Source organism: Hyperoodon ampullatus (genome assembly GCF_949752795.1).
Source record: "Hyperoodon ampullatus genome assembly, chromosome: 7".
Classification (NCBI taxonomy): Eukaryota; Metazoa; Chordata; class Mammalia; order Artiodactyla; family Ziphiidae; genus Hyperoodon; species Hyperoodon ampullatus.
The window spans coordinates 86,989,583-87,061,671 of NC_136920.1; the positions used below are offsets into that span (position 1 = coordinate 86,989,583).

The 72,089-nt window shown below is 47.0% G+C and overlaps 1 long non-coding RNA gene across 1 annotated transcript; it reads left to right on the forward strand.

Moving 5' to 3' along the window:
* Window positions 1-31,934: 31,934 nt before the first annotated feature.
* Window positions 31,935-37,275, forward strand: LOC307055942. Its single transcript, XR_013810990.1, has 3 exons — window positions 31,935-32,013; window positions 32,219-32,368; window positions 37,029-37,275. It is a non-coding gene; the product is annotated as an uncharacterized lncRNA (long non-coding RNA).
* Window positions 37,276-72,089: the final 34,814 nt, after the last annotated feature.

The following is a 72,089-nucleotide window of genomic DNA, read 5'->3' on the forward strand; positions in this document are numbered from 1 at the left end:
CAGCCATGACCCTCACGCTCTGTGCTCCTGACACGTGAGCAGGCTCTCCTCCCGCACGGCCTGCCGCTTTTAGACTGGCACACACAGTTTTCACAAGACGGGTTTTTGTGGTTTGGGTTTTTTCCTTCATAAGTTTGCAGCTGCTAGTTTTGAAACCACCAGCCCTGAGGCAACTCAGTCAAAAAGAGAGCAAGAGGAGAAAAGAAAGAAAAGGAGAGAGAATACAGAAAGGGAGGACAAGCTGTCTTGCTATAAACCATGCACTACACGCACAAGGTCTGTGCAGCAGTCTCGGCCTTGGTTGGCCAGCTCTGCAGGCTTCTGTTGGGGACAGGCTCTTGGGGGGTCCGTGAGCAGGGTGGATTTGAGGAAGTGGGCCCTGGATCCCTGGCCCCTGGCTGCCTGTGGTCACAGGTGAGTTGTGACAGGCCAAGACTTTCGGTTATGATCTGAAGGGGACCTGCCAGCTCCCTGGCTCTGCTCAAAGGTGCCTGCATGTAGGGACAGCGAGGTGTGCAGGCTGGGATGAGAAGGGGGAGGAGCGGGGAGACACAGGAAGACCCTGATTGAGTTTCCCAGTCCAATTCGGGGATGCTGTTCAGGCCCACCTAGTGGGTTCCTTTGCATAGGCAAACAGAAGGATTTAGCTGAACACAGACTCCAGGCAAGAAGGAGAGCCAGAAATAAACAAATCCAGAAACAGCTATTCACATTCAGGTCTCCCCCTCCCCCGCTCACATTCACGGGTGTTTGTGGCAGCTAATTATAGTTTTTATCTAAACCGAACACCTAGAGTCCCAGCCTCAAGTCATAACCCTGGGCTGGGCGTGGAGGCCAGTCAGGGCACAGAGCTGTCAGGCTTATTCTGGGTGGCTTTGGGGAGTCCCCTATTTGCTGGCAGTCCGACCTGAACCCCACAGTTCTCTGGGGGGCTGATAAAAGCACTTTTGCTGGAGGGAAGAGGGAGAATCCTGGGGCTGTGTCCAAGGAAAGGAAATGGGAAATGGTTGGGCCTCGAAATCAGGCCTGAGCAGGCAGGGACAGATGGGGCTGCTAGGAATCTCTGCCTCCGTAAACCTGTGTCCCCTGTGGAACACTCTTGCATCTAAGTCATTTGTGCTCGTTTCTCCTCACCCTCTCCATCGTTCCTCTCCACAATTATTGGGGGTCCCTTGAAGGCTGGGAATATGTTTTCTCTGAGTGACCCGTAAAGCAATCCAGCACAGTGAGTGAGTGTAGTAGGCGCTCTATAAATGCTTATTTAACAGAATTGAACAGAATATTGCTGGTCATACTCTCTTACAAAAACATGTACTGATGTTCTTGTTGTCTACAACATAAAATCCAAATTCTCTAGAGCCTGATAGAAAAGTTACAGTTTTTTAGGGGCAAGCCCTAGCTATGTTCCAGCTTCCCCACCAGCTCTGCCAGGCTTGCGGTGCTCTTACTGACATTCTTTCCTCCGTTCTTGCTCCCTCTCCCTGGAATACCCTGCCAGGTAAATTCCAAGTCACTTAAAAAACCAACTCCAGGGCTTCCCTGGTGGCGCAGTGGTAGAGAGTCCGCCTGCCGATGCAGGGGACACGGGTTCATGCCCCGGTCCGGGAGGATCCCACATGCCGCGGAGCGGCTGGGCCCGTGAGCCATGGCCGCTGAGCCTGCGCGTCCGGAGCCTGTGCTCCGCAACGGGAGAGGCCACAGCAGTGAGAGGCCCGCGTACCACAAAACAAACAAACAAACAAACAAAAAAAATCAACTCCATCGTGAGCTGCCCTCTGTGAAGCCCAGCTCTTTCCAGCAGAGTTGGTTGTTTCTTCAGTTGGTCTCTTGTGCCATTTAGTACATAGTATTGTGAAAGCACTTGCCCTTCTTTAGAGTGAGTATTCAAGTCTGCCTGTGTCCATCAGGAGACTCTGAATTCATCAAGGACAACGACTACGACTTACACATCATTGCATTCTCAATGCTACAAGGTGCTTGGAAATAGCAGATGCTCAATAAATGTTTGACGATTAAATTAATGAAAGAAAGAATGGGCTCCATCCATCTATTCCTTGGAAACCCCAGCAGGGTCTTCCTGTACCTGTTCTCCTTCTTTCCTTCTCTTTCCCACATGTGGCCGCCTCCTGGCGCTCAGCACACAGATGGCACCAGGAGCACAATTCTTTTATTTCCACTTCTGAAATGTCTCTATCCTTGTGGACAAGCTCCACAGAATCATCCACAGCCTGCTCACCACTGCTCACGGGCCGCCAATGTCTGTAAAGATGTTGATTCTGGCCCTTTATTACCCAGTGGTATAGATTCCCGTGAAGATGAGCCTTTCTGGATCACAACACACCTCCTCCAGGAAGCCCTCCCACACTAGTCCAAACCCACAGGGACTTTCCTTTTCTTCCGACCTGGTTTTGGCTTATCCGCTTCTACTGCCTGATCCCTCACTTGTTCCTCTGTTCCCTTTCACTGTTCCACTGTTATTTTGGACTTGCATGCAGTCGTCAATGGATATTCCTTTTCTCCCAATTCTTTGGAGAGTCCCCCCACCACACTTCACAATACTTGATACACGATCAGAATACAAAATGAGCGACTGCAGTAGATGCTCCTCCGCTGACTTTGTGCATTGACGTTCACGTTCCTCAGACTGTGGGTTTTCCCAGGGGAAAACTAACCCCTGGTCAGACAATAGTAACCAGCAACATCTCAATGACTCTAAGTCCTGAGGCGGAAAAAAACTCCAATAATTGGCACGTTTTTGACTCACATAGTTGTGCTTTCCTGTGGAAGCCATATTACTTAGTGCCTTGGTTCAAGTACTGATAAACATTGTAGAATCTTCCCCAGCAGAGAGAGCTGTTCTCCCTGGAGCTTGATCTGGGATGGCCCTGCAGAGTGTGCCAGGACCCCGGGGCCACAGGTAAGAGAGGGAATGTCCCATGTGAAGGCCACCTGTAGCCAAGTAGGTCAGGTGGTTTTCTGGAGTCTACACTCAACCAAAGTGGTGTCTCCAGCCTGTTCTGTTCGTTGTCTGAACATCCCCCTCCTGTGCTCCCTTCTCTGGCTTGGGCCTCTCTGAAAAGCATCCCTTGACAACGTCTCCTGTTCTCTCCCTCCCCACACCCAGTCAAAATTGGCCAGGTTTGCCATAGTCAAAGGACCTTTCTAAGATCAGCTCAGACAGTCATGTCAATGAGTAAGTTGCATTTTGACATGAGCTTCCTGAGGCTCAAAGGTCATCATTCATGGTCATCATTTCAGGCAGATGGGAGACTGGGGAGGGAGACTTTTAGGGGATGGATCGTTCAGAGCCGCCCAGCACAGCTACATCTAGGGCCAGCTGCGGACAGGGGCAAGGTCCCCGCACCCCATCCCTGCCTCAAGATGACCAGGGAGTCTCTGACTTTAAGGTCACTTGGGGGGAGTTCAGTCTGGAAGGGTAGGAAAGGAGGTCTCCCCAATAGATACCTAGCCTGAGTCATCTGGGTTGGAACTCAGGGTTTGGAAAGTCACCCGAATGCCTCATTCCCAAGTCCGACCTTCTAGAGAGTCTGGAGCTGGCAAGCTTCAGATTCATTTGCGTCAACATGTTGTTTGGTTAATGCAGCTGAGCATCTAAGCCCATTTTCTTAGAAACAGGAAATCCCAGTGTGCCAAGAGTAAACAGATCCCAGCCCCCAAAGTTCGAGTTCATTTAGGAACTCCCTGACCACAAGGGTCTGTGGGGCTGTGCGCTTGAGCCAGGCGGGCTCTCCTGCCCATAACCGATCTTGCACAAAGAGATGGTGTCTCTGCAGCTCAGCTGCTGGAAGAGCTGTGCGCTCAGGAGAGGCTGTGCAGGCGGCTTAGGGCAGGGTCCCAGTGTGAACCCTGAGACAGAGGGGTATCAAGGGTCTTTTGTAACTTGGCAGGTGTCTCCCCTGAGAGCCCCCCCATAAACTCGTCAACTCTAGTTGCTTCCCTTTATATGCTTTGTGTCTTCCATGAGAGCAGGGGTCTGGCCTCTTTTATCCTCCATCCTGTCGATACTTTCAGCACAGTACCTGCCACAGGAGGCACTAAATACTTATTGGTGGAATGGATGAATGATGGACAATGCAGCACCAGCTGCTGAGATCAGGATCTGAGGAAGGGCTTGGCTGGGCCCAGCTCTGCGAGGGATCATGCCTGGGTGAAGTGGCATAGCTGCTGGTGCTCCCAGAAAATTCTCCCTCACAAACCTCCCAGCACCCAGCTGGGGAGGACAGATTCTCCAGAAGCTGCCGGAAGGTTCAAGCTTCTCAAGGCTGGCTGAGTGAGCTCAGGTTTGTAGGGGCTGGAGGAGAGCGATCATTGGCTGGATGGAGGGGGACAAGCAGGGGGGTGGCCAGAGGGCCTCCTGCTGCAGAGAGGTCCCGCTCCCTCACTAGACAAAGAGCCCTCAGAAAGCTACCTTCCCAACCTCCAGCACACATGGAGTGGGTGGGGAGGGCCTGGCCTCTTTCTGACAAGCCGCCCGGCTGACCCTACTGCTGGGAGGGCAGAGGTGTGGCAGACAGCTGCCCCAGACGCAGAGTCGCTGAGCAGTCACGGCGGGGCCTGACGATGGAGGGAAAGAGGCAGCTCTTCTATTATTAGTGGATGCTTTCCACGTATGTGTAAGTCAAACAGCCTATGCAAAAAGGAGGCCTCATGGTAGCAGGAAACTCAGAGTTGTGGGTGTCCTGGCGCTATCAGATCGGGCCCTGGGCTGGGCCAGCTTCCATCTGGGTGATGCAAGGAGCTGAGCCCAGGTCCTATTTTCTGACTCAAGGGGGATCCTGCAGCTGCTTTAACATCCCATTTTCAGCATTTCACGTGGGCTCATTTCTAAAGCCCATCAAGAATATTTTATTAAAATAAAAAGAAAGAAGTCTAGCCCTGTTACAAAATGCCATCCCAGGTCCAGAAGTTGGGGAACAACAAGATGACACATACTATCCAAAAGCCCAGCACTTAACATTTATGCATGGTTTAACTGTACATCCATTAGACATAGCGATCTACAATAATACCTAATGATATAGGAAAATGGCCATCATTTAATACGAAGAGAATAAAAGGAGATTACAAAACAATATGATTCTGGCTATATAAAAACAAGACATGTATGTCTATATATGTGTATTAAAAAGACTGGAAGGGAATGCACCAAATATTAATAGGTTGTTTTCTGGGTTGTTAGACTGTGGGTGTGCTTTGGTATTTTTCTATTGTGATTTTTCTGTATTTTCTAAATTTTATACAAAGATGATGTATTGCTTTGGAAATTATTGTTTTAAAAAATACGTAAAAATAAGCAATACATTTAATGAGTAAGAGAAAATTTTAAGCCAATAAACAGAGAAGGAAAGAAGTAGCAGCCTATGCAGCGTAGGCTTGCTAAGGCAGCTGATTGGTCAGCGCTGGGTGGACTTAATGCACTTTACCTTCCTGTCTCTGACTCTCTCTCGCTCTCCCCTCCTTTCTCACCCCTACCCAGCTCTGCTCCTTCCAGCCAATGCCTGGGCAGGGCTCCCACAGCACCTTGCTTTCCTACTGCACCTGCCTGCCTGGCATTCCTGCTAGCTTGTTCCAGGAAACAAGAGACCCTAGAAGCAAACGCAAATGTGATGAACCTAACTCAGCTTCCAAAGTCCAGAGTAAGTCTCACTTGTTACTCCAAACTGCCCGAGATCTCTCCAGGCCCTCAGAGCTCTCATCCATTTTGCATCCAGAGCCCTCAGTGCCTGGGTGTGGAGGGACACTGGACAGTGAATTAGGGAGACCTCAGTGACCTCCAAATGCCACATCTATCAGAAACTGGCTGCCTTAGACCCCTGGGGGAACTTATTCAAGGTATAAATAAATAATACATAGACACACAGGCACACATGCCTCTATTTGGTATACATGTACACGTAGACATGTATGTACCATACAGCCATATATGCACACATCATACACAAATACGTGAGCAAAGAGGAGAGAGCTTGAGCGTGCAGGTTTGCACGCACGCATGCACACACACACAATTTTGTCCTCACAACATTATGAAATGGTATATTTTCTTCATCTAACTGATGAGGAAACTAAGTGTCTAAGAGGTTAAGTCACACGGCCGGAAGTGGCAGGGCTAGAAGTTGAACCCAGTCCTGTGTCTCCCAATCCCGGACCCTTCAGCAGAGAGCCTTTTCCCCTCCTCTATCGCCATCCTGGCAGGCTGCTGTGGTCCTAGTGAGCCCGAAAGCTCCATAATTACTGGGTTGGACTTGGCCTCCAGAATAACCATGACAAAATTTGTGGAAATGTTCACAACAGCTCTTTACTTCCAGGTTCTGAGATCAGAAACGGAAGTTTCAAAATACCGAAAGTTCGTTTATGTTGAACATACTGCTTGGGTTAAAAGCAGGAAGTCCAAGAAAGCCTGATCTCATGAGATTTTTCAGCCCAATTTGGATCCACATCTGCAATGCTGGATTTTCCACTGAGTCCAACTTCAGCTGCTCTGCTGCTTCTCCCATTTCACTGACTCTCCACCTACGGGGGGTACAGATAAATAATACAGTCTGTGGCTATTAACTAAGGTTTATCCAGTGATTGGCCAGTTGCAAGGTGGTGAGCTGGGACAGGCAGTAGAGGGGAAAAACTGAAATTTGAAAAATCTGCACGTTTCTTTCTGTAAATTTTTTAAAAAGCCAAACCAAAACAAACAAAAGCTCTAAACAATAAGTCATCCAAATAATGGCCTCTGTGCTTGTTTCCAGGTGCAGGAAACAAGTGGAAAGGAATCCTGCCACCTACTCCTTCCCGCAGACCTCGACCTGGCCTCGCCATGGGTCAGACCCCAGCCGGGGTGGGAGAGGATGGGAAGGTGGTGGGCTCAGCAGCGGGCCTGGGTCACCAGCTTTGGGGAGGCCTCAGAAGATGGGGAGAATCATTTCTGTATCCCAACTAGTTGACGGCAGGAGCTGGGATTAGAACCCGGGTCGAGGGCTTCAGGCTGCCTCTCGTTCCAGCTATACTAGCTGCCCTGGCCACCTCTCAGCATTCGAATGAGTGAACAGCATCACAGAGTTTTTAAGTGACAGAGGATAAAGGGAACATTTATCGTATTTATATAGTGGGTGGTTACTGCAGCTGATGCTATTTTTAATTGGAGTCCCCTTCCATTCCAGAGTTTTCTGGGGATGCCAGTATCTCTGAGACTTCCCTGCTGGAGGGTTCAGAGGCTCCCAGGGACACCTACCCTCACCACCCCCGCGCCACTTTAGATGCCCCCAGGGCAACATCTGGAGGACTTCTGCAAAGCAAGAATCCTCAGTGCCCTGTGGTCTGGCCTCCTCTCCTCACGGGCTGGCGCACGCTCTCTTGAAGTGCAATTTTGAATCAGCCACACCCAACCGAAACAGTTCAGGAGAGGGGCAGACCCCACCTTACAGCCACCCACTTGACCCCATTTTCAGTTTGAGGAGCTCAGGCGCACGGGGGTCCCTGCCTCACCTCGTGAATCTGTGCAAACTGGGTGCAGAGGAGGGGCAGGGTAGCAGATGTAGCCGCTGTGTGGCCTCGAGTGAATCACTGAACCTCTCTGGGCCTCCGTTTCCTCCTCATAAAATGCTAAGTGCAATATCCACCTCGTGGGTGGGTGTGGGCCCAATAAAGTCCCCAGGGCACACGTGGGCGCGGGCACTTCCTGCCTGCCCTGCGGTCCAACCCCACCCTTTGGGGGTAAACCCTGGGGGCCTAAGTGTCTTGGAAGCAGCCCTTCTGTGTTCCAGAAGAACTGCCAGAATCTGGAAGCAGAAGGCCTCAAATATGCAGTGCACTTTTTTTTTTTTGCGGTATGCGGGCCTCTCACTGCTGTGGCCCCTTCCGTTGCGGAGCACAGGCTCCGGACGCGCAGGCTCAGCGGCCATGGCTCACGGACCCAGCTGCTCCGCGGCATGTGGAATCTTCCCGGACCAGGGCATGAACCCGTGTCCCCTGCATCGTCAGGCGGACTCTCAACCACTGCGCCACCAGGGAAGCCCTTCAGTGCACTTTTTAGGGGGAGGAATTTCCTACACTTAGCAATCATTAAATGCCACCTAGAGCACAACCTGAATAAGCCTGCTTTTCTACTAGAGAGGGCCTTGTGGGCATCGCCTCTCTCCTTACACAGGTCCTGCTCTGTTTCCCTGGCCACACAGCAGGTGCACATCCTTCGCTGGGTACCCTGGCTTGGGATGCACTTGAAGCAGGATGAGGAGGGTAAGCTTCCCCATCACTGGAAGCTGAAGGAGGAGGACACAGGGCCTTTCATGTGGCAGGGGCGCGCGTTCTCCCCAGAGCAGTTTGTGCCCCGGAAGTCAGGCTGGTGGGCAGAGGCTGCGGCCTCTGCTGCTTCCTCCCCACCTTGGAAAATTACACAGAGTGCCACTCTGCCCACTGGCTGCCAGGAGATGCCCTGCTGCTTTCTGAAACGATCCCACCTCCTTAGAATCAAAAACAACAATGTGCCTGCAGTGACCAGCTTGCCCTGTCCTCTTCCTCCTCCCTGCCCTGGAAAAAGTACAGGGTCTGTAAACAAGTCATTAGATTCGAGATCCTACCCAATTTAGACCTTTGTCTCAGTTTTCTCCAGAGTAAACTCGTGGTCACACCCACCCAAACCAAGCAAAGCCCAGGAGGAATGCAGAGTCCTGCGGCCAGGCTAACCACAGCTGACCCCACCGTGTCGGGGCTCGGCGCGCTCCCGGGGCTGGGAGAGGACAGCGGGGAGGAGAGAGCACTGCGGCCCACCAGGGCAAGAGCCGTGCGCTCCGACGTGCCAGTGGCTAAGAGCTTGGTCTCTGGGTTCAATTCCCCAAAGCAGTGTTCATTTTGCAAATGCCTCCCCAAACTATCAAAACCCAAAAGTCTACCTCCTTTGAAGTCTGGAAAGAAAACCCCCTCAGATCAGCTTCTTTTTTATTCCTGTACTTCCCGTACAGGCAAGCTTCTAGAAAACAGAGGTTGGAGAAAATGAAAGTCAATGCCAAATACTAACCAGACAGAAGAATAACTGCTTTTCCCCACAGCCCTCCACCCCCAGCTCTGGCATTACGGGCTGGGGAACTGGGCCCCACTCCTGCCGCTGTAGATCTGTTTATTCTGCACTCCATAAAGGGAAACCAGGCCCTTTGCTGACATTTTGGCTTGGAGGGGGTGGGGAGAGACGGAGGTCCAGAATTTAAACTCAAAACCAGATCAACTTCTCTAAATCTCCTGGTGCTTTTTCTGCAATTCCTCAATGGGCCACATCGTACCAGGCTTTTAACCCTCCCAGCCCGTGCGCCCCCATCACTAACAGTCTGGCTCTGGACTGCGATGAATGCCATAAACTGCAGTGACCCCTTCTTGACTTCCCACCCCGTCGGGGCTCCCTGATCGCACTGCACCCCTGGCTTCTCTCTGCCTCTCTTGCTGGCCGACATGTGCCCCAAACCTTGCTCTCCCGAATGGACTGGGGCTTCCTTTGAACAATGAAACAGGGAATTTCCTTTGTCCTGGAAATGTTCCACTTGTCATCCACGTTATCCTTATCAGCAGACCACAGTGCAGTGAGCAAAGGCCCCTGCGAGCTCGGCCCTGGGGGGTATCATTGCAAAATGTTTTCTTCGCTTTTTCCTCTGCCTTGAATTCAAAGCCTGACCTTTACGGGTGGAATTCAATCAGGTCATCGCTCAGATTCCCCAGTGGGGAAATAAAAGTAGCACAGGCAAAGTCTATTGTTTCCATTTCAAGAAGGTAGAAATGTTGTCTTCTCCCTAGAGCATCCAACTAAACAAGGTGGGATGGGGGATAGAGGAGGTAATAAAAGGACCCTTAAAACTAGTTTAAGGTCTTGGTAATAAAACGTAGCCTAGATCCTCCCATTCTCTCTCCATTTACACAATCTGTTCTAGTCAAACGTGATTGACACCTCAACTTCGGTCCTTCAGGGCTGGCTTTCACTGGTTTTAATGCAATTCATTTGTATTTGGACAAGTTTGCAAAAGATTTTTTTTTTTCCGCTTTAAACAACAGGAGAACAATACAGGCACACCTTGTTTATTGCCCTTCATAGATACTGCATTTTTTACAAACTGAAGGTTTGTAGCAACCTGCATCAAACACGTCTGTCAGTGCCATTTTCCCCACAGCATTTGGTCACTTTGTGTCTCTGTGTCACATTGGCAAGTCTTGCAGTACTTCAAACTTTTTCATTATTGTCCGATTTGTTATGGGGATCTGTGATCAGTGATCTTCAATGTTTCTTCTACAACTTGTTGCAGGCTCAGATCCTGGTTAGCATTTTTTAGCAATAAAGTATTTTCTAACGAAGGTTCCCAGACACAGTGCTATACACTTAATAGGCTCCAGTATAGTGTAAATGTAACTTTTCTACACACTGGGAAATCGAAATATTTTGTGACTTGCTTTACCATGATACGTGCTTTATTGCTGTGGCCTGGAACCGAACCCGCGACACCTCGGAGGTCTGCCTGTCCAGTCAGGAAGAGGCATGTGGAACACCAGAAGACCAGAGGAATTGTAAAAACAACTGCTAATGTTAACACGCTTGTATCCTGGGGCAGGAATAATTAATTGTATATGTTTAGTCACTTAGCAACCCTGAGCTCTTATTCTGAAAAGTTCAAAATATTTCACATATGTAGGGAATAAAGTCTCTGGGATCAGACAGACCCTATGAGCTGCATAACCTTTGATGAGAAACTTGAGTTTTCTGTGCCTGGGTTCCTCTCACTGGTAAAGTCTAATGATAGATGTATCCCACGGGCTGTGGTGGAAATGAAGTGCTAACATGCACTGAAGTGCTCAGGACAGTGCCTGGTTCATCTGTAACTACTCAATAAATAATATTAATAAAGATATTAATAATAATATTATTAATGACATTACTGATACCTCCTGTGAAAATTGTTTCCAAGTAATAATAAGGTAAAGGACACAGCCACTCCAGAAAAGATCTTGAAGGCCAATCTCAGTTCTTATCCTCTATAACGTCTTAGATCAGGCAGCTTTCTCTGAAATTCTAGCAAACACCACATATAGACAGCATGCCTCTTCAGTAGGCATTTTTTGTTTTTTGTTTTTAGTTCTTTTTTTGATCTTGCAAAATGCATTTACGGCCATCTTTATTACAACATTGCTTCGAGGTAAAATTATCATTGGCAGAATCTCCCTGCTCTGCAGTTGAGGAAACCAAAGCATGAGGAGGCCCAGGACCTGCTGAAGGGCAGAGAGCAGCTCCTACCAAAGCCAGCAAGCACGGCTTCCAGAGCTCTGTGTGTCAAAGGGCCGCCTCACGCTGCCCGTGAGGAGGTCCACCAAGCTGAGAACAGGTCCATCCCAAACGCTGCTGAAGTCTTCAGAGATGGAAGTAAGCCTTCTGGACTCTTCCTGCCCTTGACATTTCTGGATGCACTGCATATTAAAAGCATGCCAACCGATACAAAGGTACTCTATGTGCTCAAACACTGGTCTGATCATGTCTTTGAAACTTTGAAAGTTACTGTCCTCTCACGATGTTCCCTATTCCACTTTACTTGCCTTCACTGAAGAAAATGGCTTAGGGACCCACAGACACTGCCTAGAGGGACTAAAGTCAGAGTCACAGGTTTGTGACACTGCATTTAGCAGAGCTGTAGGAAAGCAGCATTTCACTCATTCACTCATTCAGCAAACACTTCTCGAAGGCCTGCCCTCCTCCATGCCTACCCCTGCTTATCACTCAGGGTTCAGCCCAAATGTCACTTCCTTGGGGAAGCCTTAGACCTCTGAGACTAGGTTAGGTCCCCATAGTCTACTCTCCTGAAGCATCTTCTACTTCCTTTTTCACCGAGCTCTTTGCACTTATAACTGGCTCAATATCTCTTTTCCCTCTTTGACTACAATTTCTGTCACAGCAAAAGCCTTGCCTGTGTTTTTTTTTTTTTTTTTTTTTAACCACTGTATCCCAGCGCCTGGCACACAGAAGGTGCTCAATAAACACACAAATATGTGCTAGGTGCTAAGGTGTCAAAGGAGAACTGGCAGAGTGTCTGCCCTCAAGGAGCTGACAGCAAACAATAGAAACCCACACTTTGATGCTCGCCACGATGTGCCAGGAGTAACAGAATTGTCATGGTCACAGAATCGTATTCTACCCACACTTCCTCCCCTTTTTCCAGATGCAATCTGAAAAGAACAAAGGTGGAAGATTTCAAACTGCAGAGAGATCTTTCTGAAAATGCATAAGCCCTAGAAATATCGGACTAATGATGGATTTTATACGTAATCAGCATGAGGTGATCAAAGACTCGAACTGGGCATTCACAGGGGCCTGTGGGTTGATCCATATTTTCTCCTTTCTGGAGGGCAAGTGTGAGCAAGAAGCAGGACCACAGCGGTTCATCACCCCTAAAACCATCATGGAGAGTTAGACTGCAGGGAGCTTTGCCTTATTTTCTCTGTGGCATCTGTCCATCTTGATTTTAAACAATTCAACTCAGAAATGTGTGCCACTGATTCAGTGATAGACGTAGGATGGACCTTCCCAGTGACGTCCAACTGAAGACTTCCAAAGCAAAAGCCACCAAAGCTCCGAAGGAGGTCAGATCTCCCCAGAGAAGGACTGGGTGTTTATTCCTCATGGGCATTCCAAAGCCACAGCAGGTAGACCATGTCATATGTTTGACTGTCCACGGGTGAGGGCCACGAAGGAAGGAGAGAAATTGCTCCATGTCTCGGACATGTCAAGCACATAGGTCTCAGTGACTTAGAGCACCACAAAACAATGCAAGCCCAGGGAACACTTGCTGGAGGGAAACAGGTTCAAAGTCACCACTCTAGCTACTTGTTTGCTAAGTAAGTTGCTTTGCTCACATTTATACTTAAGGAGAAATCTACCTACAAGGAATTATAAGGATCTTGGAACTAGAAAAGCCAAGTCTCTGTTAATAGCATGGAATTCTCTGTAATAGGAAATCATATATTCACAGCAGGACAAAGCATTAGAGCTGAAAACGACCTTAAAAACAATTGAGCACAATGCCAGGATTCTACAAATGAGGAAACTGAAATCACCATGCTGTAGAGGATTCCCTCTGGCTGAGGTCATTTTCAATGAAAAGATCTACAGGAAAAGCCCACACCTTTCTTTGACAAGCCCAGTATACATTTAATCATAATTTGTGAATATCCCTGTGGCAGATTCCAAGTGCACCCATTTTATAAATGGGAAAAGAAAGCAATATATACTTAAAGGTCAGTGTAGAATTGGTGATGAAGCTGAGAGACTAGATGGTTACCTTAGTTCCAGCTCCAGGCCAGCACTGGTAGTACCTGGGTAATGCTGGACATCCACGCTTCATCTGGTTTTGCTTTAATATCAGTCACAGGAGTCAATGGAAGTGTTAGTCTCCATGTGGACCACACATTGCTGACTCAGAAAAATTATCCACATAAATATACCTTCCAACTGAATTCAGATTTTAAGACGTTTTTGACCTGAAATATATAGACTTTTATTGTCTAATACGGGAGCCACTAGCCACATGTGGCTATTTAAATGTAGAATAACTAAGAGGAAATAGAATGAAATTAAAAATTTAGTTCCTCTTTGCACCAGCCACATTTCAAGTGCTCAGCAGCTGCTTGAATAGCCAGGCTCGTGGCTACATATTAGATGGCACAGAACAGGACATTTCCACCTTTGCAGAAAGTTCTATTGGACAGCCCAATAATGGGCTGGAAGATTTCAAAATAATAATGACAGTTATAAGATAATGACAGTTTTCTTAATCTTCCACTTTGCTTTGCCTTTAAGATCAGTTTAAGTAGTTGAGAAGTACTGATGAAGTTTTCCAAATCTCTTATCCTAAAAATTGTACAAGAGCTACATCTCTCATGAGGTTTCCTATACATCAATCCTTTCCAAAGCGAGATGTTTGAGCCTTCTACAGCCCAAGAAAATATCGCTCTCCCTTCCACCCAAATCAATTTAAAACCAGAAATTTAGTGCTCTATGAAAAAGATGAGAAAGTGTTACATTAGCTATTTCCAAATCTGTAATACATTTAGGCAAGACATTGGATGTGGTTAAGATGGTAGGATGAGTGTCCAGAACCTTTATATAATCCAGTCTTCCAAAGATGGAGACCATTTGTCAAACAAAATGAATTTTCTGCAAGGCTGAATTCATTTCCATGAGCGAGATGTTCTTCACAGTTTGAAATATATATTTGAGACACTCTCTAATCTCTTTACCTCCACTCGGTGGTTTTGGTGTAGAAAAACACAGAATGCTCCTTCAATACAGCGTACAGATCTTGGAGGTCATTTGTTTTCACGGAGAAAGAAGCAGTAGGGTGATCTTAGCTGGACTGAGGGTCCTAAAGAGCTAATAGATGAGTGTCTGTGCAGCTCAATGCCCTCCCCATGGACTTTGAAATCCCAATTCTGTTGGCTAAGAAGAAAACCTTAATCCCTAATTCAACACGTTCAGAAAAAAGATGTCAGGAGAAGCTCTTAATCTCAACCCTAAATGTCTGGAGCAGCACTTTAAAATGAAAAGAGTCAACTTCATTTTCCAGTTTTTAAATCTCATCATCACTTAGTTACTTCAGTGTGGGTAGAACGGGGCAAATGTTCTTCCTCTTCACTCCACCTCTGGTTACACAGTCCTACGGGTTGTGTAATGTCACACGGAAGACAGAGATACAAGCTTTCCTAAAATATTACTGATGCGGGATGAGAACACAGACAAAGCTTGCCTGTCGAGTCGCCATACGTGGGGGAGGAGCCACCGTCATTCCTGCCTCCTGCCCCAGCAGAGGACCACCTTCAAGGCAGGTGACTTCTTTCACACTGTTGCCCCTTCACTCACACTTAAGTAGGTTAAACCTTTTAGTTCCTTCCACACTTAAACAATCACATTCCTTGATCAGGACCATTCAGTCCTACAGTCCCTCCTAGGTTGGAAAACTCTTCTTTCTGGAAGGGGATGGTAAAGCAGAGCACATAGAAGGCCTGAAATGTTAGCTCCCTCTGAATCAACCCACTTCAGGCCTTGCCCTGTATCCCCGTAACCCATGACCACAAGGACACAGAGAAGACAGAGGAGGTGGCATAGGTGGACAACTGGGAATGGGGCAGCAGGTGTCTGGCTCGCTAGATGGGCATCTAAAAACCATTCACAAGGGGACGTGGTACAAGATACATGGTTTACATTCTAGGAGGGCTCTTGACTCTTTAAAGGCAGAGACAAAAGTAAAAAAAAAAAAAAAAAACACAACAAAAAAACCTGAGTAGCATAGGTTGGACAGGAGAATTTTGTTTCTCTGGTGTTTTCAGTGTCCACAGCTCTCTTTATCAGCAGCACAAGCCTGGAATTCCTGAAGCTGCACTCATATCCTGCCATCGGGGTTTTACGTAAAAACCCCATTGATGGGGATGGGAGTTTCATGAGGAGAACAATGACCGGATATGAGGGAGGGGAGAGGAGGAATAGGTGATGTTTGGTCTGTACTGGTGCATTCATAGGGGAGAATGTCTATACTGGCAAAGATGTGAAATAGCTAATTGACAAATTTTACCAAATGCAAGTAAGTCTTGGGAACCATGAAAGCCAGAAAAAAGCAGCCCAGTGGACTCAATTTAAGCAACATTTATTATCTGTTATGTTCAAATGTCGACCTCAGAGTAATAACTATGATAATAATAGCCAGTATTTACATAGCTCTTTACAATTACAAAGTGGTTTTCCTTCCACACTTATTTTGATTCTTATCATTGGTCCGTAAGGCAGGTGGAAAACTTAATATTACTTATTACGATCATTACTAGTCTTATTTTACAGATAGGAAGGGAGGAGATTAGAGAAGTTAACATCTGGCCCAAGATCATACAACCAATCAGCTGCTTTGAAACCTAGATTTTCACACTTCGAATTGCACAGGGCTTTCACAGAGCCATTCTGCCACCATCACGATAATTTGCAAAACATTACAGCTCCTCACTGCCCACCTGAATAAATGTTTTGTGTCACCTTTCTTAGGCAAGAAGCACCACCCAGCACACAGCATCCCTGCATTACACTGTGTGAACACAAAGTTACATTTTGTAACTCTGGCTGAAGAGGGCTAACCAGCCCCTAACAATAAAGAGAGAAGGGTGATCTCTCCTCAGTAAGATGTCCATACAAAGCTCAGAAACGGAAATGATGCATGATTTACAATTGACAACAACCATGTAAGGAGCCACCCAATTGTTAGTCAAATGGTAGTAATTAACTGATGCTTTTCTTCAAGAAATTCAAAGCAACTCGTCAATCCAGATTTTCACAAAAGCCACAGGAGAAGAGGTTTGTACTACGGCTCCTCTTCATCCTTTTGGGTGGATGGAGAAGCTGAAGTTAAGAAAAGGAGAGTAACTTGTCCAATGTCACCCAGCCAGCCAGAGGCAAAGCCAGGAGCGGAAGTCAGATTACCCCACACCCTGTGCTCTCTTCAGCACTTTAGAGGGACTGGTACAAACGTAGAACCTGGGACCTCTCCCAGGTGTCCTGGGGGACCTGCTTCATCAGTCTCTTCTGCATTTAGTGCAGAGGTGTGCCCAGGTAGGTTCACCATCAAGGCTTTCTAACGAGTGTGAAGGAAGAGGTGGAGGATGAGGCTTGCTGTCACTGCAGACAACTGACTCCCTCCAGTCAGAAGGGAACTGGAAGCAGCATCAGCCTGTGGAAAACGCCACTCAACCCGGTCCATCTCTGATGAGACTGACTGCCCCACTGACAGCTTGTTGATGCTGACTGGCTGCTTTAAGAGGGACTCCTGTGTTTCCCGTAACACTCCCTTGACGCTTCCAGAGGAACTGAGCTCAGAGCACCCCTCCCTCTCAGCGGTGTCTACCTTCAGTCATATTCCTTATTTTCCCACAAGAGTCACCTTCACCGAGGCATCCGTCTCTAGCTTTTGCCTCGTAAATGTGCTCGTTTTGTGCACATACAGTAAACATTCTCTCAAAATGTTTCCAATTATTTTTGAACAGTTAAGCATGCAAATGTCTGAGCAACATTTATTAAACTTCTGTGGACTTTTAGGAGAAAAAAAAAAAAAGATGAACCAAGAAGAATCTGAATCATCAAAGAGCTCTTACAAAACCAGCATTTTGAGCCTTTAATTGGAAATGAATCAGAAACAGGCATGTGAAATTTCCCATGAAATACACACAGGGTTTACATTTTTTTTATAAAGGGTGCTCTGGGCAGAACAAAATCTGGGTTATACACAGTCCAAACTGATGGGAAGAAATCATTAATTCCGAGGTGCTCCAAACCTAGCCCCACTCTGCAACATCTTCCCATGCAAACTCTGGGAAGGCAGGGAGGGAGGACCACAGTCTCCCTTTCTGGCATGACAGATCCAGTAAGTACATAGGGAACCACAGATCTCCAGAAGGAAGAGCTTAGAGGCCCCAGGGTCCAGAGCAACAAATCCACATGTCTGGATGCCTTTCCTGAGGCACCCTGGGAAAATTCTCCGCATGCCAGTTTCCTGAAACACATTTCCAGAAAAGTAGTCTGCTCTTTCTTCCTCCCCTTTCTCGAAAAGTGTAGAAAGTACAGGTGCCCCTCAAGTCCCTGACCTCTGGGGAAGTCCTGTGTTACACCAGAGACCCCATTTGAGCAAGATTACCTATACCCATTGACCAAATATGCTCTATACTGTTGAGAAAACCAAGGTCAGCACAGTTGGCCCTTCTTTCGGCGGGTTCCTCATCCCCAGGTGTAACCAACCGCAGATGTAGTAGTATTTCTGACCCGCGGTTGGTTGAATCTGTGGATGGGGAAGCCGCAGCTATGCAGGGCTGACTGTAAAGGACTTGAGCATAGGTGGATTTTGGTATCCATGGTGGAACAACCCACCAGGGATACTGGGGGACAACTGTACCTATATGGTTTTCTACAGACAGCATTTTGTGGGCTGGGAGAGATAATGCATGGATCTTTGTTCTAGGATTCCTGACTGGTCATGGACTTAGGTACGGGGCTGGCGGCAGAGTACAGAGCTGGGAGAAGAAAGATCTCTTGCTTTTATGTATAGGTGCAGACATTCTAACCCTTTTCCCCTGGCATCCCCAAAGCAGGTTACGTGAGGCTTAGCACCTGCCCTCACACGCTCCCCTCACGCCATATAGTTTCTGAGTGATTTTCCTCTCTGAGATCACCTCTTCAGTGCATTTACACCTAGAGATGATTACACTGAGGATTGGGTTGGGAAAAATCAGTATGAATTACCCACGATAATTCCTCTTGTCTTAGAAATACCTCTCTTGCCAGGGGAGCTACATTTCAGTTTCAATTGTTTTCTATTTCAAATCAGTGATCTTTGTAAAGAGAATAGCTGTACTTGGGTGGCTGCATGACTGCTTAGCTGCCTGGGTAGCTCCTATGGAAAGTGCTGTGTTTGATCCCACAGGAGAATTACACAATGGCCAGGGAATAAGACTGAAAGGCAAAGAAAGCAGGAACGCCTGTGGATTCGATGAGTCTTGCTGTCTTTGCTTCTGGAAACCCCCTTATGGTGGAATGTGTGGTTTAGGGGAATGGATACCTGAGTTCTGCTGCCAGGGTCTCCTGCCCAGTTCTCATCTTTAGACACATCACACCTTGAAGACTCAGTTACCTCTTCTGTGCAATGGCCTCTTGTGTTCTAACAATCTCAGGGGTACTCAAGTGTTCTAACAATCTCAGGGGTACTCAAGTTGGCAACTTGCAATATTTGCATTGGGGAATTTGACAGAGATACAAGCGGCTCTCTTAGTGTTCTCTTCTTGCCTGAAAGGCTCAAGGCCTTTCAGAAATAACGTGTAGAGGAAGAGGTAAGGCCAAGTGGTGAGGGGTGATATGGCACCCTCCAGGCCAAAGAAGGAAGCAGCGCCTTTATCCCAATTTCTGGAATGTCTTCTTCAGTTGATGTCAATGACCCTTTGGATATAATTTGAAGCTTCTTTTCTTATATGCATGTTTCTAGAGTTAGAACTTCAAACACAAATAGGCTGAAATCTCTAAATAAGAGAGTTTCTTTGCTGATGGATTATGTTGAATCAGGGTAACAAAAGCACAAACCCTATACCCAGAGATATTCCAGGTGACTCCTGAAGGTGTATGTGTGTACGGGGTGTGGGGGCTCATGCAGTGTCAGTGAGGAGAATGGGCTAATTTTCCCGTTTTGAAAGAAATCAAACTACAACTATGATGAGTTTGAGTGCCTCCTTGACCCTGATCATTGCACCCAGGGTCCACCATGATGCCATACAGAGTGCCAGGAAAAAAATGCAAAGCCAGGCACTGGGCCTCCGCATTGAGAATGAAAAGTTTAAAATAATAGGTTCTTCAGTGCTAAATGATGTTTGGTTCCAAGGATCCTTGGAGCTATGGTTTTCTTTGTTCTGCCAAAGGAAAAAGGAAATACATCAGGAAGCTGGGCCAGTCCACAGGAAGTCTCACTTGAGCTGATAAAAGGAACTGATGTGAGGTGGCTGGGGATGCAGTTATAAGTCAATCAGCCTTGAAATAACAAGAAATGCTATTCAGGAGAAACTGGAGCCTGAAGTTAGCCTTTCTCGATGATTTCCTTTTAACCCTGCAAAACATTCCTTTCTTTGTGTTTTGTAGAACCCCCCCAAAATCAGGGATTTTTTTTAGTGTGTGTAGTTAGTGTGTGTATATGAGTGAAAGAGAATGAAAAAGACAGCAAGAGTTAGAGCTGGAGAGAGGAGGAGAAAACACAGAAGGGTGCAGAAGGAAGTATTGTCAAGTCACAGAATATGCTATTCTCTACTGAGCTACAAAACTTTTTTTGTTTAAATCATCTTGGTAGCTCATTAAAGTAAAACAGAACCTGTTGGTTTCATCCTCGCTTGCCTGCCTGCTCTCCAGTATACCTGCCAGCTAAGTCAGGCAGCGATCTTCCCTGGGGAATAGAGGGCTGAGGCCTTCTTCAGGAGAAGGTATGGAGGGTCCTACCGTATAGCTCAGGGAACTATATTCAATATCCTGTGATAGATCAAAACGGAAAAGAATATGAAAATGAACGTACATATATGTATAACTGAATCACTTTGCTGTACAGCAGAAATGAACACAACATTGTAAATCAACTATACTTGAATTAAATAAAGTTTTTAAGAAGTATGTCCATAAAGGTGAAAACAGATATTGGCACATAGTAAGAGCTCGATAAATAGCTCCTTCTTTTTCTTCTTCTGACTGTGATTACCCATCCTCAATGCTATTCCCCTCAGATGGAAGGTGAGTGCATCTCTTACTCTCAGGTGAGGGGTAAGGAAAAAATGGCCTCAGCAAGGGCCATTGGGGCTCATGCAAAATGGTGGGTGATATGGTTTCAAACTGAACTGGGGCCTTTCAGAAGGGTTGACTGTGTTTGCCCAAAGCCTAGCACCACTTCCTGTTTTAAGAAGAAGAAGAAAATAAGCCTCCCAGAAAACTCATTAAGAGGCTCAAAATTCTTCCTGGACATCAAATATGTCCTCAAAATAAAAAAAGTTTGTTTTTTTTTTAAAGAGTTAAGTGTAAATGAATCAAAACCAGACGAATTCAATTTCCCTTCAATTAAACAGAATTTTTAAAAAGTCCAAGGAAAAGGCACTTGGGACCAAATGTGTTTTGGGTTTTAAATGAGACCAAATTTTGGGAAAGAGTGTAAGACCCCAAAGCAGAGTCAGGCCCCATTGTTAGCTTACATTAATGCAAAGGGATTAACACAGCTCCAGTGTCACTTGGTAATAAAAACACCAGCTCATGGAAATTCAGGAAGCACCTCCTAAGACCCCCAGCCTCCAACTGGCTGCAAGAACACTCTACGACTTATCTTTGGGATTGTGGAGAAGAGCCACATGGGCCCAGATGGAACTTCTGTGAGTTCAGTCACCCACGCCCCCAAATAAGAAATGCTTTTAAAGCCTGCCTGGGATCAGAGTCTTATAAACATGGGAGCTAAAAGAAACTTTTGAAATCATACCTTCAATTTATAGATGAGAAAATCTTTAACATGAGGAAATTTACACAAATGCTGATGGCGTGAAGTGACTTGTTTACGATCTCAGAGCTCGTTTGGGGTAGAACTGGAGCTAGAATTCAGGTCCCCGGATCCTTGGCTGGACAATTTTTCTCCGTAGTTTACTGTGAAAATGGGATCCCCAAATCTCTGATATCAGCACACTGGGGCTAGAATGATGGTGCTCAGCTTATTTTTTACAAATCTATTTCTAATTGTCCCTCTTCATTTTTTACATCAGTTTTTTAAATTATAAAAGTAATATACACTAGTGATTGAAAAAGCCAAATACCACATGTTTATAGTGTGAAAAGTAAAAGTCTACTTTTCCCTGCCCAGAGGCAGCCACTCTTTAAAAAAAAACAAAACAAAAAACCAAAACAAAGCAAAACATTGAAAACGCACACACATGTATGATTATTTATGCATAGACAATTTCTGGAAGGGTCTAATCAGAAACAAACAAACAAACAAATAAATAAATATTTTCAAATTTTTTTTACAGAAATGGGACCACATATTTTGTAATTTGTATTTTCCCATGTATTAGTATACCTTGGAGAACCTTCTAAATCAGTGTATATAGACAATTGATTTTATTCCATTCAACAATTGCATGACTTTTTTTATACGAGTCTTCTAAAATTTATTTATCTAGTTCTGTATTGATGGACGTTTAGATTCTTTCCAGTTTTTGCCATTACAAACAATGCTACAATAAACATCTTGTACGTGTATCTTTGGTATCCGAGTGAACATGTCTGTGTGATACATTTTTAGATTTGGAATTATTATCAAATTTGTATAAATACTTAACATCACCATAATTGTTTCCAAATTGCATTCCAGAATGAGTGTACCAAGTTAGAGATCCACCAGCAGGGATAGAGAGTGACATTTCCCCTTATTCTTTCTAACATGAGGCATTGTTAAGCTGTTTTAATCTGTGCTATCCTCATAGGTGATAACTGTTGGAACTTCATTAATTTCATTTGAATATATACATGCTTGAGATTCTTTTCATATGCTTCTTGGCCATTTGCATTTCTTTTTCTAGCAGTTATTTGTAGCATTTTTGCCTATTTTTCTGCTAAGAGGTCTACCTTTTGTCTATTGATTGGTAAATAGCCTTTATATCTTAGGACATGTGCCCTCTGTTTGATGTATGGGAAATATTCTTTCTCAGTTTCTCATTTATCTTTTCACTTTACTTATGGCATTTTTCTTTATGTTAATATATAGAAGAACTAGAGCTGAGAAAGGGAGAATAATAAGAAGAAGGAGTTTCCCTGGCTGAAGCCCTGGACTTCCAAAAATGTCCATACAATGGACTAGTATCGCCAAGAATAAAGGGTCAATGGAAATTATAAGCTGGGTGTTACTCTTGGGAAAATGTGCCTACATTTCCTTGTAAAAAAAGCCACAAATAAAGATTCCCCCAGTGAGTACTGCTTCTTTTGGAAACTCCAATAGTCAGAGCTTAAAATCAGTAAGCAGAGAAACTTCTACTCTCTAGAAGCCTGGAAGAAACAGTGAAGGCATCCTGCTCTTGTTCGTTTGTGTGGAGTTCTGTGGAGCACTGTGCCTCGCAATAGTTTTCAACACTTAGTTGAATGAGTAAACGCACGAGTATGAATTAAGTGATAAATACCTGAAGACAAAAGGACTCTCAGGCATAAGCATTTTGATGTAAGTATATGCATCTATATAGATTGCAAAAGCACTGACAACTCACGAGCTGAGTAATTTTATAATATTAACCTGCTTGTTTTCACATTTCTGCTACATGAACAATATTGCAAAATTGTTCACTCTCAGACTTCTTCCCACGAAAAATCAGTGAATTCCCATATATTCAGACCTAACAACCCTGCTCCTGGTATGTTAGATTCCAGTAGACACGAGAAAACCACATATGTCTAGAATTGCAAAGTTAAAGCTCCCGTGACACCTGTAATGCTGGCCGCTTGCAAGTGTGCACTGGGATGTGACATACCGTCTTTTGTTACCTGGGACGCATGGCACTGAGAAAATGGGCCCTGCTGTGGGGAACACACTTCACATTTCAAGTCTGCATTTTCTTGGAAGTGGCTTGAAAAAATACATACTCTGGAATTTTGATCATGATCTAAATGGCAGGCACATTGCTCCCCGAAGATGGGAAATGTCTCAAATATTCAGTATTTTGGTTCATTTTTGTGGGTATAAGCCATTTTGAAGCTGTTATAAAGTTGATCTGAATTATCTGAAAGTGCATCTGAACACATAATCTCTGATCCTACTTGGAAAGATGGTGATAACTCTCCGAGTTTTTGGTTTGCTTGGGAGAAATGTCAGTATTTCTAAGTGAGGTGATGGGCCCAGCAAACCTATGAAAGTCTGTCAGACCTGTCTGAATTTCCATAGAAATTGGATTTGAGTTTCAGGGAAACAACTTTTCCTTTTGTCTCTTCTCACTTACTCTCTGCTGACTCATTCTCAAAAGGAACTAAAGTGGTAGCCCAGGATAGATGGCCCCGTTGAAAAGACAGCTTGTGGTGAAATCTCTAGAACAACTACGAAAGAACACACAGTCAAAGGAGGGAAAGGATAATCACATTTTTATGAGATCTGGTGAAACAGAGTTTCTCCTGCCTCTCTTGACTCCATATTTAATAAACAAACATCTTTAAACACAGCTGATAGCATGGTCTGGGGGCCTGAATTTATCACTGGTTTTCTAATCCTTTCTGCTGCTCACTTCTTATGGCCTCTGATAAGTGATGGAGCCACTTCCATCTCCATTTCTTAAGGAGCAGGGTGAGAATAGGAAGTCTTCTAAAATTTGTACAATTACCTAGATCATCCCTCTATTAAAAATTTTGTGATTCCTCCTTTCTATGTATTTGGTAAGACCTAAATTCTTTCTTATGGTATTTAAGGTCGTCCATAATGTAATTCCACCCAATATTTCCACGCTTACCTTCTCCTTCATATGCCCCCCAACACACACAAAAGTATTCCACTTTCCTAGAAAGCCCCTGAACCATATCTTCCTGTGCAAGTCTTACCCATGCTTCAAAGCCAAGAGGCAGTGTGGCTGGTGCGTAGAAAAAAAACAAGTATTCTGGAAAAAGAAGCCCTGGGCTTAAAAACCAAATCTGTCACCTATTAGCTGTCATCTTAGGCAAGTTACCTAACCTTTCTGAACCTTCATTTCTCCCCGATATAACAGAGTTGTGATGATATTACTTCCCACAGGGTTGCTTTGAGGATTAAATGCAAGGGTGTATATGAAAGTACTTTGTAAACAGAAGGGACTAAACACATAACTCTCATTATTCGGTCTTCCTGTGTCTCTCCAGTTGAAGTTGCCCTTTCGTTCCTTGAGGCTAGCAGAACACTACTGCATCCTGCTGTGCAAACACACACACACACACACACACACACACACACACACACACACGGCTTCTCCTCCTGCTCTGTCTCAAGGGCGGCAGCCCTTCTGCCACCAGCCTGGTGTCTTGATAGCATTTGTTTGTTTGTTTTGTTTTTTGCGGTAGCGGGCCTCTCACTGCTGTGGCCTCTCCCATTGCGGAGCACAGGCTCCGGACGCGCAGGCTCAGTGGCCATGGCTCACGGGCCCAGCCACTCCGCGGCATGTGGGATCTTCCCGTACCGGGGCACGAACCCGCGTCCCCTGCATCGGCAGGAGGACTCTCAACCACTGTGCCACCAGGGAAGCCCTTGATAGCATTTAATACCTAGTTCAGTTCCTGCCTAACAGCCATGCAGCAGACCTACTGACCTGCAATGCTACAGCTGGCATCAGCTTACGATGCCAATGGGACTAAGGTGACAAATTCCCATAAGGCCAGCTAGCTTTGTACGGAAAAGGGTTATTCCATAGATTGTGTAATTCTGTCAACTGTCCAAGATATTGGTCCTACAGGTGATAATGTGGGGATAGACACACCCCATCCATTGCCTCCGGGGAAACACCTCAAAGTCTGTGGGCTACTGATGCTGGGTCTATCAGGTCAGTAGAAGAATTAGAGTGACATCACTTAGTAATGCTGTCCCACTGATGAATTAGCACATGAATGGGATGAACACTATAGATAAATGTCATTAAAGCAACAGAAAATGAAACAGTGTGTAATCTTCTGCAGAGAGAAAGACACCTGCACAGCTCTGAGATTTCCAAAAATGCTATTATGGCTGGTTGAAGATTTTGTGAGATTGTGTGTGTGTGTGTGTGTGTGTGTGTAGATAGTGGCCAATGGCCTTTAGTCTTCTCAGTTTGTCACAAAACAACAAACAAAAGATAGACTTAGAAAGACTGTTTCAAGACAGGCCAAAAAAGGAAAGTCTTGTTATTCAAAACTAAACAAAACAAAAAAATTATTCTATACCTACATAATGCAACTGCATGTCTAAAATGAATGAAAATAGTAGGGTTTTTTTTCATTCTAACTCTAGACAGTTGGACCCTAATCTGAAAATCTTTCTATCAAGCTTCAGGTAGAATGAGACTTTTCCCACAGAAGATGAAGACCTTGCCGATGGCCTGAGTGTTGACTTACAATTTGGGGATATTTTCTGATGTTTGAGGGAGGATAAAAGCCTCAGACCCTTTGAAATCCTGCCTGGTGGTTCATCATCATAAAATTTTCCCAACTCTTTTTTTTTTTTTTTTGGCTGGGGCAACTCAGTGCTAGCATTTGTCTAATATTACATTTCTATAAAAGAGGTTTGGTTTAAATCAACCACCTTTCAAAACCAATACCAAATTAACTGGTTGACCCCAAATAGAAAGAGACATCGAAATCTTAAATCTTACATACTGTGGTTATTATTGAAGACCTACTTAATACACAGGCTACATATCTTGGGCCACAAGATATGTTCTAATGCATTTGAATATATTTTATTTAAATAGTCAAATATTCAATTATTAAAATAATTGAAATAGGAATTCAGCCCACCTGTCCCTGGTCTGTAGAGAGGCCTATTGGCTATTTAAGTAAAATACTCTATTTTTTGTTGTCTCCTGATTATGGAGATCTTGTTTGTCTACAGAAAGAGAAGGGTTTATTTTGGAAAAATTTTTAAAAATTATGTAAAAATCCTATCCAGAAATTTGGGATTTTTTTATGAATTATGGAAATAATTCAAGATGGTAGCAATACATTTTTCATTAAATAACAGAAGTGTCTTTAGTCTAAAGAGTCAGATTCTCCATGATATTTTTTAAAAGCTTATCTCTCTGTCTCTGTCCCTCTCTGTGCATCTCTGTTTCTGTCTCTGTCTTTTTCTCTTTCACACATGCACACACACACACACAGAAACACACTGCCTCCAGGGTTCTATAACTCATAAAAATGTAAAGAAAGCAAATAAAATGTTCATGGTACAGTGGAAAGAACACTAGCCTGAGGATTAGGAGCCCTGCATTCTCACCCTGGCTCTGCCACTAGTCAACCATGTGATCTTGGATAATTCAGTAAACTCTGGGCCTCAGTTTCCCTTCTCATAAAAGGAGGATATGGAGCTAAATAATCTCTAAATCTCTAAAGTTGCAAACCTGAAAACTTGAAGTTGCACAGCAGCCGAAGTGGTAGAAATTATTCACAAACAAATAGGATTCATCGTCTGGTAACTCCCCGAGGGAGGCAATTCTATGTGGTCGCGGGACAGAGAAAAAGACACAGCCTGTTTCGCCTGGAGTTCTCGTGAATCTAGGCGCTACGAAGGTTAATTAAAAGATGCAGGTGGGTGAGCGGTTCACTCTCAGAGTGAAGACAGCATCCACCTCTAATGACAGAAGTAAAGTCTTTGTTCCCGGGTATCCATCTCTCTGCTGCTTTCTCCCGGGATCCCATCCTGAAGTTTCCTGTCTGGACATGCACTGTCAGTGGTAACCTGCAGCCTGGGCCAGTCTGGCTCATGGACTCTGCTGGTTTTCAAAGCCCAGCTGTCACCTCAACCCTCCTTTCCCGTTTTGCTCTCCCAGCATGTACTAGTTGTGTGATGCTGAGGTAAAGGGTGAAAGCTGATAGTATCTCTGCTCAACTGCCACTTCATTGCAAGCATCCTCCCTGACCATTATGGCTGATACAGCCACATTGCTTTCTATTCCCTAACCTGCTTTACTGTTCTTCAGAAGTTGTATCACCCTGGACATAGAATTATTTATTTATGTGTCTGTCACCTCTGCCAGAGTGTAAATTCCAGCAGGGTTTTGACCCCTGTTTTATCCTCAACACATAAACCAGAGCCTTGGAACATAAGAGACCCCTAATTAAGATTCATAGCATTACTGAAATACCTATTATAATAAATCCATACCTATGATCTAATTTTCTGGCCAATCGATCCCCACAAGCCCTGTCCCCAAGGAGAAATTCAACTAATGTACAGTCAACGAAGGTACCAGACTTTATTGAATCCTTACTGTGCAAGGAGGTATTTGGCCCCATTTTATAGATGAGAAAACTGAGCCTCCAGGAGCTTAGTGTCTTGCTATAGGACACGCAGCAACAGAGCAGCAGAACTGAGAATGAACTCAGGTTTTCTGACTCGGAGTCCCCAGTTCATTTCCCTATTTCATTCACCAGGTCTGCATTTTCTCTGACTGTTTCCCCGTCTTTAATGGTACCATGTGCATTGACTGAATCAAGCCTCCATAGATGAAATAAGTAGATTCAGTTGAAGACTGCCTAGAACTAAGGTGCAGTTTTGGAAACCAGGTCATTCTTAAAGCAGCAAACAGTATCACGTGCTTTTCAACAACTGATACCATCTCTGTGGGGAGCAGGGTGGTATAGGGTGTTGTTTAATATTTAGATTAACTTATCTGTGGCAGAAGAACAGTAGAAGGCCTCCTGCAAATTTTGGTGCTCCCAACATGATGCTCGGAGCCTTCCCAGGAGACATTCTTGGAGAGGAGAAGAGAGCGTAATACAGAAGGACTTATTATAACAAGGGTGATGAAGTTAAGATTTTGTAATCACAAGAAGTTGTGCAAATTATGCACAAAGTAAAAAGCTTCTGCAAAGGAATCAAGACTTCCCTGGCATTCTGGACCAAACAGCTCCCCAGTGATGAGACCCAGAGGTATTTTGAAATATAAGTATGCTTCATATATGAGGAAGAAATACGCAGGTGCATAAAAATCACATGCCAAAATTAGTCAAAGATGACTTGTCAAGGCCATTCAAACTGGGAACACACATTCTGAATCTGTGTCTACAAATTCGACATGGTATGTGGTGTCTTCTGACCTCTCTCAGCCTAGAACTGGATTTCGTGGACATGTAGGTACATGTTCTTGCAAGAGCATGTGAGCGTGATATTTTAGGAACTGAAAGGATTGGAAAGGCACTATTGTAGAGGTAATTTAGTCCCACTATTTCACTTTTACAAAGAGTTTGAAGCTCATACTGGCTGAATGGACTGTGCATCCTTGCACAGAGACCAGAAGTCCCCTGGCCTCTCCTTGTCCACTGCCTTCTCCAAACACAGTGTTTGAACCAATGTGAGAGTGGGGTCTGGGAACCCCAAGATCCGAAGGTCACCCATGAACAGGAAACTGTGGCTTTCACACAATTTCAATACCAAAGTATACACTAAACACTCAATCCTTCAGAACGCTGGGCAGTGCAGAAGCCTGCTTGAAAAGCCTCTGCTCTGCCCACCAGCAGAGCAGCCAGGCAACCTGGATCAGAGACAAGGGTGCTCCGGGGGAGGATCTGGATGGGACTCACAGGCTCCCATCACCAGGTGAGAAGGAATCCTGTCACTCCCACCCCGGCATGAAGTGCCAGGGTCCTGGTCTAAGCTTGTTCTCATTGACGGCCATGCCAATCCCTGTGTATGCAGCTAAAGAGGTTAGCACATCCTGGGTTCACAGACCACAGCTTCCTCCCTACCCTCAGGGCCTGTGCCAAGAGGTCTGAGCATCGGGGAGATATTGCTTCACTTCTCCTTAGGGTGTCCACATAAGACCCTGGAGCCATCTTACCACCCTTCCGGGTCAGCTGGGGGCCTTCTGGGTAAGTGGCAAGCATCCTAGTGAGGGAAGTTTTCTAGAGTGGAACATCTTATTACTAAACCAGGGATACTGAGACACTTGCACGCACCCACCAATGAGAAGAGAAACTGGCATGAAATGACTGGTGGGTGACCACCTCCCTACAGGAATGCCCTCTCACCCATTCCTCACCCATGCACCTTAAACTGGAGGAACCCAGGCTCACAGAGGCTCCCTTCAACCCAATACAATCAGTAATCTCATCTCCACATTTTCAAGTTCCTGCTGTTGGTGCCTTTTACTTAAGTCAGCATATTTCAAACTTTCAGAGAAAAAAAAACTTAGAAAATAAAAACCACTACCCCACCCAAATGATAAAAATCTCCTGAATTCTCCAAGCCCAACATCCTCTTCCTCAGCCCTGAGCAAAGATTTGATTCCTCTGGGTTCTGGGAATGGCGGGCTCTGCCAGTCCCCACCTCACCAGCCTAATAGCTTTTCCAGACCGACTTGGGCTTGGTGTTGGGGGACAGCCTCGCAGCCAACTCCTGGTCCCATTCATTCCTCTCGGGCCTCTTAAGGCCAGTCACATTAGGGGCTGTCCCTCCTCTCTGCTCCTGGCTCCACTTCCCCCTTCCAGAGGGAGCAGGCAGTCAACCCTCGTGAAGTCTACGGTGAAACCCAGACCCTCACCCGTCCCTCTGGGCTGCACTTGGCAACGTGGACCCAGGCGCGAGGCGCGGGGTGAGGCTAGGGGCTGGGGGGTAGCAGGCAGTCGTCCGGGCCGCCGGCTCAGGGCCGCTTACTTTAGGAGGAGCGGCTCCGCAGGCGCGGGACCCTCTTCGAGAGGCCGGTGGGAGCCCGGGCGCGGAGTGCGGGAGCCGAGCGTGCGGAGCGGCGCGGACCGGCCGGGAAAAAGATGCCCCGGCGGAGGAGCGGCGAGGCCGGCCCGTTAGTCCCGAGGAGCCGGCAGCTCCCGAGCGCCGAGAGCCCGGCAACAGAAGTACCAAGAGGAAGGGAAACCGGCCCGCGCTGACATGTAAACAGGGCTTCCATCTGGAGCAGCCCGCGCACACAAACCCCCAGACACACTCACTCGCACCCCGATCCGCCTGCAACCAATCCACTTGCCCGTCCCTGGGCCCTCCCGGCAGGGGCCCGGGCTGCTGGCGGCTGCCCGCCCGCCCCCGCCGTCTTCGGCCTCGGGGGAGAGGAAGCCGGCCGCCGGGAGGGTGCCCAGTGCCGGGGCCGGGGTGCCCGGCTCGCCGGGTGGGAGTGGTGGTCCCGGAGGTCTCCGGCCCCCGGCTGCGATCGGCGCCCGGCTCCGCGGGTTTCACGCCGCCGCCGCCGCCCGCAGCCCGGCCGGCAGCGCGGTGGGAGGGGGCCGGTCTCCGCTCCGGGCAAGGGGTGCGGGGGAGATCGCTCTCGGCGGGGAGCCCGGCGGCTCGCCCCCGCCTGCGAGACTCGCCACCCGAGCGCGGGAGGAGACGGCGCGAAGCCGGGGCGCGGAAGGAAGGGAGAGTGGCCACGTCTTCCGGGACCCCGGCGCCCCGCGCCCAGCCTGCCCGCCGCCTCGCCGCCCCGGCCGACCCCGGCGCTCCGCGCCCACCGCCCGGTCGCTTACCTTAATAGTCCCGTCCATTTGGCCAAGTCTGCAGCCGAGCCCCCCAATATTCCACACATTGACCCGGTTACAGCCTGACCTCGCAGCCCCTTCGGATTAGCCCGGCGCGGCCTCTCTGGCGCCCTGGGCCCTCCCTGCGTGCCCCCCGCGAGCGCCCTGCCCTCGCTCCCCTGTGCACGTTTGTTGTTGTAGCGGAGCGAAAAAGAGACAGTTAACCGGATGAAACTTTTTTTCAGCTAATTTTGGGAAGTGACTTCACTTTGCGAATGGGGAGGAAGTCCTATCTCTCTCTCTCTCTCTCTCTCTCTCTCTCTGTCTCTCGCTCTCCTCTCTCTTCTCTCCCCTCTGCTCTCCCTCGTCTTCCCTCTCCCCCACTCACACCCCCTCTTCCTCCCCTCCGCGGGTCCTGCTTTTCGCATCACACACACTATATAAATACACGCGGAGATGCCCAGATACATTCATGCGCTGCGCACACAGGATACTTGCTCCCGGGAGATAAGAGCGAGCTGGGAACAATGCCGGGGTCCACGCCCAGCGCCCGCGCCCTGATTCCCGCAGTCTGCATGCCTCCCCCCACACCTTCCCCCAAAGTCCAACACCGAACGCCTTTGGCCTCCTTCCTTTCCAGGGGCCGTTGGCCGAAGGTGGCCCTCCTGACTCATTCACTTTCCGTTTCTTCCCACAGATACGTTCATTAATGTTTTTTCCAGCCGGAGTCAAACTTTTTCGGGGGTGGAGGGGGGAGGCGGGGGGCGGGAGAGTTTACTCGGGCTGGGGATAACCTGGAGCCTACTGCCCGGGAAGATCCGGACGCAGACCGAAGCCGACCAACCATTAGAAAGTGCATCCAATGGGAATTTTTCCACTCGGGCCCTCGGCTGCGGAGTCGCGCAGACTCCCGGAGCGGCTCGCCCATCGACGCGGACTCGGGGCGGTTTCGGACGGACCCCGGCAGTCGGGGGCGTGGACTCGGCTCCCAGCGAGCTGTGAGCGGAGGGACGCACGCGGGGAGGAGCGCCTCGGCCTCTCCGCTACTGGGGAGGTCCCGGCGCCCGCCGAGGGCCGGGACCTGCGGCACCCCAGGCCACTGCTCCGCGCCTTCTAGGGTCAACTCCCTGGCACATACCCCAACCCGATGGCCCAAGCCCTGGCACTCGGGTCAAAGCCGCCTATGCAATGCCACCTTGGGCCCCAAGAAACCTACACTACGGAGAGACGATCGCTCCAGGCTGGCCGGCGGGTCTCCAAAGCACAGCAGGCAACATCCCCACACCGACCCAGACTTCTCCCGGGTGAGACCCCCGGGGCCGGGGCTCCAGACCATCATCCCCACCCCGCCGTGAGGCCAACCTCCCCTCGGCCCGCCTTGTCGGGCCCCGCCACCCGGAGACCTCCGGGGTCCTTCCGCAGTGCCGCCGCCCGCTCCAGTTGGCACAGCGAGGGGACCCCCGGGCGCTCTCGGCCTGACTCGCTTCTCCCCGACCTCCTCCGAAACAGGTTACCTTGTCCACGCTCTCCAGACCACGCTTTGGACTTTCTCACTTTTATTTAAGAGTCCACCCGGAGAAAGAGGAGAAAAAATCCAGAGGAGATCCGAGTCAATTGGAAAGAAAAACTTTCAAAAGGGTGTCCACAGCGGCGAAAAAGGTGACTTATTAATTCTTTATTTCTTCAGGAGCAGTTGAGCCCGAGAGCTCGCTGGCCTCCCTCCCTCCCCCCACCCCCTTCTCGAAATTAGTCTCATCAATTCAGCTCCAATTTTGGGTTCGAATACAGACACGGGTCTGAACGTGACCAGACCTGGAGTGGCGGGTGCAGCTTGCCAGCAATTGTGACTCGGTGTGCGCGTAAGGGGGAGAGGGGTGGGGGGATGGGGTGGGGGTGGGATGGGGGCCGGGCCGGCCCCCCCCACCTCCTGTCTGCTTCTCAATCCAGGGGTCTGCTCGGGGGCTCCCCTGGGACCGCCACATCTGGTTACCGCTAGCGGGGTCAGTCCCCCCCTTTGCCTGGGGCCACCAGTTCTGGAGTTCAATTAAAAGAAATCAGGCTTAACCCTTTCCTCCCCTCGGCCCCGACGCCCGCCCTCTCTCTCTTCCCTTCAGCGTTTCCACATGCTTTCCAGAGAGGAAAGAGGTTAAAGGGAAAGGAAGAATGAATTACATCCTTTCAAACCCCGAATTGTTTCCTTTTCAGCCCAGACTCTGCCGACCTTCAAACGACAACAAGGCTTTCAGGAGGGTGCGGGGAAACCGCTTCCCACACGGACCTGACCAGAAACCCGGCACCCCCGGCCACATTCCCCCTCTTTCAGGCAGAGAGAACTCCAGTCTACCGCCAGAGGCCCCCTTCCTGGTGCTGGGCAAACACTCAGGCCGTTAAAGGCCACCGCAGGCCAGCCAGCGTCTCTCCCTTCTACACCCGGTCTTCCTAGTACTTGAGAAGGCTCCTCTGTGGCAAAACATTGGCCAGGTGTCTCTTCCCAACTCCTGTCCAGCCTGGCAAATAACAGATTGGCTTCACTGCTCTGATCAGTAAGTCACCCCAACATCTCTAGTATCCCCAACTCCTTTTAGCAGGAGCTGCCTCTCCCCTAAGGAGAACTCAATGTGGAACTAGATTAAAATGAGGACTTGCCCTCCTGTCTGAGCTGTGGAACTCAACAGCACTTTCTGTTTCTGCCTGTAAAACCAAAGCTTCTGGCAATTTCGTAATTTTGAAGATGGTGGGGAGGGGAGGAGGCTGGCACTGGTACAGCTGTCACCCCTTAGTGACTCACTGACTGGCACTGGGGCCGTGACTTTTAATGTATACCAGCCCCTCTGTTAGACGCTCCTGTCCATTCACAAGGTCCTCCACCCAGAAAGAAGAGCCCCCCAACTCTGAAGAGCCCTCTGAGGGAATCTGAGTCTCCCTGTGACCCGCATTGGCATGGCAGTGGGCAGGGCTGCCCACTTATGTAACTCTGGGTTTGATGTCCCACTCCACTGCTGCTGCTGCTTTTTTAAATCCTGAAGGGGGAAAACAGCCCAAACCAAACACAACAGTAAACAAGTCTGCCCTGTTTAATGTGGTTGCCACCAGACATCTGGAAAGATGGTTTGATCCTGGCAGCTCACATTGTTTTCACGAGCAGCCAAAGAGAATATTTCGAATGTTTGCATTGAGACAAATTGATAGAGAGCCTGTGGTGAAGCAGCTACAGATGAAAACGGTCTTGGAGCTGGGGAGGGGGAATCCTTCCCCTTCTCTCTCCTCACCCCTCTTCTGCCCTCTCCCCTCCCCCTCCTCTCCCTTCTCCTGGCCCAGCTAGGGGCTGGTTACCCCAGCCCACGAATTTGCTCACACCCTCTTTCCTGGCTCACCAGAGACTGTCCTGCCTCTCCCTTTCCCAGACTGGGCAGGGCTGGTGACCAGGAGCTGATGCCCAGTACCATCCTGCCCACTCCGCCAGGCTGGCTTTCAAGTCAGGGGAAGCTCACAGCCAAGGGAGCCAAACCCGCACTGAAAACAAAAGCTAGCAACCGGGGGGTCGGGGTTGTGGGGGGGAACCAACAAAAGAGCCCACCACACGTTTCTGAGTCTAAGGTCACTTGCAGAAAGCATGCCCACGGGGGCGAGTACTCAGGGAACCTTTGGACTTGGAGCATTTTCATTGCAACTGTGGTGGGGCGACTTGCCTCGCACCATCCGCACTTGACAATATTTTCAAAGATGCGGAAGTCCTGCTTCCCCCGGGAGGGGAGCGGCGGGGTGAAACGTGTCTTGGCTCGCTCAATGTCAGCCCTTTTGACCCGGTCAAGACTTTCCAGACGCGGCTTCCCGGGCTTCTTCGGTCCCAGCCCGGGTTGGGGGTGGGAGGACGCGACAACCGGAGCCGGGTCCCTGGGGTGCCTCCAGACCTCGGGACCTCCGGTCACTTGAAACCCCGAAAGATGCCAGGCTTGGCAGGGCGTCGCGGGCGGGTCCTTCCCCTTTCGTCCTCCCTCCTCCCGGCCCCTCCGGTCCGGCGGCCTCGGCGGGTATTCGAGCTGGCAAGGGGGGTGGGGGAGGGCGCGCGGGGGAGGGATGGGCGAACGAGCGCCAAAACTCCAGACTGCACAACTGCAGCTTCAAGTGTCTGGCCCCTCGCTCGAGGCCATAATTAATTTGAGATTTATTTTTATTGGAGAACTCGAGTCTCGTCTGACCTTAGCCAAACAAGGCAGCTCGAGCCGCCCCTGGATGCGCTTGAATGCCGGGGAATATTTCTGCAGGAAGGCTCTGCAGGCGCGCCTGCTTTGAATTTGTTTCTCAGACTTCATCGACTCACAGATTGAAGGAAGATTTAGAGCCTCTGCTGGCCCGGCCCGCTCCCCACGCTCGTTCTTGCCTTAGCGCCAAGAGGGTTCAAAACGCTACGTGGGAGGCCGCGGCGGCGGGAGGGCCCGGGAGGGGGAGGGTCTCTGCGCCCCGAGCCCCTGGCGCTCCGGGGCCGGGTCCCCAGACCACGCGGCGTCGAGGAGGAAATCCCAAGGGAGTCCGAGACTGACCAGAGAGCGCAGGCTGACAAGAGGTGGAGACCAGCCAGGTGCCGGGACCCTCACCCGGTGGCGGCGCCTAGACGGGGGCTTTGGGGGAAGGGAGAATTCAGCCTTTCCAAATCTCCAGCCGCCCTGCCTCCCAGCCGCCCCAAACAGCATGCAAAGTACAGACCTGTGTCCTTGAAACGCCGTTTCAGGACCTGCCGGCCAGATGCTGCCCCTGGGCCGCGCCGTTGCGAACATTCTGGGGCTACCAGTCTCTTTTCGTCTGGTTGGGGGGGAGTCTCCCCCAGAATGCAGCGTGGGCTGAACCAGCACGCTGGTTGGAGGGGGAGCGAGAACAAGGAGTCTGGGTGACTCGTAAGGAGGGAAAGTGGGGGACCCTGCCAGTCTCGAGTGGGGCGGCGAGGGGTCTTCGGGGATGTGCTCCTGGCGCTGGGATTGACAGGTGCTTTGCCCAGTGCGGGCACCTCGCAAGGACATGGTCAGGGTTCCTCCACTGGGTCTCCTGCCCCTCCCCGATACCTGCAAGTGGAACGTCCTGGTTGAACATTCGCATTGGGAAACCCGGCTCATTGGGTTTATATTCTGGCTCTGCACTTACCAGCTCTGTGGCCTTGGACAAGTTCCTTAACCTCTCTGTGCTTCAATGTCCTCATCTGTACGTTGGCTTTATAATAGGACCTACCTCAAAGGGCTGTTGTAAAGATGGAGTGAGTGTTTAGAACTCGCCTGGCAGGCAGCACAACTTTGCCCTTATTGTTTGTATCTTGGCTCTGCCCCCTTGTAAGTTGGGTTACATGAACCTCTCAATGCCTCAGTTTCTCATCTGCAAAATGGACCACCACCTAGGGCTGTTATTAATATTAAATAAGTTAGTACAAATACAGTGCTCTCCCCCTTTTCACCTTTCTCTTGCTCCTTCCAGCCTCAAACCCGCCCTATGCTCTCTCCTGCGCAGTTCTCCTTGAGCACTTGGAACCCAGATCGCTGCCCGGGTGGAGTGGGCACCCTTGGTTCCCCAGGGCCCGGCCTGTCTCCTGGCTCCTGGGGCCCGGGCGCCTGGACCTGCCGTGTTTGTCAATAATATCAGAGCCGAGTGCTGAGGCGGGATGGCCGGGGCTTGGCGGCCGGAGGCTGTTTGTGCCCCTCTGGCAAATGGTAGGCGTAGGGAGCCTGCGGAACAGACCCAAGATTGTCATCGCCACGCGGACCTCCCGACCTCATCAATGCACCTCTTTGTGCAACAATACAAACTTTGTGGCTGCCGAAAAATCCATTTTTTCCCCTTGAAAGGAGCTCCTGCGGCGAGCGGCTCCCCTGGCGGCCGGAGCTCGTAGACTGCCGCCCCTCTCCCCCTCCCCCAGCGGCTCCCTCCACTCGCCGGGGCCCGTTTGCTTTCTCTCTGACTCTTGGCCTGGGTCAGGCTCCCGGGCTCCCACTTGCCCCTCTGGGTCCTCCTTAAGGTTTGGGGTCCCCGGGTGTGTGCAGACTCGGGGGTCTCAGTGGATGGGAGAGAGACTGCAGCTCCCCGCCCCGGGGCCCTTCCCAGCCCTCGGGGCAGAGCCGGGAGTGAGAGCCGGGTCAGCTGCGCTCCGCGTCCCGGGAGCGGTGGAGTGGGAGGGGTTACAGCGCCCATAACCCCCCAGGAAACCTGGACGCCGCGAACCGAGCTCGCTGTAGTCTGTGTCTGCTCTGCCACCTCCTGGGAGCCATCCATCCACCCATCCGTTTACTGATTACCCGTCCATTGACTCACTCGTTTTTCATTCATTCATCACTGATAGATTAAACAGCCCTTCCCGGCCAAGCCTCCCAAACCCGGCTTCCCCAAAGTGACTATGTGGACTCCTTCAGACCACAGGCGGGGAAGATGCTACTTGGTGTCAACAGACTTCCCTTGAGAGAAACAGGAGGAGGGCTGGACGCATAATTGACGCGCCCAGATAAGACCCGAGAGTCCCCACGCCGTCGAGGTGCCCGGTGCCCGCAGACGGTCACTCCGCCCGGCTTTCGCGGATGCTGGACGCAGCGGAGGGGGCCAGGAGGGAGGGGCGGGGGCCTCTCGGGGCGGGGTTTCGGGAAGGAGGGGGCGGAGCCGAGCCCTAAGGAGGTGGGAGTTAGTTTGCCGAGCCGCAGCGGTCCTTCCTTTTCGGAGCTGGGGAAGGATCTGGGCTGCTACCCGGAAGGCGGGAGGTCGCGCTTGGGATGCGAGAGCACCTCGCCGCGGTCCCCACCCCGGGCAGCTCCGCACCTTCGGCCCGCCCCGCCCCGCTGGCGGATTTTCATTAAACGTGTAACCCAGATGTCCTGGCCTCGGTTTGTTTACATTCTTGGGAACTGCTGTGGAAAAGGAAAAAAAAAAAAAAAGCCAACCCCCTTCGATATACCTTCAAATACAGGAATCTGCGCTTTTGAGGGGCCGGTGGAGCCGAGGAAGGTGGGCTTTGAGGACCGGGGGTGTCGAACCCGTAAGAGAAGCGCGTCGCGATCACTTGCCCGCACCCACACGCGCGCGCTCACACCCTCACACTCTTGTCCACACAGACCCCTGACTCGGGGAACCTGCTGTGCACGGCGCGGCGTGGGCGCACGACCCATCGGGACCGGACGCTGGCCCGCGGGTCCTGGTGCCGGCGTCTCGGCTTTCCTGCACGGCCCTCACCAGGCTCGCCCCCCTCCATTCTCCCAAAGAGAAGCGGCCAAGAGGCTTGGTCCTCAACCAGGGATTCCCGAGGGTCTGCGCCATCCTCATCCCGTCTAGCTAGTGGCCCCAGCTCCACACCCACCTGCTAGGAGCGTGGCCCGCTCCACCCGCCTCTTTTCCCGCGGAAAGGGGGAAGGAACCCTAGGTCCGGGGAGAGGGTCTGGTGGTGCTGGGGGGGTCATTACCTGTTTAAAGACGCTGTCATGTCTTACCTTGACGTAAGACGACGTGTCGGGGACTGTCTGAAACATCCTGGGTGGGTGAGGAAGGGTCGAGAAGGCCCAAGAACCAACCTGGGTGGGAGAAACCTCAGTCACCCGCGAGCGGAGCAAGGGTGAGACGGTGGGGGGCAGGGTGAAGTGGGAGAGCAAAAGAGAGACGACAGGAGGGCTGGGAGGCTCCGATCCACCTGGACCAGTGAGGGAGGGTGGGGTGCAGGCACGGCCACCCTCCCTGTGCCTCTGTCCCCCAGGCTCCAGGCTAAGGGGTGGTGGTGAGAGCCAGCTCACATCGTTGGGCCTCTTGGCTACAGTCCTGTAACCTTCCATCGGCAGCCGGAGATGCCCATCTCCCCCAGGGCCCGCGTAGTTTCATACCTGGGGATGCAGGGGTGGGGATAGGGGTGCCAGAGGAGAGAAGGTGGCCAGGATAGAGGTAGGTCTCCTCAGCTTTGCAGCCCGAGGCTCCAGGAAACAGATATTTACAGAGTTGCCCACGCTGCGGCCCTCGGGGCACAGACCTTCTGCCTGACTCCCCTACCCACCCCCACCCCCCAGGGCTCCACTAGCGTCCAGCTGTCTCCCTCTTCCCTGCTGGGGGACCACTTAGAAGGGCCCCTGCCTCAAGGTTCTGGAGGTCTGTGGAGGCCCCTTTCCCAGAGCGCACCCCTCACCGCCACCGCTTCTGGAAGAAATCAAGTTTTCTCAGCAGAGACAAAGACAATGAATGAGGCCGCCTCATTTCTAGTGGCAGGGGAGGTGGGGTCTGAAGTTTGAATATTTGGACTGGAGGGCGCAGAAAGCTACCCTAGGAGGCCAGGTGCCTCTGCATGAGTCTCTCCCCGCCTGGCCAAGTCTGGCGGCTCTCTCTCTCCTCTTCCTTCCCTTCCTTCTCTTAAACCATCTCTAACGTGGCAGGGCGCAGCTTCTACAGCAGCCAATGTGTTTCTGATAAAACGCTTTTCTCCCCACTAACGAATTCCAGCTTTTTGGCTCCCGAAGCCACAACAGACACACAAGTTCAGGGACCAGGTACATTTCTCCGGGCTCCTAGATTCCCATTCACTGTTCTCCCCTGGTGCCCTTGCTCTAGAGTCTCCCCATTTTCTTTGAAAGTTGGAGTGAAATTTGCAAGAAGAGTGAGCAGGAGGGAAAAAAGGACAGAAAAGAAAGCCTGGGAGGGAATGAGAGAAGGAGCCCCAGAAAGCCTCCAGGCTGCACCTAAAGCAGGCAGCCGTGACCCTGCATCACCCCCCAGAGATCCCTCGCAAACGAACACCCACCTTAGACACCCCTTCCTGCTCCGCCAGCAGGAGCCGGACTCCGACAGCTCCAGGGCGTTCAAGCTCTTGGTGTGACTCCTCTGCCCCCAGACTCCCGATCCTTGGCAGAATGGAATTAAACCTGCTGGCTGCCCAGAGTCAACGTTTGCCTTTCTTTCCAGCGTATCCAGACAGGCAGCCTCAGCTCCTGCACATCCTCGGGGGCTGCAGGAACCACTCAAGTCTGCGCGTCCTGCAGCTTTCCTCTCCGCTGCCTCTCTCCAGCTTTCTCCGTCCCACTCCCTCTTCCTCTCTCTTTTCCGTCTTTTAATTTGATTTCCGTTTTCTTATCAATATTTCAACTGCTGTCTGATGAATTGTTCTAATAGACAGCCACCCATCTGCCCCCAGCTGCTTTTCCAGAAACCTCCCTGTGTTCCTAGGAAATGTCAAGGAGCACCAGAAACCACCATGTATCATAAATGTAAAGACACACAACCGAGTCAAGCCAGGAGGAGACGTAGAAACCAGGGCCTTCTTTAAGCTGATTATTGAGTTTCAAACGACTGCAGCACAAAGAATTATTCTTCAAATTTAAATGATATGAGTGATGTCTACTTTGATTTTTCGAGCCCTTAAGTTTTTCCTCCTTAAAAGTGACTCCTTTCTCTTATTTGGTCCTCTCCAGGCATATACCTCCTGACTCACATTTTCTAGGCAGCGTCTATAAGAGCAAGTAGATTGCAAGTGTCAGGGAACCAACACTATTATGGGGTTTTGATTAAAAAATACACATACATTTAAAAACACTCTTGCTGTAACACATTGTAAATCGACTATACTTCAATTAAAAAAACAAACACTCTTACTAAGGGATTTTTTCTGGGTCCTCAGATTTGTGTTTTCTGGAAATCTGGAATGTTGCTCATTTCTTGGCTTGTAGGCCACTTGTAGACCTGGCCTTGAATGGGGCTCCGATTTGTGGGTCATGCTCGCACTGCCTTTCAGGTGCCCCATCCCAGGGCCATTCTCCACAGACCCTGGGCCGTTTTCACACACTGGCCCCCCCTCTCCAGAGTCTCCTGTAAAAGGGAACTGCTTACCAGGCCCCAGACCAGAACTTTGGCGGGGAGGGAGATGGCGGATAGAAGAAAGCAGAGGTGACAGGTAAGAGTAAGAGTAGAGAGTGCGTCAGTTTGTAAGAACAAAACCGACAGTTTTGTACACCTCTGATAATTAGTCTCAGTTTCTCTAGCTTTCCCCTCCTCTTCCTTCCTGGGGTACCCAGATCTCTGGCTACTTTGGTCCTGGACACTGGGAAAATTTGTTTAGTACCTGCTTCCTCCTTTCCACCTCCCCCTCCTCCCTATCCTCCCCCTCCAACTGGCTCTGGAAATTTCTGACCAAAAGGCAATTGCTTGGATTTCATTTCTGGAGAAAGCACACTTATCACCCAGATCTCCCCACGTGGGGGGTATGGGCGTCAGGGTTATTCATTATTTCCTTCTCAACAATATCCCGATTTTTCTCTCCGTCCCTCCCCCCAAAGCTCAACATATTGAAACATTTTGCTGCTTAATAAGAGCGGCCGGGAGAGCTGGGAGGTGAAAGGCCAGCCTGGGACCGTGACTGGGGCTGCCCGGGCTCAGCGCTGACAGCCGGGCTGCCCCCGCCCAGCACATTCCTGGCCACGGCTTAGAAAAACAAGACAGGGCTGGGGAGGGGAAGCGACTGAAGTACCAGAGCCACGGCCCCGTATTTTTGTTCTTGGGATTCTTGGAGAGCTTGTCTTCCCTCCCAAAGGGAACAAACACTATGCTACACAACCACGAATAAAACAGAAGGTGCTCCTCCAAGCAGATAATAATCCTACACTAATGTCATGCATTTCAAAGGTAAGCTCTTTTTAGGAAAGTTAGAGATTTGAAAATGAAGGCTTCAACTATCTTAGAGGAGATGAAAATGAAGCACATTGTCTAATTAATACCTCACCACCCAGATTAGGTTTTTCCTCCCTTTGTCCTCCCTTTATTTTCTTTTTCCCTCCCTCCCACTCCCTCCTTCTTCCTTCCTTCTCTTGAAGGTGATTTCTAAGAGATCCCTTGAGTACCTGCCCCTAGATTTTTAACCCTTTTCTTTATGTTTTCACAATTGGCATTACATCCTTATTTGTAGACACATCTGTCTAAGGTTTGTTCCCTTCATTAGACTGTAAGCTCCCTGAAGGCAGGAGTTGAGTTTGTCTGGATACTTACTGTCCACACTGAAACTGCGAGGCAGAGAAACAGAACGATTATTTACCTACATCCCTCCTTTCTGACCAAAAACTAAAGAAGGAAATATAGAACAAGCACACGGAACCATCACATTGTTATTAAGGAGAAACTGACCGGAAAATTACACCTGAGTGAGTGATCCTGATTCATTTTCTGCTTTGCAGGGTTACATGAAATCAGTGCTCATGTGTTGGCTTCATTTTTACATAAATGGTTCAACCAGGGAGTATGTGATCATCCCTCTTCCCAAGCACACTTCGTGTGGTCAGCTGACGGAGGTGTCCCGTCTCCAGGTCCTGTACCAAACTCTTCAGGGTTCTCTGTGTGTGTGTGTGTGTGTGTGTGTGTGTGTGTGTGTGTGTGTTGGGGGGGTGCGCTTGAGCACGTGTCCTATTTCTTACTCTTCCGGTAATTTTATTTTATTTTATATTATTTATTATTTTTTTTTTTTGCGGTACACCAGCCTCTCGCCGTTGTGGCCTCTCCCATTGCGGAGCACAGGCTCCAGATGCACAGGCTCAGCGGCCATGGCTCACGGGCCTAACGGGCCTAACGGGCCTACCTGCTCCGTGGCATGTGGGATCCTCCCGGACTGGGACACGAACCCATGTCCCCTGCATCGGCAGGCGGACTCTCAACCACTGTGCCACCAGGGAAGCCCTCTTCTGGTAATTTTAAAAGCCAAGAATTGGCATTCATCCCAAGGGTCATGCAAATAATAAAATCTTGTTGGTCCTGGGAAAACAGACGAGTTGAGAATGAATTGAGGAATAATCTGGAGTTCTTTTCAGAACTGGACATAGACCTGGAAGCCTGCCTTGTTTGTGCGTGTATGAGGCGGGGGAGTGTTAGGGATGTCTTTGGCCTTGACCATGCAGTCTGGGAGCAGGGGTGGGTGGGAGTAGACCCAGGCTGTCTATCCTCCAGGAGGATATGACCAACTCCCTTAGTCACCTGGAGCCTTCGATCTGCCAGAAGAAGACTGCTGAAATTGGTAACAGCTGCCATAAGAAGGCACAAAAGAGAGGAGGATGGGGGGGAAAGGGGTAGGAAGGCTCATGAAAGCCAGTTTATCCCTCCAAGTGTTTCCAAAGGAGAAGGGGTGGGGACTTTCTTACTCCAGGTACCAGCCTGTACCAAGCTGCTTCCTTGGGCTGTAGATTTGCAGTCCAGGGCCTGGGTGGCAGGTGACCCTGGTGTAGAGTTTAGAGATCAGGAGACTGGAATCCAAGAAAGGTCCCCAGTGGGGGAATATCTGGGTGGCACGAAGCTTGGCCCTCCATGGGTTCTAGGATTCTAAGCAAGACAAGTAGGATCGGCTTCTTTATTTAGCAAATGAGAGTGCTACGATTAGATCATCATGAGATGCCTTCCAATTGGAGCGTGCTGTAATTCTGTGAGATTATTTAACCTGGGAAAGGATGTGAATCAAAGACAAATTCACATTCTAGCGTTAGAAACTCGGGGTTCTGGTCTTGGTTCTGCTCCTGATGACTGGTGTTAGGGGCTGAATCGTGTCCCCCTAAAATTCATACGTTAAAGCCCTGATCACGCTTCAGAGTGTGACTATGTTTGGAGATAAGGCCTTTAAAGAGGTGAATAAGGGGGCTTCCCTGGTGGCGCAGTGGTTGAGAGTCTGCCTGCCGATGCAGGGGACACGGGTTCATGTCCCGGTCCGGGAAGATCCCACATGCTGCGGAGCGGCTGGGCCCGTGAGCCATGGCCGCTGAGCCTGTGAGTCCGGAGCCTCTGGTCCGCAACGGGAGAGGCTACAACAGTGAGAGGCCTGCGTACCGCAAAAAAAAAAAAAAAAAAAAAGAGGTGAATAAGGTAAAAAAATGGGCCCTAATCCAAAAGGGCTGGTGTCCTTATAGTAGAGGAGATAGGACACAGAAATGTGAGAGCACAGAAGGAAGACCACCATGTGAGGACACAGCGAGAAGGTAACCAACTGCAGGCCAAGGAGAGAGGCCTAGGAGAAAACAAACTTGCCAACACCTGGATCTGGGACAGCTAGTCTCCAGAACTGTGAGAAAACAGATGATTTAAGCCACCAAGACTTTGGCATTTTAATATGGCAGCCCTCACAGACTAGTACAACTGAGGAATAGTATTTTGCCATGATCTGGTTTCTCCAAGCAGGCAAAAGGAATTGACTATGTTGACTCAACATTTCTAGAACTTGCTATGATGATCAATGTCTATTGTGTATCCACACTGTTTTGGGTCATGTGTGGCCTTGTGTGTAAACCAGTGTTTCTGTCTTTGGGGTTCTTTCCACCCCAGATAAAGTCCAAAACCCCATTGAGTTTCAGTGTCCTCTATTTGCTTTTGCTCGTAATGATGGGGGAGGAAGGAAGGAAGGAAATTGCTCTTCCAAGAAGCAACTTCAGATTTTAAGGTGGAGTCAGCAAGGTGTCGCACTCCTTATCTCTCACTGTCTGTGTCCTCTTGTGGCCCTGGACAGGCTGTAAACCTACAAGGAAATTACAAGGAGAGGGAAGGGGTGGGAAATTTGCCCAGGGAGATAAGTCCAGGAAATAGAGGCAGTGAGTAGAACAGAACCCATGAGAAGAGCAGTCAGACGGGGGCTCTTTAGATTCCAAGATGTGTGTGACCTAATCAGTCCTTTGATTCCCATCACATACCAACACGCGCATGCACACACGCATGCACACACGCTCGCGCACACACACACACACGTTGGCACATTCATACATATCCTCATTGTAAAAGAGGATCTATCTTAGGATGAGTAGCATGGGATTCAAAATAGGGAGCATCCAGAGCCAGGATTGAGAACGGCTGGGGCAACAAATCAGCAATCCAAACAGGTACAAGAGAAACGGTCCCCCCCCCTCAGCTGACAGATTCACCCCCTCGGCCCCATCTATAAATCTAAAATACGTAAAATTTCCCAGGATTGGGGATGAAGAGGTGAGGTTACTGGAGAATGAATGGGACTATGCATTAAGGCAAAGAAGTGCTCTGAAGACCTAAGATTTTTATATACTTTAGATTCATTCTTCTAACTCCCTAGGCAAGTTTTTCTCCCCCTTAAGTTATCTACTCATGGATACCAGTTAACTAATTTTATTTTATTAGATAATCCTGAGGCCTGTTCTAGCTTAAATTTTCGTAATTCTAAGGAGCATATTACTAATCTCATCTACGGTTATATTTTTCCAGGTTTTGGGGAGATGGACTCCATCCCTGTCCCTGTTGAAAAATTGTGGAATGTTTCCTTTGTAATTATTCCAGTGTGATTCCAGATAGGGTGATGTTTCTTCTGACTGAATGAAATTTATTTATTCGTCCATTCATTTATTCATTCGTTTGCCAGGGGTGGGAGGGTGGGTCATAAAAAGGACCTGAGTGGTATCAGTTTGCTATCTCTGAGAAGGCAAAAGTTTGCAAAGACTATGTTATCTTTGCTCTATCAGTCTGGTCTTACTCAACCCTAAAAAAGAAGGAGAATAGAATTAAAAGAAAGCATCGGGTTCAGGACCTCTTGTGGAAAAAGTGGCCGTCATAGTTTGAGGGGGAATGAATCGGTAACTAAAGGATTGAAAACATAATTACAGAGTGAGACAGCTGGTCCATCCATTGCAACTTTGAGGTAGAAGATAATTGTATTAGTTGAAAAAAAACAACCCTTTGAGACACCGCTGAGAAAAATGCCACAGAAATAAAAGTGGGCTTCCTCTGGCTGCTGAGGACCGGAGAGGGCAATAGATGCCATAGTATTTGCCCCCTTCCTTGCTTTTTTAAAATTAATTGTTATTGGAGTATAGTTTGCTTTACAAAGTTGTGTTAGTTTCTGCTGTACAGCAAAATGAATCAGCTATACGTATACATATATCCCCTCTTTTTTGGATTTCCTTCCCATTTAGGTCACCTCAGAGCACAGAGGAGAGTTCCCTCTGCTATACAGTAGGTTCTCATTAGTTATCTATTTTATGCATAGTAGTGTATATATGTCAACCCCAATCTCCCAATTCATCCCACCACCACCACCACCCGCCCCCCCTTGGTATCCATACGTCTGTTCTGTACGTCTGTGTCTGTATTTCTGCTTTGCAAATAAGTTCATCTGTATCATTTTTCTAGATTCCACATGTAAGCGATATTATACGATATTTGTTTTTCTCTTTCTGACTTCACTCTGGATGACAGTTTGCTCCCTGCCTTCCTTAATGACCCCCAATTTAAAAAAAAAAAAGGAAAGGAAAAAACCCAGACAAAAGTCAAGCTGGGCCAATGCTAATTCTATTTGACATGAAGGTCTTTGACATCTTTTTTAATGCAGGTGGTAGGAGTGAGGTGAGGTATAGGGAATGGTTGATTGAGGAGAGGTGTAAACAATATTCCTCACGCTAAGGCCTGAGGAGAGTCTTTTGAGAACTGAGAGGCTTTTGGCCGAGCGCTTCCAACTTCTAGAGGAAAAAGATGTTATGTAAATACTTGCCTGATCAAATACTGGTCTGATGTGTCATTATTATTATTTTGGTGACCTTCAGCTTTGACAGACAGGGGACAGTGGGGTCCTGGAGAGAGCATGGCCACTCAGTATCACTTCAGTGCACTTCACAGCTGAATGCAAAACAATGTACCCCACTTAACACAATAAACACTGGGGGCCCACCGCCTGCCTTGTGAGTTCCTCTGAGGGAACCTGGCTTTCCTAGATAAGAGATCAAAAGTGGAGGACATGTTTTCATTTTCTTAGTGTGTGTTTTTACATCAGACTTTGTGAAATAAGACGTCTCCTAGATCTTTGTCTGAGGGCAAGAGGGACATAGATTTATTCCAAATCCTCTTTTCTCTTTGTAAAAGATCAGACTTGTGAGTGGCACGTAGAAGAACTGAGTATTTGACTCTGGAATTCTTGTTGCTTCGAAGGGATTGGTAAACTGGCTATGGAAAGGGTAGGAAATTATACGTCACTCTCTATGCAGCTTGTGTGCCGCTACTTTTGGTGATGACTTTGGTTCAATTTTACAAAAATTGACTAGAACAGAGGGGCTGGCATAGAGTGGACCTTGAAGAAATAGGGCTCCCCTTCCACTGGGTAATATTCCCCTCCTGCCCCTATCTCTCCCCTCCCCAAGTTCTGACCAGAGAGTGATCTGGCCTGGGCGGTGGTGACCAGAACTTGTTTGATTTTAATTGAGTGAGTCCTGCACGTCCTTTGTTAACTCAACTGGCCACCCCTGCTGGCTGGCTTGCCCTTTTGAGGTCCCTCCCCTTTTCATTCCATGAACCTTTTTATATGAGCAACACCAGCAGTGAAAAATCTGAGCCAGGCAGCAGTGTGCCCATCGAACATTTCGCAAGTCAGCTGGACAAGAGTCAAGTAGGCACCACAGCTTTAACTACTAGCTTGGGGACCGGATACCCCAATATTTTTGCAGCGCCCCCAGGTGATTGCAATGTGTAGCCACGTGGAGAGCCAGTCTCTTCACTTCGTTAGGAATTCTCCCGGCCAGAATACCACCCATGGTGAAAAGTCAGCAAGTCATTCACCTGGTTTCCTTGCAAAGGCTGACAAGGGTGGGTGATGATCACATTTTTTCAGTTGGGTAGTCCTTTCGATTTGAAACCAAACTGAATTTTGGCCTGCATCTCGAGCAGAGAAACTGGTCATAGCTGTAGGGCCCCAGGACCCAGAGACGATAAGGACTTGCAATCTTGAGTGCTTATCTCCCCCTGTATCTGGCCTTCTTGCTTTCATAAAGTAAATCGGGAAATCTCACCGCAACAGGCTTTCCTGTGAGGAGGCTGGCATTTCCTGCCTGGCCCACCGGGGACAGGGATGGAGGGTACACATGGCTGATGCTTAGGCCATGTACTAGCTGATTTTCAACTGCTGGGGCAGGAAAAGAGGGCACCCACCGAGATCAACAATGGTGTGCGTTTAAGCTACAGAGGTGGTTATTTTCCAGACACACTTTTCATACAGCTTTCTTACACTTGGAATAAGAAAAAAGAATCCATAGTTACTTGCTTGAACACACACACATACACACACACAAGCTCACGCACATATATATGCTGCGTGGATACTCAGCTGACATTCTTCTTGGATAAACTCTGGACCATTAAATTGGTGATATTAAAATTAGGTCACATTTTAATGCACTGGGGAAACAGCTATATAAATTTCATGGCTTAACATTTTTCAAATTTTGTAAACAAATATTGCTTCTGTAAAGAGAATTGCCTCTCCTCACCTCCCACATTTATCTTTAGGGTAATTTTTATTCCAGTCATAATACATGTGCTATTGAAAAGGTCATTTGTGCTAATAAAGATTTCACATATTACTTCTGTCAAAGAATGACATGAGCGTACATGGAAAATTTGATCTTGTTCTACTATTATAACATTTACATGATATGTTTTATGTAGCCCTTAGAGTCATGTGTGATTGGAAAGGACCCTAGAGAAATCCATACTCAATTTCCAGATGGAAAAACAGAATCTGAAACAGAAATTGCTTTTTTTCATGGCAATATTTAAACATGCTATTTCAGTAAGTGACACGATTACTGTTATCACCACCTCTTACTTGGTGAAAACTGAATCATAAATGAGAAACCCGAGTCTCTTAGAATCATCTTTTATACATTATCTAAGTAATGTGTTTTAGACATTATCTAAGTAATTACATAAACAATTTGTCACACTTTGCCTGGGGAGCCGCAGGGCCTGGCTAGACCCCAGGCCTTTTAACCTCTCATCTCATATTCCCTTGCTGAGTTTCTATCCATTTGTCCATGAAATAGAGTGCATTCCATCTCCTTTAGGTGGTGGTGGGGTTGGTTTTTCGCTAAGAATGCCAGTTCACTGACTTTATCACTCCCTTCTCTCTTTCCATGTTTAAAGCATCCAATGTTGCCTTCCACTTCTTTTCCCTTCACCCTCAGAGAAAGAGTCACAAAGATAGTAGAGATAGTTTGCATACCCTTCCCCTGACGTTCCCATATTACATAGCCATGGCATGATTATAAAAACTTAGCGTCAGTACAGTACCATTCACAAACCACAGATGATTCCAATTTCATCGATTTTCCTTCAGTGTCCTTGCTTTGTTCCAGGGTCCAGTCCAGGACCCACGTTGCATTCAACTGTCAGGTCTCCTTAGCCACCTCCTCTGTTATAGTAACTCAGTCCTTCCTTATGTTCCATGATCTTGACATTTGGAAGAGCATTGGTGAGGTTTTATGTAGGATGTCCCACTGTGGGTTTGTCTGAAGTTTTTTCATGATTGGATTGAGGTTTTGTATTTGGGGGAAGAACACACAGGGGTGAAGTGCCTCCTGCAGCTCATCATTCTGGAGGATCCATGACACTGACCTGTCTTATTACTGGTGATGTTGACCTTGAGCACTTGGTCAAGGTGCTATTGACCAGGACACTTCCCTGTATAGTCACTACTTTTCCCCTTTGCAATTAGTAAGAATCTAGGAGGGAGGGTGGGAAAGGCACTTTGCGATTAACAAGTATTTGGGGAGGAAAATACCTTGAGACCTTGAGACCTTACTCTTTTGCTCAATAATTTTAGCATTTGTAGTTGGATTTCACCTTGAGCCATAATTACTGTGGTGCTCTAATGGTGAATGCACTCACTTCATCTACAGTTATTAACTGGAAATTTTTGTAAGAAAGAGTTGTCCCTTCTCCTCCTTCCCTGCCCCTATCTCCCTTTCTTTCTTTCTCTCTCTTCCTCTATTTCTTCCTCCCTCCCTCCCTCCCTCCCCTCCTTCTCTCCCTCCCTCCCTCCCTCCCTCCCTTCCTTCCTTCCTTCCTTCCACCCTCCCTCCCTTCCTTCCTTTCTTCAGTGTGGACTCTTGGGTATTTATTTTCTTCTTTGGATTGTAGTTCATTACTACCATTTATTTTGTTTTTGTCTCAAATTGTTCCACTTGGGCCATTGGGAACTTTCTCAGATTGACCCCTGCATCCTTTTGACATATCCCATCCTTCCTGATTTTTTTCCTTTAGCATCTTCTTACTTTCTGACACCAGGATTATCTTGCATTTTCCCTGCCCAGCCCTGGAATCAACTGCTCCTCCAAGGATCCCCAGTTCCTTGTAGAGCAGAATGGTATTTGGAAACCGAGATCTGGCAATTGGTTGTGCTCCTTGCTATTAGGTGCTATTGCTTCTAGGCCCTCTCAGCAGACAGAGTAAGGAAATATATGTGTGTACACTAACCTAAGTAAACACACGTATCTGTATTCCTTTCTGTATCTTTCTTTTTCTTTTTTTTTTTTTGCCACACCATGAGGCATGTGGGATCTTAGTTCCCCGACCAGGGATCAAACCCGTGTCCCCTGCAATGGAAGCACAGGGTCTTAACCACTGGACCATCATGGAAGACCCTCCATTCTGTATCTTTTTATTTGTGTCATAGTCTGCTAGGGTGGCCAAAACAAAATACCACAGACTGCGTAGCTTAAACATCAGAAATTCAGTTCTCATAGTTCTGGAGGCTGGAAGTGCAGGATTAAGGTGGTGATGGGGCTGGTTTCTTCGGAGGCCTTGCTCTTTGGCTTGCAGTAGGTGGTCTTCTTTCTGTGTCCTCACATGGCCTTCCCTGTGTGCATGACCATCCCTCCCTCTCTTCTTATGAGGACACCAGTCATATTGGACTAGGGCCCCACATTCAGACCTCATTTAACCTCAATTACCTCCTTAAAAGCCTCATCTCCCACTACAGTCCTATTGAGGGTTAGGGCTTCAACATATGGACTCCACAGTCCATAACCATCTGTACAGACATATGTTTAAAAATGAGATAATGCTGACACCTCAGATGCCAGTCCATACCATAGGGTCCGTTCTAACATTTCTTCTTTGCTTACTTGTTATTTCTTTCTCCAACAGTGAGAAATCTGACATCTACTCTCTACAATATATTTATTTATTTGTTCAGCCAGAGTATACCTATGTTATTTCAGAATTGCTAATTCATACCCTTGGAAGGAAACATTCGCCCAACTAAAATACTGAGTTTATGCCTGGTTCTTTTGTTTTTAGCCTTACAGTATCTGCTCTACGCAATGTTTCCCAGAGGTACTTAGGTCATGTTTCTTCCTCAGCCCTTGAGTGTGGTTATGTCCTTCCTTTGTAGTGCAGCTAATTTCACTTGTCACACTCTACATCCCATCTTGGGTTCCCCTGAAATTGGGGTTGAGTTTTAAAATTTACATACAGTGACATTCACGCTTTGTGGTGTACCGTTCTATGTTTTTCACAAATGTAGAGCATCACCATAGTACCATCTAACACCATCACCCTAACCTTGACCTTTACCTCTTTATCCATCACCCGTCAAATCCCCTTGTGCTGCCCTTCCTCCCACCCTCAACCCCTACAATTACTGGGATTTGCTTTCCATCCACAGACTTTTGCCTATTTCACAATGTCATGTAAATGGACTCATATAATAGGTTGCTTCTGGGTCTTGCTTCTTTCACTCACCAAAATGCATTTAAGATTCTTTCATGTTGCTGTGTGAATTACTAGCTTGTTCCTTTTCATTGCGTAGTAGTATTCCATTGTTGAGTAGTACTCATTTTGTGAATGTACCACGATTTGTTTATCCATTCAGCTACTGAAGGACAGCTAGGCTGCATGCCTCCCAGCAGGTCTGAGGATTCCACTTGCTCTCAATACCTACCAGGACTTGGCTGTAATTTGCATTTCTCTGATGACTAATGAGGCTGAGTGTCTTTTCATGTGTGTGCTTGCATCCGTATATCTTCTTTGGTGAAGTATCTTTTCCAGATCTTTTGTCCAGTATTTTATTGTTTTTTCTTACTCTTGAGACCTGAGAGTTCTTCATTACTCTGGACACACATCCTTTATCAGATTTATGTTTGCAAAGATTTTATTCCATTTTGTGTCTTGTCTTTTGATTCTTTTGGTTTTACCAAACTCTAAAGAATTCAGTGGCTGCAGTTGCCAAAATGTACCTATTCTGAAATGTAGCAACATCCCTGGAAAAAACTTCTAATAAAAATTTGCTAAATTATTTCCATTGAAATCAGTCTACATGAAAGGGATGTATTATTCATAAATTGTCATTTATCAGAAAAACCAAAGGTAGAAGTGTCTAAATGCTGACTGATTTTTAAACAGACAGACAGCATGATAATCTAATAGCATTCTTGATCTAATCACTAATGTAGGCAAGCCCTCTCCCGTTTACAAGCACACACACATGTGCGCACACAATCTGGTGAGTTGAAAAGTGAGTTGTTTGACTTCAGAAATTCATCTAGTTTAGTTCATAAACAATCCTGTTTAGTTACTTTTTTTTAAAAAGTCCTTTATTCTCTCACTACTCTTGTGTGATTTCAGGAAAAGCTGACTTTATAGAGCCTCAAATCTTCATGATTTATATGGATGAGTGTCATCCTACAGATTCTACACACGTGGACTATTTGATCAAAGGCAGCACTAGCCACAGAAAAGAACCTTTGAGTGAAAGATGCTGGGAAAGTTGTCTCCATCACCACCTCCTCGGCGTTCTGTTCTTCTACCTACAGATCTGTACTCAGAGCTGATGAACCCTGGTGACAAAAGCGAAGCAATTTGCATTCAGATTTTTTTGCTTGGTTAGGGGCAAGGCTGGGACCACACCACCGGATTCACAGTCCAAAGCTTGGTGCATTCCTTGACCCTGTGGAGTCGGTTTTTCAGGGAGCTGAGGACAGTCCCTCAAAGGTGACTGGGCAGCATCAGCGAGTGGGGACCCAGACTCAGGTTAACAGGAGTCCAGGAAGTGCACTAGGTCCCCTGGAGATTTGTTCAGGTGCATGTCCGGTGGGGCTTTGGGGACCTGGGAGAGCTTGAAGCACCCTGAGCTCTCCATGGTGGGTAAGTCTGTGTCTCTCTTCTCCGATTCCATTTCCTGCTTCTAATGGCCACAGCTTGATCGTTGAGACTTAGCCACCCGTGACTGTTGAGGGAAACAGAGGGAAAATTGAGCTGCTCATTCACCTCCTCTCCTGGCATAAGGGGCAGGGCCCAGCCAGAGCCCATCGTTCACTGTCACCCTTGGTTTTAAAACCATTCTATTAGGAGCCAGGAGAGAGATTCTGAGATCCCTGCAGAAGAGATCCTTCTGCCCTTATTATTTTTTTTTTCTTTTCTGAGCTTAAAGATGAGGAAGTAAGTCTGTGATGGAGAAAGACGAAAGTAATGCCTAACAAAGGGGCAGTGTTTAATTCTAAGGAGGGAGCCAGCAAGTGAATACTGAGAAACAGAGATGACGAATGATGCAAGTTGGAGTCTCTGCCCCAAGAGGTGAAGTTATCAAGGAATTGTCCCATCTCGATCGTCATCTCTGCTGTTCAATCCCTGAAAAATAATGCTAGTCACTCTCCCTCCATCTGGGCCTCTGTTTTCCCAGTCTTTTAAATGGGGATATTATCCACTGTTGAAAATGAGGTGAGGATAGCCATGGTTAGCAGAGGTCCTAAGAAACACACCCCGGGTCCATGTGGAGAGCACCATGCCTTACAACTTGATTCTAAAAATTCACTGATAGCTAAAAATACCCTGTTGACACAGGCCTGTCTGCACCCTCTGATTTTTTACTTTACGTGCAAAAATTTATGTTTTTCCATTTGCCTTGGCTAGGGTTCTGTTATTTGAAGGTAAGGTGTGGGAAGTCCTTCAGAGATTCAATGGGAGACAGGGAATCGGATATAGTTTTTCTCTCTGGAAGGAACTTTCATCGAGTTTTAAAGAAAAATGTTTAGGCTCTGCTTGCTTCTGTAACCTCTAGTCTTCTGCCAAATGGCAATACAACAAAGAAATCCTCCTTTTCAAGTTCTGGTTAATAAAACAACACAACGCAAGACAAATAAACAGAAACAGAAGGCTTGAGCTCTCAGAACTTAGTGAGCCCATGTGTGAAGTGAAAAGGAGCCACTGTGCCTGGCCGGGCAGGCGACGTCTCCGGGAGACCATGGTACCCCTGACCCTGGTCCGAGGTCCGAGACCCACTGCGCACACAGGTCCCCAAGCCAACAATATGGAGGGTTGGAAAAATCTCACCAACAAGTAGCCTCTTCTTTTCTCTCTCTCGCCCCATGCTCTTTAGCTTTGGTGTTTTTACTCATGGAGACTTGAGTTGGTGCCTGAGTTTCTGGAGGTTGTGGCTCCAGGCATGATGGTTGAGTGGATAGTGCTAGGAAGAGTGGATGTCCTGCAGGGGTCGTGGTGACAAGTCCTTTCAGGGGGTTTGGTCCGAACTTAATGGGCAGCTGAGTTATTGAAACTATAAGCTCAGCTTTCTCAGGCTGCCAGCCTTTCCTCTTAGTGATATTGTTTCTTAGGGCTCAGCTGTGAGTGGTGAGGGCTTGGGGTCTTGTGCTAGGAAGGGGCAAGGCACGGTGCAGGGGAGCTGGTGGCCTGCAGGGACCTGGACGGTTCATGCTGCTTTTGTAGTGTGGGCTCCGGGTGAGGAGGTGGCAGCTCAGGAAGCGGGCGTAGCAACAAAAGCCACCCATCGCTTCCATGCTTCTCCCCTTCTCTTTTCCTCTTCTACCAGTGAAAACACTCTCTCCCCTCTGCTTGCACTGGAAGCCCTCTCTCCTCCTCCCCACAGCGGCTTTCAGCACGAGATTGAACATAAGCCCCAAACCCATGAGGAAAGCATTTCCTAGTAGCCGTTTTTCCTTAGCTCACAGGGAATGGTTTCCCAGCGCCTCATCCCTATTCTCAGGGGACATCTTCAGGCCATTACGAGGCCATATCTGTGGATCAGCTGCTGCTAAAACCTGGAAACAGAGTAAACCCAACACTGGAAGAACTGCTAAGGATTTACGATGATTCAGAGAAGAAACCGTTCATAAACAGCCGGCCAGCCAACTTCTCTGCAACGTGTTAAATAACAAACCGAGGATGGAGAGCTGCTTTTTGTTATTTGGAGCAAATTAAATGACAGGAGAGACCATGAAGCAGTTGGTGGGATGTCCTTGGAATTCAAGTGCATGGCATTTTCATCTTTGGGGGGATTTCATGCATTTAGCTGATCTTCCGTCAGACTTATTACTTCTCCTGTTTGTGATAAATGTCTCTAGGATATCTTCTGGGGTACATGATTCCTGCAAATCTCGCAGAACTCTCCCCCAAGCTCACTTCCTTGTTGAGGGTTTTATTAGATTCATCTAACACTCTTTTTTTTTTAAGATTTTTTTTTGATGTGGACCATTTTTAAAGTCTTCATTGAATTTGTTACAACATAGCTTCTGTTTTTTCAAATTAATTAATTAACTTATTTATTTTTGGCTGCGTTGGGTCTTCGTTGCTGCGCGTGGGCGTTCTCTAGTTGTGGTGCATGGGCTTCTCATTGCAGTGGCTTTTCTTGTTGCAGAGCACTGGCTCTGGGCGTGCGGGCTTCAGTAGTTGTGGCTCGTGGGCTCAGTAGTTGTGGCTCACGGGCTCTAGAGAGCAGGCTCAGTAGTTGTTGTGCACGGGTTTAGTTGCTCGGTGGCATGTGGGATCTTCCCTGACCAGGGCTCGAACCCGTGTCCCCTGCATTGGCAAGAGGATTCTTAACCACTGAGCCACCAGGGAAGCCCTGCTTCTGTTTTATGTTTTGGTTTCTTGACCGTGAGACCTGTGGGATCTTAGCTCCCCAAACAGGGATTGAACCCACACCCCCTGCAGTGGAAGGCAAAGTCTTAACCACTGGACCGCCAGGGAAGTCCCTCATCTAAAACTGTTTTTTGGGGGGTGGGGGATGATTGCCACAAAGAAAGCAGAAGCTGGCGATGCCCCCAGTAGGAAGCTTTAAGTTTTGGGCACCATAAAGAGCTTGATGGTCGCCTACCTGCCTCCCCGTCCCTCCTCCTTCCTTCCTGAGTGAATCCTGGCAATGGGCATGTGCCTTCCTGCACTGCTTGAGTTTCTCAGGGACTGTGGAGCTACCCTCAGCTCCAGGGATGGGCCACGATTTGACTCCAGGGCAATTCCCTCCTTGAAATGCTTGGTTCAGGAGTGGTCATATGACCTTATTCTGTTTGAGGCAAAGATATCAAAGACTCCTGGGAACATTCTTTTTCATTTTAAAGAAGAACAGTAAATAACCATTTTCTCTCTTTCTGCCTCATTTTCTGTTGGTGGCCTTTTTTTTTGTTTGTTTTGCGGTACGCGGGCCTCTCACTGCTGCGGCCTCTCCCATTGCGGAGCACAGGCTCCGGACGCGCAGGCCCAGCGGCCATGGCCCACGGGCCCAGCCGCTCCGCGGCATGTGGGATCCTCCCGGACCGGGGCACGAACCCGTGTCCCCCGCATCGGCAGGCGGACTCCCAACCACTGCGCCACCAGGGAAGCCCTGTTGGTGGCCTTTTTAAGACCATGAGAGAAGCTGTTCTGAGAACAAGGCTGATGCCCAGAGCAAGGCATCTTGAGAGGATCTCAGGGAAATGTAGCCAGAGTCCTGATTGCATGTTCTTGGAAACTGTGCAACCTCTGGACATCCAGTTATAGAAGCAAATAAAATGCCTTATTGTTCAAGCCATTCAATTTAGCTGAAATCATCCTAACTTGTCTAGGGGTGTAGACTCTTAGCATGGTGTAGAGTGGGCCCAGTGAAAGAGAACTCAGGTGGGAATCCAAGGCTCTAGCCTGGAGTTTTGGGCTACCGTGTACTAATTATGTGCCCAGGAGCAAAAGGTCAGTCAAACTTCCGTGCGAGATTCCCGTGTTAAAGGGGTGTGATAATCTCTACATCAAGGTCACAAGGCTGAGTGTGGATCAGATAAGTCAGAGCTTCAAAACATGCTGTGTAAAACGTTATTACCACCCTTTGTTGGTTCAATTCTTCCATTCTTCAGATAATTCTTCAATTATTCCATTATACTGAAAATAATAGTGGCTAACTTTATTGAGAGATGATTAAGCATCAGGCCCTGTGCTAATTGCTTTAATGACTGAGCTCATTTAATCTGCATTGCAATCTTATAAAGTATGTTATTATGTCTCCATTTTGCAGATGAAGAAAAAGCATTAGAAAAATTAATAGTCTTTCAATATTAGACATCTGGTAAGTGGGAGAGCTTACTAGTATTTGGAGATAACGATACTTGCCTAAGCATGAATTCAAAAAATTGTCAACTGCACAAAAATTGCCACCAGTCCCCAATTCTGTATTAGACTTTCTCCCATTTTCAGTGTTTTACCATTTATTCTGAGATTATCTAGCTTTCTGTTACTGCCCCCTAATCCTTAAGTTAATACAATTTCCCTTTGACATTAACTACTGTACTTATTTATTGCACTTGGAAAATAAGTAGTTTGTGCTGGAGTTGTTTTCACCACCACTCTACAAGTGTGTGTGTGTGTGTGTGTGTGTGCACGCGTGTATGTTGGAGTATTAATGGAAATAGTGAGTGCTTCAAATATTTTGAGACTGTTAAAATAAATGCACTTTACTGAGATGTCTGAGATAGTGGCTTACTGGTCACAAATATCTTGCCCTGAAATACTGGGGGTGGGTATAGATTCCATGTAATAAGGGAAGGCTTCCTTACTGTCAAGACCAGTAGTTTGCAAATGAAGACAGTTTTGCACCCTTCACTCCCACAGGGGACTGTTGGCAATGTCTGGATTTTGACCATCACAACTAGGAAGCAATGATGTGCTATTGACACCTAGTGGGTAGAGTCCAAGGATGCTGCTAAACATCCTTCAAAGCACAGGACAGTCCCCCACGACCAAGAATCATATAGCTCCACTTGACAATCGTGCTGAGGTTGGCAGACCCTGGTCTAGACATCCCCAGGGCCCAGTGCTGAGCTCTTGTTTCCATGCCATTCCTGCTTGGTTAGGAGTTAGGCAACCCATCCTGTTCTGGGGATCCATATGAGTGGACTGATCACAATTTGATACCCACACTCAGGGTCAGCAAAATTCTGGAGGCTGGTCAAGGATCCTTCTACTGGAGGAGCCACAGGCCTTTTGCAAGAAACTGATGATGAAAGCCTCTTGCCCCAAAGAGTTGAGGTCAGCTGATATGCACCTTTTGAACAAAGAGGGATGGTCTTTGGGCATTCAGTTCCTACAGCCCCCTTCCACCCCACCCCCTGCATTCAGCTTCCTAGGATGCTTGACTGTCTCTCCGTTGACTCCTCCCCCCTCTTCCTTATTCCCCCAGGTTTATCCCTATTGTCTCGGCCCCTGATAAGTTCCAAGGTCCTGACCTCAGCACCTTTGCTCTGCTACTGCCAACCCAGTGTCCCATCATCAACTCTCTTTACGGCAAAGGGTAGGATCACTCTCTTTTCCTTCTGATTTATACACATCATGATAATACACATTATTTCCCATTATACTTAGGACCTTCCTTGTTGATTCATAGGAGCTTAGGTTAGAACTTTTAAAAGAACAGACTATTAGAATTTCCTTTCTTTTAATTTTCTTGTATCAAAGTCGAAATTTTTCTTATAGCCTGTAAATTCCTCTAAATAATGAGGAGAGAGTCAGGACACACAAGAAAGAAAGAAAAAAATTACAAAGATGAAAATGTCAAGATCTTATTTCACTACATTTGAAATTTCATAAGTTTTTCTGTTCTCCCTACACTTTGGAGTTAGGAAGGAGGTAGTTGTGGTAGAGGATAGTTTTATGGGTTTAGCCAGATGTTAAGGACATCTGGTGACTGGATGTTTGTTTTTGAAGCATTTCTGAATGTTATGCTCAGAGGATGGGAACTGGGGGTTGAACGGTGGCTGCTCTGACCAGTCTAATAAACAGTATTTGCTTTGAGAGCAGAGATTAGGGGCAGGAGTAAGGAGAGGTGGCTTGGGCTTGGCAGAAGGAAAGTTCTTCCTCCATGTGCCTCTGTTTATTTATTTGAAGATGAGAGTCTGCCTGATATAATAACCATACTGAGTCTAGCTGTAATTCACAGAGTGTTTAATATAAGACAGGCACTGTGCTAGACCCTTTGCTTATGTTTTCTTATTTACATCTAGTTCTCATATGCTAATCTGTGATGCTCTGTAAGGATGTCTTCTAATGCTTCTAGAATTTATATCATTCTTTTTCTCCATCATCTGGATAAATGTCATTCTTTAGACTTAAACATACGGTTCTCACATTTAGGAATTTTACTACTACCAATCCTAGTATAATATTGATGGATAGCCTTAAATTATCCACATCCATCAGTCCAATTTTCTTGGAGAAGGTGCCAGGTTCACAGTATTACTTGTGACAGTGAAAGTCTTTATGTGAAATGAACTTCCCCACCCCAAAGTCAAACCTTGGGACCTTTGTTTGATAAACTCTAGGCTGCAACTGGGTGAATCAATTGAAGAAAAGCCTAGATTTTCTGGAGGAATATCTTTTGGACTTGAGTCTTCTTTCTTTTTTTAATTAAAATTAAGAAAAAATTTTTTGGCTGCATTGGGTCTTCATTGTGGCACGTGGGATCTTTTGTTGTTGTTGCAGCACGCGGGTTTTTTGTTGCAGCGTGAGGGCTTCTCTCTAGTTGTGGCATGCGGTTTTCTCTCTCTAGTTGTGGTGCGTGGGCTCCAGAGCACGTGGGCTCTGTAGTTTGTGGCACGCGGGCTCTCTAGTTGAGGCGTGCGGCCTCAGTAATTGTGGCACTCGGGCTTAGTTGCCCTGCGGCATATGGGATCTTAGTTCCCCGACCAGGGATTGAACCCACGTCCCCTGCATTGGAAGGCAGATTCTTCACCACTGGACCACCAGGGAAGTTCCTTGAGTCTTCTTTCCATCAGAGGCAGCCTGAGAAAATAGATGGCATTTGATGCTCAAATTCATGCTTCAGAAAAGGAAAGGCTGTTACAGGAATATACTCGGTGAGTGGATTTGAAGGCTTATAGAAGACTGCGAACAAAATTGTACATCTTCCCAAACACGACAGCTAACAGTTTGTGACTGTTGTCCCAGTGAGTTAAGTTGTCTCCTGGTGCGAGATTTTCTAGAGTTGGACAGAGGTTGTCAATGGCTGCAGGGAGAAGCTTCTGGGCTAAATAGTAAACAAGCAAAAATGGACAATGTATGTTGAATGAAACAAAAAATCCTGAGATTCCTTCAAGGAAAAGAGCAGTGTTTTGACTATGAGTAGAAAGAAAAAGATCAGGAATTCAGGAGGTGAGCAAAAATGCTCTTCACGTGGGAGCCAGAGACTAGTGGGCTAACTGGGGTCCAGAAGAATCTAGGAGATGCAGACCCAGTTAGAACCCTGGTCAGTGGTCCAGAGCTGGCCTTCCATATACTACTCCCCAATCCTGATTGTAGCAGCGGAGCAACCCTGGAAGGACTCAGTGGAGAATCTGTCTCCATCAACGGTAAAGGTCTGGGGAAATGGTGGTACAAATGAGCAAGCCTGCACCCTGAGGCCTATCCTGACCTATAGGTTTCAAGAGAATCTGTCCATTATTTGAAGACTAGAGACTTAGCACAGCTTAGAGGATTTGCAAGGGATTTGACTGCTGCATTGGAGCAGTCAGGCTTCGTGTGCTCAGATGGGCACCAGCAGGCCCCGGCATCTCGTTTCCTTAAGTTAGTGGGAAGGATTTGATTTGTCAGGAAGGTCCTCAGCTTCAGAGAGTGAGGGGGGATACAGAGTGAGATGAGTAGGAACAAGATATATAGTGGAAGGCAGAATGTATTCTGGAAGTTTCTCCAAACAATGATATACTCATACCTCCTCTGCTTTTAGGAAAGGAAGCTGATTTTAAGCAAACAAACAGACAAACAAAACTAGTGTAGGGAGATTTGAAAAAGTTTATAAAGCAACTCTGAAGACCAAAGAGACCCTAAATAACTCACATCTTACTTCTATTTTTCTATGACTTTTGCTTTCAGGGTAGAGCAGTCAAAGATATCAAGATGGGACTGTAAACCAGGACCCCTCCCCGTCACATCCTATAAAGGAGAAAGCTCTTTAAAAATTTGGAAATCTTAAAAATAAAAAGAATAGTTTGTGAATGGATCCTTACAATAAACAAAGAAATAGAATGGTTACCTTCTATGATATCAAATTTCATGTACAGTTTAAGTATCCTTACCAGGTAGGATCAACCAAATACTTTTAACCCTATAAAGTTTCCATTATTTCATTTAGCCAGAGAAATCTTCCAGCTAATACTTTACTAAGTTTGGAAAAATATTAACTAGCCCTTTCCACATCTATCAAGTTCAGAGACAATATACTTCATGTACCAAACTGCATAAAGTTTAGTCCTAGAAATGTGGATTATATATATATATTTTTTAATATAAATTTATTTATTTATTTATTTATTTATTTATTTATTTATTTATTTATTTATTTTGGACTGAGTTGGGTCTTCTTTGCTGCGCATGGGCTTTCTCTAGTTGCAGCGATGGGGGGTTACTCTTCATTGCGGTGCGCGGGCCTTTCACTGCGGTGACTTCTCTTGTTGCGGAGCACGGGCTCTAGGCACACGGGTTTCAGTAGTTGTGGCACACGAGCTCAGTAGTCGTGGCTCGCGGGCTCTAGAGCACAGGCTCAGTAGTTGTGGTGCATGGGCTTAGTGGCTCCATGGCATGTGGGATCTTCCTGGGTCAGGGCTCGAATCCGTGTCCCCTGCATTGGCAGGCAGATTCTTAACCACTGCGCCACCAGAGAAGCCCAATATATTCTTAATATTTATGAAATTTTTTCTTTGTCTATTGGCTGACTTATTTTAGTCCCATGGGCGTGCACTTTTATTGCACTTATCATAGGCTTAATTCATATATTCAGATGACTCTAGCAACTTTCTGTTCATGAAGATCATTTAAGATGAAAAGCATCAAAATAAGGTAGACTTGAGATAGCAAAGCATCTGTTTAATATAGCCCCTCTTTATATTACTTATTTCTGGTGCTGGGCATCAAAGAAAAAAATGAAAAGTCGGCACTGTTCTCTTAAAAATACGTCAAGGGCCCCCAACTCCTTAACAACACAGGAAATGTCAAATATTATATGGATATAAATAACTCAGTAAAACAGGGTTACAAGAACATCTGGCTTTGCACAGTTCCATGCACTCAGCTGGTGCAGAGATATTTCAGTAATACTATCCAGTCGCTGGGCTGTGCGTGCTTGGGACACAGAAGGGGATTTGAGTGTCGAGTGAAAAATGTGCTTGTAAAAGGGTCTGAATTGTTATCTGTCTAATCCGTCCTAATCTGTTCAGTCATTTGCTCTGGGGGCTCCTAAGAGAGCATACTGACCCCCTCTGGAAGCTACTTTCTTAGACAGACACCCCCAGAGCCCAGGGTGAAGGGCGGAGGGTGGGAGGTTAACGACCCTTGAGACACACGCTGCCCCAGTGATAACTGGAGAGATCATTTTAAAAGGGACATCTCAATCTTCAGGGGGAATTGCAGCTTTACTTCAGCTCTAACATTGTGGAAACCGTCAGGAGGGAACGCTGGTGACACGTCTCCTCTGTTCTTGTCAGTTTTGCCTCTCACCCCACTGGGCTCTGCTGTGTGGTTTCCCTCCCCTCTCTGCTACTTCGTGGTCCCCACTGAAGGCTTCCCTGGGATTCGGATGGGCTAGCATCTGGGGAAGGCAGTCTGTACAATCTAAACCATTTGGAGTTCATTTCATTATGCACATGAAAAAAGAAAGTGAAACCCTCAAAACAGATATACATAAAACCTTCACACAAGGCACCTAAGGTGTATGGTTTTCCTCCCAATTACAAAGTTCATCTTTATTAAGAGTACTAAAGGGCAACATCATCCGTCTCACAGGAGGGCAAAGACAAATATATAAATGACAGGTATATCTTGGATCCTTTTGGGCTCATTCCCAGGTAACTCTTTTACTTATGTATTCTGCAAATATTGAGTAACTACCATGTACCAAGCTCGGTGGTAGGTAAAGACTCAAGGTCCTTCCTCGCCTTCGAGGAACTTACGGTCTGGTGGAGGAGGCAACACTTGGACACTAACAGTATAAATCCAATTCAATGCAATTCAGTCCAATCCAGTCCAACCTGATCCAATCCAGTCCAATCCAGTCCAATACAATGTATTCTAAAATAAACCATTGAAAGGAAATGAATACCAGGTAAAGACACTTGCTTAAGTATCTCGTACCAAACTTTCAAAAATCTAGTTATACTGATATCCTTCTACATCTCCAAGAGTCTTTTTGGCAATCACTTGATCCTCTGTTAAAATCAAGTCTAGGTGGGGAAGCACAGGTAATTTAACTGAGTGGCAGTGCTGCCCAGCACTGAGACAGGAAGTGGAGGTGAAGATGATTTCTCTCTGAAGCAGCTGGGGAAATTGCCTTGAGGTGAAAGAAATCCCTTTATAGGGAGTATGACTGGTAAGTGTCCATGACGATCTGGCTGTAGCTCCTGGAGACATCAGAGTGCTCACCTTATGGCATATTTTTTTTTGTTCTTTCTCAAATAACTGTATTCTATTCACTAAATCAATTAATTCAACTAATGTGTTTCTATGGAGCATCTTCTAGGAGTGAAAGTCTGTGGGAGATGATAATTCCCTGCTTTCAAGGAGCTCGGTCGACTGGGGGAAGCCACATAAATGCATAAGTGAAACATCATGGGATGAGTGCTAAGGATCTGTGCTAGAGAGAGATAGAGAAACATCTGGTTAGAAAGCAAAACCCCATGGCGCATGGGTTGGAAAACGTCGGATGGGTGAGAGTAATTCTCACACTAAATATTCATATGTTAAATTGAATTTTTCATTCAGAACGATCCTGATTGGTTATATACCTTGTTTGCTTTAATCGGATAATTTCCCAAATCCCTTTCACTGTGTTCTCTATAGACTTGTCTTGAAAGGGATGACCAGTTAGTCACCTGAATTACAGACTTTGCCTAGACTGTGAGTTTGGTTCTCTAGAAGCTTGAGAGGGCGTCCCCTTAGATTTATTTGTTGGAGGGGTCCCAGCCCCACACACCAACCCAGCCCTAGAGGAATACTGCTGAGTACCACTTGCCAACCTGTCCTTCTGCTGGTTTCTTGCACTTACTCTCTCTTTTCTGTTCCATTCTATTCCAGGGGTTTGATCGAAGAACTGCCCCCAGACACCACTGAGATCATGACACAGGCCAGTACACTTCAGGAAATTCAGACTGACAGGAACTCCTGCCTTCTGCTATTGCCCAGTGGCTTGGTGTAGCGAGACGCCAGCTCAGAGCCACGGGCTGCCACTGAAGGCTCTTGACCCTCTCTGCAGAGATGGGAATGCCTCAGGGGCTGAAAGCTTTGGCAGGGTTGAGATAAACACTCAGGTTAAGGCATTTTTCATCTGTTTAACCAGATCTCATTATGTTGTCAAACAAGACTGCGGTGCTCACAAGAAACAGCTATGGCATTCTTGCTGAGAGTTGGGACAAGACGTAAGAATTTATTTTTTCCATTGAGGTTAATTTCCCTAATGCTGGGATGCCAGGCATAGTTTTCATTGGGATGGAAGTGGCGGGGGTTGGGGGGGGGTGGAGAGAGTAAGCTGTTGGAGGCTTTTTTTTTTTTTTTTTTGCGGTACGCGGGCCTCTCACTGTTGTGGCCTCTCCCATTGCGGAGCACAGGCTCCAGACATGCAGGCTCAGTGGCCATGGCTCACGGGCCCAGCCGCTCCGTAGCATGTGGGATCTTCCCGGACTAGGGCACGAACCCGTGTCCCCTGCATCGGCAGGCGGACTCTCAACCACTGCACCACCGGGGAAGCCCTGTTGGAGCCTTTGAAGGAAAGCTTAATGGCACTTCATAGAGCCCCCTGCCTGGTGTTGGGGAGAAAAGAAGAGTTTAGTGATAATCTCACCCTCATCCTCGGCAGAGGACCCCCTTCTCTAAGCCAACTACAAAACCTTCCCCTAATCATACATCCCCTTGCTGTGTTATTCTCTCACACGCCCCTTCTGCTGGTTCCAGGAAAATGCCACTTTATTTATTTTTTAAGTAACTTCTCTTATCTTTTCCAGGTTGAGTTAACTTTAACAGTTGCTTAGTCCTGATAATGCTCAAAAGCTAGGTAAATTACCATGCTACCTAGCCATTTGTCCGAATGGTTATAGGAGTAGTGGTGATCCATGTGAAAATACTTATCAATAGTCCTATAAAATGGACTTATTGAAAATCCAGAGCAAATGTCTGGTAAGTGAATCCTTTCATTAACCGCTGACTTCTAACATGATGCTATTTTATATTTGTATCGTGCATTTCACACACTTAGCTGACGTTTGTTTTAATCACAAAACTCTATGATATAGCTTAAAATTTTAAAGCCAATTCTTTTTTCCTTTATAAGTGAAAGAAGCCAGTCTGAGAAGGCTACATACCATATGATTCCAACCGTATGACATCTGGAAAAGGCAAAACTATGGATATCAGTGGTTGCCAGGCAGCAGGGCAGGGTGGGGTTGATGTAAATAGAGCACAGAGCAGTTTCAGGGCAGAGTAGCTTCAGCACTCTGTATGGTGCTGTAATGCACCGTATTTTCCTTCCAAAAATATTTGAGTTACTAGTTTGTGAAAGCGGTCTTATGGTGTTCCTCTCCCACATTTGCATGACTATTTTAAAACTTCTTGGCCCTCCTGGAACCTCCTGGAACCTCTAGTACTCCCACTTCACCTCCTGCCCTATGGAGGTGGTTCTGCTTCACTGGGAAAATAGAAACCATCCAATGGGAATCCCTTTAACTTCCTGCCACCAGATCTGCATCTTATATCTGCCTCCATAGTCCCCTTCTTCCTTCCTATGACAGTGGAGAAAGGTCTCTTAGGTAGCTTTTTTACAGCGCAGGAAAGCTGCAGAATGAGTAGAAGAACTGTTTAATATCTTATACCTTGTAAAAGCAGCAATAGAATTTGAACTCAGGTCTCCAGTCTTTTTGGTCCTAATGCCCTTTGGCTTTTTTCTTTTTCCTTTTTTTTTTTTTTTTTTTTTTTTTTGCGGTACGCAGGCCTCTCACTGCTGCGGCCTCTCCCGCTGTGGAGCACAGGCTCTGGACGCGCAGGCTCAGCGGCCATGGCTCATGGGCCCAGCCGCTCCGCGGCACGTGGGATCCTCCCGGACCGGGGCACGAACCCGTGTCCCCTGCATCGGCAGGCGGACCCTCAACCACTGCGCCACCAGGGAAGCCCTCTTTTTCCTTTTTTAAGAGACTTTTCTTTTAGAGTAGTTTTAGGTTTACAGTAAAATTGAGAGGAAGCTATAGAGATTTCCCATGTAATACACCCCTTGCTCCCACAAATGTATAGCCTTTCCTATATCAACATCACTCACCAGAATGGTACATCTTTTTTAAACCAAGGATGAACCTACACTGACACATCATAATTACTCAAAGTCTATAGTTCACCTAAGGGCTCATTCTGGGTGTTATATGTTCAGTGGGTTTAGGCAAATGTATCATGACATGTATCCATCATTACAGCACCACACAGAGCGCTGAAACTACTCTGCCCTGAAACTGCTCTGTGCTCTATTTACATCAACCCCACCCTGCCCTGCTGCCTGGCAACCACTGATACCCATAGTTTTGCCTTTTCCAGGTGTCATACGGTTGGAATCATATGGTATGTAGCCTTCTCAGACTGGCTTCTTTCACTTAGAAATATGAATTTAAGGTTCCTCTCTGTCTTTTCATGGCGTGATAGCTCATTTTTTTTTTAGCCCTAAATAATATTCCATTGTCTAGATGTACCACAGTTTATTTATTCGTCCACCTACTGAAGGACGTCTTGGTTGCTTCCAAGCTTTGGTAATTATGAATAAAGTGTTATAAACATCCGTGTGCAGGTTTTTTGGTGGACCCATGTTTTCAACTCCTTTGGGTAAATACCAAGGAGTATGATTGCTGGATCATATGGTAAGAATGTGTTTAGTTTGATAAGAAACCTTCAAACTGTCTTCTACAGTGGCTGTGCCGTTTTGTATTCCTACCAGGAAATAATGTTTCTGCCGCTCCACATCCTCATCAGCATTTGGTATTGTCACTGTTCTGGGTTTTGGCCATTTTCATAGGTGTGCAGTCATATCTCACTGTTGTTTTAATTTTCATTTCCCTGATGACATATGATGTGGATGGAGAGGAGATGCTGAGGAAGTACTAGGAATGGGCTTAGTGACAGGTTGAATGTGGAGAGTGAAAGAGCAGATGTCAAGGAGAAATCTTGGCTCCTGGTTTTGTTCCCATGCACGGAGCATGGCGCATGGAGAGAGTGTCACAAGTATGGCGTCTGCCCAGGAGAGCCTGTCATGGTAGAAGTCACGTGGGAGCGGGCATGTGGGTCTGCAGCGCACAGCAAAGGTCCAGGCTGGAGAAACAAATCTGTAAGTCCTCAAAGATGAAATGGAAATTGCAATCATGGGCATGAAGGAGAAAATGAGCGAGAGTCCTACTCACAAAACTGTCCAGAGCAGGTCTTTAGGAGCTGGGTAGGGAGGGTGAATGTTCAAAGGCTACTGAAAGGAGCAGCAGAGAAGTCAGATAAAGCTGAAGAGGGCAGAGTCTCAGCATCAAAAGGAAGAGGGGGCATCAAGAAATGCAGGGCCATAGCCAGTGTCCAGAGCTGTGGGGAGGTCAGCAAAGATGAGGGCTGAGAAGCATCTTTGGATTTAACAGCATTTGGGCTTTTGGTGACCTCAGCAAGAACTATTTCAGAGAAGTGATGCGTTACTGTGGTTTGAGGAGAGGTTAAGTGAGAAGAGAATGGAACAAGTGCTGTGAAAAACTTAGAGGAATTTTGCTGAGAAGGGGAGCAGAGAGTTAGGGCTAACACGGGTCCCAACCTTGTCTGCACACTACAATTATTGAGGCGCTTTAAAAAAATCCCAAAGCCAAGGCCACTCTCCAGACCAATTAAAACAGGACCTCTGAGAGTTAGCCGTAAGCACCGAGATATTTTATAGCTCCCAGGTGATTCTAATACACAACCAAGACTGACAATCACCAGGGTGGAAGGAGATGTGGGGTTGAAAATATATACAAATATATTTTAAGGATTGCAGAGACTCGAACATGCTTTATTGTTGACAGGAGGGGTCTGGTTGGGAGGGAAGAGAAGAGTTAGTTGATTGTGTGAAACCCTGAGCTGTGGTGGCGAGAAAGACCTTGGAAGGCAGCCCTTTAGAAGGAATGCGTTATACTTTTAACTGCATTATGATTACCTTGACATTAAAAAATCTTTTTAATCTGCATTTCTTTAATTATCCAAAGTCAAGAGTAAAGTTGCTTCCTGAAGCATTTCCTATAGAAGAAAATGCATTTAAGCTGTTTGACTTTTCCAGACACCTTTTTCCTTTTCTTAAGTGTTTGTTCCAAATGATGGTTGCAAAATCCTTTTTTTTTTTTTTTTTTTTTTTTGCGGTACGCGGGCCTCTCACTGTTGTGGCCACTCCCGTTGCAGAGCACAGGCTCCGGACGTGCAGGCTCAGCGGCCATGGCTCACGGGCCCAGCCACTCCGCGGCATGTGGGATCTTCCCAGACCGGGGCACGAACCCGTATCCCCTGCATCGGCAGGCGGACTCTCAACCACTGCGCCACCAGGGGAGCCCCAAAATCCTTTTTTTTGCATTCTCTATTCTCTCTCTTAGAACCACTTCTGACACTTGCATTTCATTTTGTAACCACGGTTTAAAGCAATTATTTTGGTTTAATTCTAGATGTACTTCATTGTAAATGCTACCTGCCCGTGTGACGACACCATGACATCCCCGTTCCTGGGTTCTGAAATTCTTCCCTCGTTTGGTATGAGTGTTCAAAATACGTATATGGCATTATATTTTCTGAATTCTTTAATAACTTAAACATTGTCTTATTATTGTGAAGATAACAAGTGAAATTTAGATGTGAAATCTAAAATATAATACAAATGAACTTATTTACAAAACAGAAATAGACTCACAGACATAGAAAACAAACTTACGATTACCAAAGGGGAAAGTGGGGGAGGAATAAATTAGGAGTTTGAGGTTAGAGTTACAAAACTACTATATTTAAAACTGATAGGGCTTCCCTGGTGGCGCAGTGGTTGAGAGTCCGCCAGCCGATGCAGGGGACACGGGTTCGTGCCCTGGTCCGGGAAGATCCCACATGCCACGGAGCAGCTGGGCCCATGAGCCATGGCCGCTGAGCCTGCACATCCAGAGCCTGTGCTCCACAATGGGAGAGGCCACAGCAGTGAGAGGCCCGTGTACCACAAAAAAACAAAACGAAACAAAACAACTGATAAACAACAAGCTCCTACTGTATAGTACAGAGAGCTACATTCAATATCTTGTAATAAACTATAATGGAAAGAAATATGAAAAAAATATATACACACTTATAACTGAATTACTTTGCTGTACACCTGAAACTAACACAACATTGTAAATCAACTCTACTTCAGTTAAAGATTAATTAATTAATTACAAAAATAAAATACAAAAATAAGATAGCAAGTGAAAGATATCATCGATGAGAATTTAATTCTTTTATTTCAATATTCTCCATAAATACTCCACCAATCTTAATTTCTCTTCCACTGTAGGTAACATGGTTTCCTACCTGCATATTTGTAGGGTGTTTTCCTATTATCCTTATGTTTACTATAAATTTCCAGGATGCGGCTGTTGTTGTTTAGCCTTGGACATGGTGAATGCTTTTGGTCTCCAGGACACATTTTTCCTCCTCAAAAAAGTGTTATGATTCTGATGACCACTCTGGTTGAGTGGTTTTGGTTTATTCCTTAGAGACACTCTCATTCTTTGTCTTCTATGTCTAGTATCTTTTCTCTGTTTTCATTAGACTATTTTACTTTGCATTCTGGAAGAATTTTCAAGTTTATAATCCAATTACCAATTGGTTTTTCTGCAATTTCAACTCTTCTTTTTCCTGCTTTCCATGCAATTCTGCTGTTGTATTTTTCATTAGCTTATAATCTTCCATTATCTTACTCATCTCCTTTTTATCTGTTTGTAGTCTTCTTTCTTATCGCATCCTATCTCTCCTTGGGCATTCTGTTACTCTTTCAAAGAGGCCATACCTTTGGGTGTTCTATTGAAGTCTGATATTTTCTAGAGACTTTAAGATGGTGGGCCCTTTCTCATGTTCTGTAATTTTTTTCATAAGACCTGTGTTCAACCGAACAAAATGTTTGCCAATATTCAAAATGTGTGGGTTGCTTGTGTATACTCTCTGCATCCTTGGGCACATGTTAAATTCCCTTTCTATTTCAATATCAGGTGTATGTCAGGTTGATAGACCCTCGGGACTTAGCTACATTCCCAGGGTCTGGCAGGTCTCAGCTAGCTTGCTCTCCTGGCATCTTCTACCCCCTGAGTTTACTCTTCTCCATCAAGCTGAACCTGCAGGCCACAAGAACACCTGTAAGCTCCAGCCTTCATGGCCTGGAGGACTCTCCTTGCTCTGTCCCTCCTGATGCTTATGCCTCGCGGGAGGCAGTGCACAGCTTCCAGTGCCCTGAACCCAGTTTCTGGCCAGTTTACTCCTGAATTTGTAGTCTCTAATTAGCTGTGGAAGCAAGGACCAATGCGAGTGTGAGACAGGGCTGAGGAAAGGGCCCCCTGGGGGATGGACGTGTCCACACGGCACAGGTTGGCACCCTGGTTTCCCATCTCTCAGCCCTAGAGCAGAGTTGAGTGGGGAGCAGGGGGAGCAGACTTGCCTCGTTCTCCAAACCCTTGGCTGTTTTTGTCAGTCAGCTTCTACCAGACATACAGTCAGTGGGAAGTCTTCTCAGATTCTATCAATGGTCTTCATTTTGGGTATTGTGAGTTTGTCTTTTTCTTTTCTTGTCTTTCTTTCCTTGTCTTTCTTTCTTTCTTTTTTTTCTCTCTCTCTCCCTTTCTTTCTTCCTTCCTTCCTTTCTTTCTTTTTCTTTCTTTCCCACCCTGTGTGGCGTGCAACATCTTAGTTCCCCAACAAGGGATTGAACCCATGTCCTCCACAGTGAAAGCACAGAGTCCTAACCATGGGACGACGAGGGAATGTCCTCCTTTTCTATCTTAATAAAAATGTTAATGAGAGGCTGGTAGAGTCTTAATTGGAGGACTTATATTGAGGCCTGATGCTATTTCTTACTTTCATTTTAAAATTTGAGAGATGGTACCATAGAAATAACTCTTCATCAACTAAGGTGAACACTTCTGGCAAAGGTGAGAAATGGTGAGAACCAGCCTGAGGACACACAGCAGGTGGTTGGTGGACGTGTGACCCTCAGTCTGGGATAAACTTTCTTTGTGCTGCCCTCTGAAAGACTCTTACAAGTCCAGACCCCCTCCTGCTTCTTAGAGTACATAGACCCCTCTTCTTGGTAACTCTGAAATCTCTTACATCTCCTAAAACTGTTCTGTTCCTTCTAGTAGGGTGTTTAAAATGTGCTTAAAAAGTAGTGCTGGAAGTCTAATTATGAGGGAAGAAGTTAGCAGAGAGGATGCTGGCAAACAGACCTTTGGGTGTGAACCTGTAAGACAGGTGGGTGCAGACCAGACATTGCACAGACTTAGCTAGAAACACCTGTGGGGCAACAAAAGGGACGGGCTTGCTAGAGTAATCGCCAGCAGCGCATAGTGTATTTGGCAGTCAGAGCTTATTCCGTTCATTTAAAAGTAGCCAGTATTTACTGAGAACCTATACGTCAGACACTGAAGTAAAATATTGGGGGTACAACATCAAACGTGGCACATTCTCTGCTTTTAAGTAGCTTGCAGTGTATTGGTGGAGATTGACAAGTAACCAGAAGATCACATGTGCTACAGCCTGAAATTGATTGAAGTCCATGGTACTCTGAGAGAGTAAAGGAGGGAAAATTTGACTCACCTCAGTGGACCAAGGAAGGCTTTCTATAGGAAAGGATGCATTAAACTCCAGAAAGAACACATAAAAGAATGTCAATATTAAAACAACAACTGAGCTGAAAGAAAACCTGAGTCTGTGGAATCAATGCAGGGACTAAGGTCCAGTCAAGTTAAATTAAAAAAAAAAAAAAAAAAGGTACACATGTGGTGAGTGGTGAACAGCACAGATTCTGGAGCCAGGCCATCTGGGTTTCAAGCCTGGCTCCATCGCTTATGAGCTGTTTGGACTTAGGCCATGTACTTCATCTCTGAGCCTCAGTTATCTCATCTGTAAAATGGAAAAATGATAATATTTACTGCAAAATGTTCTTGAGGGGATTAGAGTTAATATGGGAAAATTGTTTAGAGTAGCGCCCAACATTTACTAAATACTCAATAAATAGTGGATGTGGATAGCCACATTCTCGTAGGATTACAGAGCTTCAAAGTAAGAGGGAAACTGTTTTGAATTTCCAGACAAAAAGAACACATTATGTATAAATGAGAAGCTATCAGACTAGCATCTGACTTCCTATCTGCAA